The 72,089-nt window shown below is 42.5% G+C and overlaps 1 protein-coding gene across 4 annotated transcripts; it reads left to right on the top strand.

Moving 5' to 3' along the window:
• Positions 1-12,602: 12,602 nt before the first annotated feature.
• Positions 12,603-31,199, top strand: LOC147611184 (polyadenylate-binding protein RBP47B'-like). Of its 4 annotated transcripts, none has more exons than XR_015263975.1 (8): positions 12,603-13,023; positions 19,346-19,820; positions 28,740-28,816; positions 29,046-29,092; positions 29,895-29,991; positions 30,294-30,458; positions 30,581-30,749; positions 30,862-31,199. XR_015263975.1 is itself a non-coding variant. In XM_086785844.1 (8 exons), the coding sequence occupies exons 1-8, from the start codon at positions 12,718-12,720 to the stop codon at positions 30,950-30,952; spliced, it is 1,344 nt and encodes a 447-aa protein (XP_086641970.1). In that variant the 5' UTR covers positions 12,603-12,717; the 3' UTR covers positions 30,953-31,199. The 4 variants fall into 4 exon arrangements, 2 of the variants coding, with proteins under 2 accessions (XP_086641970.1, XP_086641969.1); XR_015263974.1 differs by having other exon boundaries at positions 29,046-29,176; XM_086785844.1 differs by having other exon boundaries at positions 30,581-30,666.
• Positions 31,200-72,089: the final 40,890 nt, after the last annotated feature.

Below are 72,089 nucleotides of genomic sequence, written 5' to 3'. Positions count from 1 at the left end.
ATAGTTATTAAGCGAGAACACCAACTTAGGTGTTTACTATATTATTTTTTCTAGCCGTGTGCATGCGAGCTTCATTTTTTGTTTTCCATGTCTAGGCCCATTTGTACATATGTTTGGGCTAAGCATATATTTACATTTTTTAACATTGGACTGTGGTTAATTTTTGTACAAGCCCAATTTTGGAAGCAAAAAACTATTTATAGCTCTACGGACTAATTTTGTGGAATACAATTTTAAATACCCATGTGAGAAAGCGAAGCCACTCATGTTGGGGGGAAAGATTGAACCCAATGCTTGTGTGCTTTGGTGTCTTCTATTTTATCTATGTTATGTTCATGTCAATGCTTATCTTGAGTAATCTAATTATCTTGTTCATAGTTCATTGATTCGATCCTTATCTTGGAAGAGAGTGTGGCATTTAGAAAATCTCCATATACAAGGATCCTTAACAGTGGTATCAAAGCACAATAAAATTTAAAGAAAGAATTTGAGCATGGAGAACTGTGGAGAAAATTAAAAAATTAGAAGGTGGTTAATGGAGTAAGAAGCATTTCAATGAATTTTGGAGAAAATTGGTTAAAGGCAAAGAAATCTCATGAACTTGAAAAATCCTGCAAAGCCTACAACAAAATGTACTTCATAAAAAACAAGGCAAAGGGCAAAGTCCAAAGACCTTTGGAAAAAAGAAGAAGGTAACTTTATGACCTTTGGTTCACAGGGTTAAGAAGTAGCCTTAAAAGGTTAAAAGGCTCAAACAACACTTATGCATAATGGCCAATGTGAGGAAAAACGATGCCTCCCCTTTAACATAACAGAATTTTATCTACTCTGCCTCTTCAAGATCCACAACTTACAGGTGGGATACCCATGCAACGGAGATCTAAAAATGCAAAAACATGAGGTAGTTATGTGTAAGAGGAAGCCCACCATCCTCTTCATTAAAACGTGTAAGAAGACATGGATATCCTATATCAAGCTTCTTGAATTTTTATGGCTTTAGTTCACTCGGGGTGCATGGCCGATGTGATTCCGTATGAAGATGTCAGGCTTGCCGACGATAGAGTAACTAGGTGATGTTTAGCTAGTGATGACTGCCGTGCAAAAAACATTTGCTACGAGAGGAGGACAGACATGATGGACCACCTTAATGAGGTCCATCACATGGTGCACATCATTCCATTTCGAAAAGTGGGTTGCCCCTCGGGTTTGCTCATGCATAGTGCTTCAAGATCGTTGAGGTATGAGAAGCAAACTCGAGCTCGCTTCACAAATGTGGAGTATAAGTTCGAGAGAAATAAGAAGAAATTTGAAAGAGAGTAACAGAAAGCGAAATGCAAGGAGTGGGATGCTATGACGGATGTCGAAAAGCAAGCAAAGGAGCCTTGTCATGTGTTTCTTGAAAGGGAGCTAATGAGAGCTTTGGATGCATATATGGACACAAAAGAAGAGCGCATGCGAGACATTCAAAGAAGGATTGATGAAGGCTACGATGCACATGTAAGTGAAACTCCACAAACTTCATTTTATCTTATCTCATTCATGTCTGAGATACTTTTTTTCCCCATAATATGCTCTTTGTTTAGAAGCGCCGTACCATAAAAAGGGAGCAATCACAAGAAGTCGAAGTTGAAAAGGTTCAGGGGGAAGAGAGCTTGAGCTCTTGCAAGCACACACACACACTCACAAAACCCTAATAGAGAACACACAAGGTGAGAGGCTGAAATCTTCTTCTTCTTCACTCAACACTCAACACACAATATACAAGATAAGAGTACACACAATATGAAAGGTACTCAACCAATACATACACGGGTTCTCTATAGTGTGAACCCGACTAAATGAGCTGGCGCTATAACTATGCCAGTCTCTAGAATGGCTGTCACACAGCCTGTCATCCCACTGGCCGCATATCACCCAAGATCTCACCAACCATGCCAGTGGTGTAAGTGTGGGGCCTATCCCCCAGGCGGGTCATCAGTGGCCACCGCCTCACTAGACGAGCTCGATATCTCAACACTCCCCCTCGAGCTCAACTCCATCTCATGTACACCAAGCAAAGCCCTGAATCTGCGGAGCTTCTCTGTACCCAATGCTTTGGTGAAGATGTCAGCTACCTGATCCTCTGTGCTGACATAAACAAGGTCAAGATCTCCTGCCAAGACCTTCTCTCTTACGAAGTGGTAGTGGACCTCTATGTGCTTCGTACAAGCATGAAAGACTGGGTTCCTGGCGGCCAACTGTATACTACTAATGTTGTCACAGAAAATGACAACTTGTCTATCCACTGATAGACCCAAATCTGCAAGTAGCTTTCTCAACCAAGCTACCTCACATGCTGCCATAGCAGCTCCTCTGTACTCGGCCTCTGTACTCGATAGAGCAACCGTAGGCTGCTTCTTGCTGCTCCAAGTCACAGCAGCACTCCCCAAAGAAAACATGAATCCACTGGTAGATCTTCTATCTGAGATACTACCAGCCCAACCAGCATCTGTGTACCCATGTACACATATCTCTGTCCCAGTCTCATAGAATAGTCCACAATGCAAAGTAGACTTCACATACCTCAGTATGCATCTTACTGCATCCAAATGCGATTTCCGTGGAACCTGCATAAACTGACTCACCAACCCAACAACATAGCTCAAATCTGGTCTGGTGATCGTCATGTAGATCAAACTTCCTACTATGCTCCTGTACATAGTAGGATCCTCCAAGATCTCTCCTGAGTCTGCACTCAACTTGCCATTCTGATCCAATGGCACAGAAATAGGCTTACAGCCTGCCATACCATACTTGGACAACATGTCCAAGCCATACTGTCTCTGCAGTAATCCAATACCATACTTGGACAACATGTCCAAGCCATACTGTCTCTGCAGTAATCCAATACCATGTGGTGACCTAATCACCTCAATGCCCAAGAAATATCTGAGCTCCCCCAGATCCTTCATCTCAAACTTCTGTCTTAGCAAGATCTTTACATCAAAGATCTCTGCATCATGGTCCCCCGTAATGATCAAGTCATCTACATAGATGACAACAAGCACAACTCCTCTATCACCATGTCTCACATACAATGAGAAATCTGCATTGGCTACATGAAAGCCAATAGTGACAAGATATTCAGAAATCTTGTCAGACCATGCTCTTGGTGCTTGCTTTAAGCCATACAAGGCTTTCTTCAACCTGCAAACATGCTCGAGGTGACCCACATCCTCATAACCAGGTGGCTGCAACATATACACCTCTTCTTGCAAATCCCCATGCAAGAATGCATTCTTTACATCCATCTGATGTAAAGACCATTGCTTTGACGCAGCCACTGCTATCACAACTCTCACCGTTGCCATCTTGGCAACTGGGCTGAAAGTTTCCTCATAATCAATCCCATATATCTGCGCATATCCTTTGGCTACTAATCTAGCCTTGTACCTGTTTATGCTTCCATCACTGTTGTGTTTAACTTTGTACACCCACTTGCATCCAATGGCTCTCTTGCCTTCAGGCAATTGCACTAAATCCCAAGTTTCATTTCCATATAGTGCATCCATCTCCTCATCCATAGCTATCTCCCAACACATATTTCCAACAGCCTCATCAATGCATTTGGGCTCAACAACCTGCACAACCTTTGCCATATATGCATAGTGATGTGCCACATAACCATCATATGTAAATCTCTGCATAGGGTTCTTCACTCTCCCTAATCTTCGCAGCTTTTCATTCATGGCTTCCATAGCCTTCTTTACACCAAGTGTTCTCATAGCTGGGATCCCAAGCTCCTCATCAAGGCTCATCTCTGAGCCACTAGACTCTCCATCAACATGAGAATGCCCTGTAGAAATGTCAAGCATACTAAGGGGCTCAACCACTTTCTCTTTGCCTTTATGTGATATACTAATCACATTTGCAGGATTGGTATTATGACGTAGCCTGCCACTTCATGGTCTATCAACTGAACCACTAGATGAGGACTCTCCTGGTCCACTCATCAAAGGCTGTGATTGCTGACTTGCATTTTGTGCAACCACATTTCCACTCACATCACCAATAGCTTCTTTTTCAGCAGCATACCAGCTGCTCATCTCATCAAAAACATCCCTGCTTACCCTTAACTCACGTGTAGCAGGGTTATAACACCTGTATCCCTTTTGCTCAAGGGAGTATCCAATAAACACACATTTTTCAGCTTTTGGATCCAGCTTAGTTCTCAGCTCATCTGGCACATGCACATATGCAATGCATCCAAAGACTTTTAGATGAGACAAATCTGGTTTTCTGCCAATAAACCTCTCCTCTGGAGTTACATCATGTATGGCTGCAGTTGGAGTCCTGTTCATGATGTATACTGCTGTAGAAACAGCCTCAGCCCAATAGCTATGCGGCATATTTTTCTCTTCCATCAATGCTCGCGTAATCTCAGCAATGTGCCTGTTTTTTCGCTCAGCAACTCCATTTTGCTGCGGAGTGTATCTGCATGTGAACTGTCTCCGAATACCATTCTTCTTCAAAAATTCAGAGAACTCATTGGAGAAGTACTCTCCCCCTCCATCTGACCTTAGGCACTTTACATATTTCCCTGTCTGCTTTTCAACCAAAACTCTGAAATTCTGAAAGTGAGTGAACACCTCACTCTTCTCCTTCATGAAATATACCTACACTTTCCTTGTGTGGTCATCAATGAAAGTCACATAATACCTGCAGCCTCCCATAGATATGGTCTTCGTAGGACCCCATACATCTGAATGCACAACATCTAGTGCATTTCTACTCACATATCTGTTACGTGGAAACACATGCTTTGTTTGCTTCCCAAATTGGCATGCTTCACATATTTTCTGCATACCTTCCACTTTAAATTTTGGCAGCCCTATCACAATTCCTTTTGTCTGCATAGACTTCAATCTCTGCACATTTACATGTCCAATCCTTTTATGCCAAATGTCTGTATCTGCAACAATTCCTGAACCATTTGCAAACATCGCAGCACTCATTTCAGGCATGTCTACATTTAATGTAAACATTCTGCCCACTCTGTTGCCTTTTGCAACCAACCTGCACTTGTCTTTGAAATCTTCAACATAACACCCATCAGGGTTAAACCTAACCTGCAAACCCTGCTCAATCATCTGGCCAACTGAAACCAGATTCTTTGTTATGTTCGGTATATGAAGTACATCTGCAAGGTACTTCACTTTGCCATCCTGCATAGACAATGGCACATCTCCAACGTGGGCAATTGGATGAGCAGTGTCACCCCTTGTTTCCACAAAACCTGGTCTTTCCGGGTTTTTCATCTCCTTGAACCACTCCCCATGACTCGTCATGTGGTTCGAAGCGCCTGAATCCACATACCATACATTATCTTTTTGTGCTGCATCAACATTTTCAGACATGGCATTCACGACATGCTGCATAACAAACAACCTTTCATTATCCTCATTATTTCTGCTTGAGGATGCATAGTTGTTTTGCTGCACTTTCCCATTTTGCATGTCAGCCTGCTTGTTATAACATTCTGCCTGCACATGTCCAAGCTTCCCACAATAATAGCATTCACGTGCATCATTATATTGCCTTTGCCAATTTCCACGGCCTCTTTGACTCCCCCTGCCTCTGAATTTGCCTCTTCCACCTGCGTGTTGTTGTTGTTGTTGTTGATTCTGGGACTGTTGTTGTTGCTGCTGCTGCTGCTGCTGGCCATAATTCTGATTACCTGTTCGGCCACCTCCTTGACCGCATCCACGGCCTCCTCTACCTCGTCCTCTTCCTGAACTCGTGTAGAAGGCCTATTGCTCTGAACTATTTTTGCTTTGTGAAGATTGTTGGTCTTCACCCAAGCTCTTCTCTTCGATAATCAGCATAGACACCAAATCTGTAAAGTTGGGAATGATTTCCCGAGTCTGAATGGACGTCTTGAACGCCTTGTATTGTGGCCCGAGACCACGTAGACAGACTTCCACCTTATCATCATCATCTACTGACACACCAATAGATGCAAGGGATTCCACAATACCCTTTATCTTCAGCGCATAGTCATTCACAGACATGCTCTTTTTCTCCACAGTATGAAGTTCATTCTTAATGTATCTTACGTGCCTTGGTATTTGTTTCATAGAGCTTTACCAAGGTGTCCCACGCCTCCTTGGGGGACTTGGCATCCTGAATGTGCCCAATCATGGTGTCATGTATACTAATGGAAAGCCAATACATAACCTTGGTTCCAGTCTTTAAACTCTTTCACATCTGCAGCAGTCGGATTTATATCCGATATCTCCGGTGCCTCTTCATGCTCACCTTCTATGTAGTCCCAATAGCCTTTTCCCATCAGAAAATTCGTCAACCTGAACCTCCAAGCATGGAAGTTATTCTTATCCAGCTTCTCAGCCACAATCTGTGTTATGCCATCATTAGACATCTTGCCAAACACACAATTTTACCAGAAACTGCACTCTGGTTTTTCCTGCACAAATGCTGTATTTTCTGCAGTGGTACTGTAGTACTCTCAAATGTCACAACCAGAAACTGCACTCTGGTTTTTCCTGCACAAATGCTGTATTTTCTGCAGTGGTACTGTAGTACTCTCAAATGTCACAACCAAATGTCACAACCAGTGACTTCAATGTGCAAACATACACCCAATGGTAACTGTAGACCTCTTTGCAGCACCCACAGTGTCTGCACAGTCAATCTGTCTTCCTGCAGTTCTTAAAACAGAGTTCTGCAGAGAATCGATGACTTACCCGCAGTGCTCGAAATCGCCTGCTTTTTGAAAAACAGAGGTCCAGACGCGCCCGAAATGCGTTTTCGACCCGGAAATTATAGTCTGATAGGATTGTATAGTTGCCCTATAGCTTTACTCTCGCGAAGAAAGCTCCTCAATCAGAGATCGTTATCGGTGCCTCCCGTAGAGCTCCCGACAAGGGTGTAGTCACCAACACAAATAGGGAAGAGTAGTTGCAGCTCTTACCCTCGTACCGCTTCCTGTGGTTCTCTTGCTTGCAGCTCAGTCCTTAGCACGAACCAGGCTCTGATACCATGAAAAGATACAGGGGGGAAGAGAGCTTGAGCTCTTGCAAGCACACACACACACTCACAAAACCCTAATAGAGAACATACTAGGTGAGAGGCTGAAATCTTCTTCTTCTTCACTCAACACTCAACACACAATATACAAGATAAGAGTACACACAATATGAAAGGTACTCAACCAATACATACACGGGTTCTCTATAGTGTGAACCCGACTAAATGAGCTGGCGCTATAACTATGCCAGTCTCTAGAATGGCTGTCACACAGCCTGTCATCCCACTGGCCGCATATCACCCAAGATCTCACCAACCATGCCAGTGGTGTAAGTGTGGGGCCTATCCCCCAGGCGGGTCATCAGTGGCCACCGCCTCACTAGACGAGCTCGATATCTCAACAGAAGTGATGGAAGATGGTAAAGATAATGTAGATAATAAATCCCACACTCCGGTATGTAAATGCTATAGCCTTCTTCTCAAACATAATCTTTCTTGGTCATGAAATTCTTCAAATAGTTGACCTCTCTAATGTTGTATAGGAACCGTTGTATAAGAGATGAACATGGTCCTTTCCTAGCACCCACAAAGAAAGAAAAACGAAGAAGGTATGCTGAGGAAGCTACCATCAAAACTGCTCTAGAATTGAGAAAGGAAGAGGCAACTCTCTCAACTCAAATGTGCAAAAAATAACTAAGGTTTGGTGTTATATGATTTGGTGTTCGTTTGTTTTTTAAACCTTTGATGAGACTTATACCTTTTTTTATATTGGGTGTATCTTATTGGCATCTTTGTTCTTTTTATCTTTAGATACGATGGCTATTGGCTCTCAGCCTCATGTGACTATTACTGACTCTCCTTCCTTCAGTGTTACCATACCACTCACATTGATAATCTCTAACGGTGGGATTCACTTTGAATCTTCTGAAAACATTGAAAATGATGTTGGGGTCATACGAGAAAGGTTAGTGTTAGTAACTTAGTTTCTATCTTATCTAATTTTAAGCTATTGCTACTTGTGATTATTGTAATGATGTTTTCAACTTCTCTCTTGTTGTAGATTTGAAAGTGGATTATCTATACACTTTAGATCTCAAAGATCTAATTTGGTTTTCGAGGTTGATGTGACTGTGCTTGATGCAATCATGAATGGAAAGGCCTCGACAAGGACCATGAATTTATTCATGCTGTGAATTTATTTTCACATCCTTCTATGTGCTTAATAGATTAGGGATGTTCTTTAGACTTTATATAACCATTGGTTATTTTGGGTCCTCGTAGGTGGCTTGAAAACACATTACAGAAAGAGGTGCTTGATAGGGTATGGTTCCTTGATAGTTTGTGGTATGATTATTTGATGCTACGTCTCCACGAGGATAACATTAGAGTTAAAAACTTTTTTGGTGGTATAGATATGTCTACAAAATTGTTTATCTTCTTACCAATAGTTGATAGGTATGGTTATATGATTCTTGTTTCTACTATGAGTATTTTATGTTTTGGTTGTTTCTTATGCAAGTTTTGGTTCTCTTTTGAAGGGACCACTGGGTTCTTTTTGTAATGTACAATAACCACATGAAAAAAATTATACGTTTAGCATGGGAAGATCATGGCGTTGTGTACTTCAATTCATTACCTGGATCCAACCCTCAACATCACCTTCCTATTGTTTCCCGGTAAGACAAGTACTTGTGCTTGAGACTTTGTATATGCAAAATACAAAGTACGTTTCTCTAACATTTTACATCGCTTGTACTTTAGGGAACTTCAAATCATATCTCAAAATTGCTCAAAAACCCATCTAAAAAACTTTATGGAGAGGCCAAGAAAGATCCACAGGAGATCCCGAAGGTATATTAAAGGAAGATTCAATATTGCTAGGTGTCTTGCAAGCTTACATTTTCATTTTGAAGATAATGTTGATTCTCTAGGTTCCATGCCAACCGAATGCTGTCGATTGTGGCTACTACGTCATGGCATATATAAAGCGTCTCATTGATGGTGCTTATGGGAAGAGATCTAAGAGTTGGGTGAGTTGAAAGATCTACTTCTTTTATCCCAAAATGAAAGATCTACTCCTTTTATCTCACATTAAGTTCTCCTTTATTGTGTATAGCTAACAAAGACATGGTTCAAGCACTAGGATGTGTTGGGGTTGAAGGAAGGACTTGTTGGTTGGCTACTAGGAGTGCGTTGGAAGTGGAGAACAAGTGAAGCTCACATTTGGGATGTAACTCTATACTTTTCTATGTAGTGAACATTTTGGATGAATGGAGGCAAATCCACCCTCTCTTATGTAGTAGTGAACATTTTGGAGAAATGGATGCAACTCCACCATTTTCTATGTATTCAACATTTTGGATGAATGGAGGCAAATCCATCCTTTCCTATGTATTGAACATTTTGGATGAATGGAGCCAAATCCACTCTTTCCTATGTATTGAACATTCTGGATGAATGGATGCAACATCCACCCTTTCTTATGTAATCTCATATTTTGGATGAATGGATGTATTGAACATTTTGGATGAATGGATGTAAATCCACCATTTTTTATGTATTGAACATTTTGGAACTCTTCCCTTTTCTATGTATTGAACATTTTGGTGGATGAATGGATGCAACTCCACCCTTTTCTATGTATTGAACATTTTGGATGAATGGATGCAACTCCGCCCTTTCCTATGTAGTGAACATTTTGGATGAATGGATGAATGGATGCAACTCCACCCTTTCCTATGTATTGAACATTTTGGATGAATGGATGCAACTTCACCCTTTCTTATGTAGTGAACATTTTAGGATGCAACTCCACCCTTTTCTATGTATTGAACATTTTGGATGAATGGATGCAACTCCACCCTTTTCTAAGTAGTGAACATTCTGGATGAATGGATGCAACTCCACCCTTTCCTATGTAGTGAACATTTTGAATGAATGGATGCAACTCCACCCTTTTCTATGTATTGAACATTTTGGATGTCTTTTGATAAACCCAGAAGTGATCTAAGGGTGAACTAGAAGTGAACTAAAGGTGAACTAGGGTAAGCTTGGTGGGGAGGATGGGATTGAGGGATAGATAAACCCAAAAGTGAACTAAGGGTAAACTAAGAGTAAACTAGATGTGAACTATGGGTGAACTAATATAAGCCTGGGAATATACACTAACCGAAAGGTAGGATTAAAGAGGGGATAGTAGTGGGGTAGATAAACCCAGAAGTGAACTAAGGGTGAACTAAGAGTAAACTAGACGTGAACTTAGGGTGAACCAAGATAAGCTTGGGAATATACATTGACCGAAAGATAGGCTTTAAGGGGGGATAGTGGGGTAGATAAACCCAGAAGTGAACTAAGGGTAAACTAGATATGAACTAAGGGTGAACTAAGATAAGCCTGGGAATATACACTGATTGAAAGGTAGGATTAAAGGGGGGATAATGGTGGGGTGGATAAACCCAGAAGTGAACTAAGAGTGAACTAGACGTGAACTAAGGGTGAACTAAGATAAGTTTGGGAATGTACACTAACCGAGAAGTAGGCTTCACGGGAGGGATAGAGAGTATAAATGACAATCAATACAGCTCTAGGTTTGGAGAGAGAGAGAGAGAGAGAGAGAGAGAGAGAGAGAGAGAGAGAGAGAGAGAGAGAGAATGACAATTAATTCGTACATTAACAGTGGCATTGCAAAAAAAATCATTACAAGAGTACAAGCCTCCATTCAGATGCAAAAACATTACAAAGGACTCCACCATCTTCGTGAACTAGTGTGAAGCACCTCTCATCATTTGGGGATTCCCTATACTTGCATGCTAAAATTTTGCATAATATTTTAGTTGATATCACATATTTTCACATGCTTATTAAGTAGAAATCCCTACACCAATTGGTTTGGTACAACAATATGGACACCAAATCTGTGGTTTCTCTTGAAATCTGACGCGATATCGGCCACGTTGATGCTTCTTTTGTAATACACTAGTTACTTTGTGCTCAATCATAATCTCGATCAAAGCTTGATCTACATGTGATACATTTACACTCCTTTCACGCTTAAGAAGTAGAGTACTATCGTTTTTAGGAAGTGGTTGAGATACTTTGCGACTTTTGGTCCATCTTGCACATTTATAAACATTGAGAAGTTCCTTCACATATGCGATAGGAATTGCCTGCCTTTTAATGTCCACACACCATGTGGACTTAATATTTTGAAGAGTATCATTTATCCCTAGATGACATGTTCCATCTCCCATTGTGTGACATTCTTGCACAATGCTTTCCCACTCCTCTATGTAGGAGATCTTCAATTTTGGCGGTGATCTTAAGCAAAGATAATAAGAACCATCTTCATTTTTCTCTAGGCACAACTTGTCTTTCATTTTCTTCCATCTCTTTAAATTAAGCATTCCTCTAGTGTCACACAACTTCAAAGCCTCCAAGGTTATTGAGTTGCTTGTTTGGATCCACGCCTTCATCAAGTCACAGCTTTGTTAATCGAAAGAATAGAATGTGGGAGAAACATACTGATGTGGATTAAGTGGAGAGAAGATTCTTTGTTTGCTTAGTTGTTCTAAGCTCGTAATGGCGACTTGAGGTTGATCTTCATCTCTTGTAGGGTCACTTGTTTCATAGGAGCTTGAGTCATCACTTTCATGGTCTCTTGTTTTAAAGGTGCTCAAACTATCATCTGAATCTACCTCTGACCACCCAAAGTGACTTATGTAGTCGTCAAGGGACTCTATCCCTTCTATTAAAAAAAACATCAAACAAGATGAACATTACTAGAGGTGTTATGAGAAAGCAAGGCAAGAACATGAATACAAAAGACCTTTCCAAAATGTAGCTAAGAAGAAATCTACCTATATGATAAATAAGGAACCTAATAGGAGTATGGGAATATTGAAGGATCATGGAATCCCAGATTACTAAGTGTTTACCCCTAGTTTACTTGAAAGCCAGGTAACTCCTAGTTTACTTTTAGGTCACCCTTAGTTTACTTAATATGCAACTATTGTCAATCACTTAGTTCACTCTTAGTTTACTTGTAGTTTACCCTAATTTCACTTTATCTCCTAGTTCACTCTTAGTTTACTCGTAGTTTAGTCACGTGGTTTATCCTAACTTTACTATAATACTTATCATGGAACTGAGTGCATAACTTAGTGTCTCTTGATTGTGTAAAACATAGGCATGTCCCAAACCTTTTATAAAGACCCTATGTTAGTTACAAACTTTAAGGCTCCTCTGAAAAATCTCCTCTCAAATTATTCCCTTGTAATCTTCCTAAAAGTTTGTGCAATCCCTAGTTCACTTTTTTGTTGGATAAAGTTCACGTGGTTCACCCTTAGTTCACTGTATCCCTAGTTCACGTGGTTCACCCTTAGTTCACTGTATCCCTAGTTCATCCTGAGTTCACTCCTAGTTTATTTTAAATCTGACGGTGCCGATTCAATGCCGATCGCGATGCATCTTTCTAGCCATAGATCCTTGCTGACACATGGTGTGTCACATAGTCCGGAGGGTATGTTAGGGCAAACGTATAAATACCGTGTGAAACTTTGATCCATTCTCAATTTCATGTATGTTAGGGTAAACGTATAAATACCACCAACGAGCGGGTTTCGTTACTGCCCATCATTCGCGTCCTCTTTTCGTTAATTTCTGGGCGCTGCCCGGGTGGAGCACCACACGATCATGCAGGCGGCGGCCCCTGTCCAGCAGGTGAATGATCAACAACAGTGGATAATGATGCAGCAGCAAGCGGCACCTCAACAAGAGCATTATGCATATGGCGCTCAACAAGACCATTATGCACAGGGCTCCCAACAAGAGCTTTATGCACATGGCGTTCATCAACATCAACAAGAGCATTATGCACATGGCCCGACGCATTATCAACTGCCGCAGACCTTTGAAGAAGTCAGAACTTTGTGGATGGGCGATTTGCAGTATTGGATGGATGAGAACTATCTGTGTAGCTGTTTCTCAGTGACGGGAGAGGTACATACATGCATTTAGTAACCCAATTTGTCGTTTCAATGCGCAATTAACATGGATGGGTCATAGCTATAGTTTAATGCGCTTGGTTAGCTGGTTGTTGGATTTTTTAAAACAGGTGTATCAGCCTCATATGTTGATATTTTCTCCTAAAATCAAAAGGTAAGCTGGTTGTTGGCCTCATGCTCTCCTTACATTGAGGTAGAGACTGGTTGAGAACTGAATGAACCGATGGGGCATTTGAAGGCTGCTCCATTGGTCTTGACTGCAGGAAAGACCTTTGTATTGAAGGGCGCGTTTGTTGGTTGGGAGATTTGTAACGGCTGGGATGTTCAGAATTCTGTTAATTTTGAAAATGAATTCAGTTGTCAATTTAGTAGCACTTTTATCATCAACATGTCCCCAAATCACTAACATCGAGAGAAGAAAAAACACGCAAGTGAGTTGTCTCTCTTGTGAGTTGTATTCTTGAAGGCATGTGTGGGGACTAGTAAGCTTTAGGCCGGATAGGGAGCTATGTAGATTTAGACCGAGACTCAGGAGTCATGCCATCTAGAACCGAGGTGGGTGATATAATCAAGATTTTCAGGAATATTAAACTTCACATTAAAGATATTAAGTACAGATAGATTTACCAATTACAATCACACTCACCCACACTTAATTTAGTGAGTATTGAAGGTTTGAAAAACTTGACAACACAATGGGTCCAGAATGCCTCCCCCCCCCCCCCCCCCATAAAAACTTTATTACAGGGAGTATTTATAGATACATGTAAAGGGTGCTCTTGCACCTGATTTCCAAGTACTAAGAATGGAAACAAGTCCTCCGCCCAAGCCCAAGGAAAGGATGTTTCCAGCTTCACACCGGTCTACTGTGGATCTCACAGGTGGGGCCTAGTCTCACATAGCCGGCTAGCTAGCTTTGTGGATCTCACAAACCCTCCTAGTCTCACACTAGGCAGGATGCACGTAGAGAGCCTTTCTCATCTAGTCTTCAATTCTCAGGCTGAAACCTTTGTAAATGCATACGTGCCATTTGATACTCCTTCAAGGCACCCATAAGTGTTGTATCAAGAAAAGAGTTTGATAAAGAATCTTCAGCAGATGCTGCACTTAAATTTCTGAATGGTTCACGAATCACCACCCACTTGTGTTACGATGCAGCCCTTTGCTGAGAGAAAGAGGAAGACTTTGTATGCAGCCTGTATGCAGCAAACTACCTTTTGGGGAAAAGCAAAGTTTATGACCAACTATCCCCAACCCTCTATGATGCAGTTCTGGAAGGAACAAGAGGGAGCGCTTGCTGGTTCAGTCTGGAGAGAAGAAGAGAAACAATACCTTGGTTTAGTCCGGTGTAAGAGAGAGAGAAACGCTACTCCTCGTTCAGTCCTGTCAGGCAGATAGAGACGAAGCTCTTCGTCAGTCCCGTAAGAGAGAGAGAGAGAGAGAGAGAGAGAGAGAGAGAGAGATTAAGCTCTGCTCCATATGCCGAGAGTCTCACAACCTCTGCATTGACAAATAACAAGGCTTAGAGATAAATCTCTGCACTTGCAAAGCCCAAGAATTTTGAGGATCCCTGCATTTCAATAACGCCCAACCCTTTACTGGAAACACAATAACTAGAGCATGGATCCACATGTGTCTGAGCTATGAGCCTTAATCCTTTCCGAATTCAACAGCACAATCCATAATTCTCATTACTGAAGTTTCCATCAATCTTTAACACTTTCGATTTGTCTTTTGGGTACAACTTCTCTGCACTTGCAAAGCCCAAGAATTTTGAGGATCCCTGCATTGGCTCAATAACTCCCAACCCTTTACCGGAAACACAATAACTAGAGCATGGATCCACATTTGTCTGAGCTATGAGCCTTAATCCCTTCCGAATTCAACAGCACAATCCATAATTCTCATTATTTAAGTTTCCATCAATCTTTAACACTTTCGATTTGTCTTTTGGGTACAACTTCTCGAGTACATTACTCCATAATCTAATTTATGATGTCGTGTCTTAAGGCCACTTTCATTAATGCAACTCTTTTCTCTCTCTAACTTTATGGCATTTTAATTGACAACAGGGATTTCTACAGCCTTAATTTGGTCCTTAGGTCTGAACCCAACTACAATTTAATAATTTATACACTACTTGTGCTAATTACTTCTTTCTCTAAAATTTTCGGCTTAAGACAATATTCTTTCTCTCTACAATTTTATGTGTACTTGGACACATCTCCTTATTGAAAGATGAGTCTCGGTAGACAAAGTCTATTCAAGGCACAATTTAACCAAGATTCTCAGATAATTTCTATACAAACACTATATATCAGTCACAAAATTAATTCTAAGTTCATTGCAGTGTGAGATGTGCACTTAGCACATTAATTCTAGGGGTCAAAATTTCACCCAACCCCGTGAGCAGCACTAGTCTATGTCCTCTGATTTGAGGCGCGAAATTCTTCATCATCCAGGTGTCAAACACCTTGCGCCTCAGCACATCTCCCTTCGTCTCTGGTCGCATTGTTGATGCTACCGTTTCTGGTGATGATGCTATCACTTTTGATGTTGCTGACGCCAATGCCAATGCCAATGCCAATGCCATTTTGATGCTATCACTTTTGATGTTGCTGACGCCAATGCCAATGCCATTTTGCCGACGCCAACTTCATGCTGTTTGCTTTTGAATAATGCTATCATTGCTGATGCCACGTGACGCTGACGTTGCTACCAACTTGCAATCTCCAAAAACACCTCCATGTCGTCATCTGCTGCGACACAGTCTTGCGTTTTTTTTGCGGACCAACTACGACAGCTCCCATGTCTTTTACTACTGCACTTCTCCATAGGAGCTCCACCCTGGCTGCCCTTTGACGCCATCGCCCATGTTACCACCTTTCCATTAAAGTTGAAAACTTTACAAATATGTGGTAATAAACTCTCCCCTCAATATTAGTGTGATAATTTTTTCCTCTTTGTAAAAGTTTGGGTCCTTTTAGTAAAATGGAGAGCCTCAAAGTTCGCTTCAGCATAGAGAGGTTTAGTGGCAACAATTTGTCTACCTGGCAAACAAAGTGTAATTCCACCGATGAGAGTGTGTAATGCGTGGTTGAACATGATGATGCTTATCAATACACTTAAATACATTAAGATTTAATGGACAACAAGATCAATACAAGATGTAATTTGTTGAATTGACAAGAGACGCACAATGAGCCTGAATGGTCGGCCCCTCCCTCAAATAGAGTATATTAATCTTGGGAGAAGTGTCATGGACATTTCTGACCAGATTTCCATACCAATACATATGAATACAGTCTTGCAAACAATATGGTTGTCGGTGAAGATCTGCAACTTACACTACCCTCTCAAGTGTCCATGTTCCCTACCATCTGCTCTCTATTGTTCCACCAACACATGGTAGTAATAGTCTGCAAGAGAGCACATAGGACAAGAGAATACTACACAGGGTATGTGAACATGGAGTCTTACTCCTCCCTATTGCTACTTGCTTTCATAATTAAGCATTAAAGCTTTCCAATTGCAAGTTGTGACGGCAAAAGGACGAAAGGACCAGATGTACGAGAGATCAGAGCAAGACAACACAGCATGAAATAGGTGGGTAAGTATATATATAATGGTGAGTGAACATATGTACAAGCGTCCTCTGATGTGAGATGACTCTGAGTAGAAAGACCAGTGCAGAAGCAGAGATAATGTCAGAGTTGAAGCATGGTCGGCGACGAAGGCTTGTGTCGATGTGAGGCAAAGCACTCTGAGAGGTGGTCGGTGTCCAAGGCTCGCGTCAGTGGATGTAGAGGCACTCTGAGGTGGTAGTGGCAACGGAAGATGAGGTGATGCAGGCTCTAGTGACAAGGGTGCTGCGGTACCTGAGGTGGTAGATGAAGAGCAGAGAAGGCTTCCGTCCCGAGTGGTGTAGTGGTGCAAGCTCTGATGACAAGGGTGTTGCAAGACCTGAAGGGTGCAAGCTCTGGTGACAAGGGTGTTGCGTACCTGAGGGGGGGGTGAGGAGCAGAGAGGGCTGCTGTCCCGAGTGGTGCAAGCTCTGGTGACAAGGGTGCTGCGTACCTGAAGGGTGTCGATGGTGAAGATAAGTAGAGAGTGGGCTGCCGTCCCGATTGTGAGATGTAGCAGAGAGTGGGCTGCTCTCCCAATGGCGAGAGCTGAGGAAAAATGCGGAAGTGCTCTATGTAGCAGAGAGGGCTGCTGTCCCATAAGCTGTGGTAAAACGTTGATGATATGCTGCGAGGTTGGTTGCCAAGGGTCATGCTCAACGCCTTGGAGTCGACTTCGATGAGATCTTCGCTCCGATGGCCTAGATGACTACCATTCGTACCGTTCTTGCTCTTGCAGGACATCATAGATGGCCCGTATTCCAGATGGACGTCAAGTTGGCTTTCCTGAATGGAGAGCTTACACAAGAAGTGTATGTTGATCGGCTGTTGGGATTTGTGGTTCTAGGCAAACAGGATCAGGTGTACCAGCTGAAGAAAGCTTTATATGGTTTGAAGTAGGCTGCGCGGGCTTGGTACCAGCGGATTGATGAATTTTTTTAAAAAGTTGGCCTACGCCATTCTCATGCAGATTCGAACCTTTATATCCTCCTTGAGAAGAGGGCTTGATTGTTATCATTGTGGTCTATGTTGATGACCTCATCTTTACAGGTTCTTATTTTGTGAGGTTCCGTTCAGTCATTTGAGATGACGGATCTCGGCCTTCTGCATTATTTTCTAGGCTTTGAGATTTGGTAGATCCCTAAGGGTATTTTCTTCTCTCAGCAGAAGTACACACGGGAGATACTTGATAGGTTTCAGATGACTGGATGCAGATCAATATCTTCTCCTATGGATACTAATGAGAAGCTTTCTCTTCTTGATGCTTCTCCAGGGATTGATCAAGGACAATATCAGGTTCTCGTCGGTTGTTTGGTTTGGTTGACTTACTCCCGATTGGACGTTTGTTTCGTAGTCAGCTTATTGAGTTCTTTCACATCCAAACCTCGTTAGTGGCATTGGCGGTGTGCTCTCAGAGTTCCATGGTACTCTGGACTTTGGCATCTTCTATGGCCAAGGGTGCACTCTTCATGGATGGTTTGATTCAGATTGGACTGGAGGTCCAGATACTTGGCGTTTGACCACTGGTTGTGTTTTTTCACTTGGGTCTGGACCATGCTGCCAAGGTCTGAAGAAGGCCCGAGCGCCCATGATGTCAAGGGGACTCATGGCTAGGACCTGGGCCACGCTTTGGGTGTCTCAAACTCAATCTGGTAGTGTCCGCGGCCCAGGAACTGAACGTCCAGGATCTTGCCCACATTTGCAAGAAGGCGGGCCTGGAGAAGATCCCGGATCTCCCCTCTGCTGGGGCGAGTGCCAACTATACGGCAGATGGTGGAATGTGCCTGGAGGCGTTCCACCTCTGCGGCGAGGCTCGCTTCCTCTTCTGGTGAAAGAGAAAGCTTGATGGGGGTATCCTCAGGGGCGGGCGAGGGGGCTGTGGAAGAGTCCCTCTGAGGTGGGGCGGGAGGAATCTCCATCAGAGTCTGAAGCTGAGTCGAGGGCGAAGCGAAAAACGGAGGGTCCTGCAAGAACCGAGCTGCACAAAAAAGGCGGAGCGGGGAAGGGAAGAGGGGGAAGGGCAGAAGACAGAGGGGGAGGGGTGGAAGACAGGGGAAGGGGCGGAAGATAGAGGGGGGTGGAAATAACAGAGGGGGAGGGGCGGAAGGCAGAGGCGGAGAAAAAAGGGGGGGCAGCGAGGAACGAAAGGGGGGGGGGCGGGGAAAGCGCGAAAGGGGGGGGGAGGGCGGGGGCAGGCAGGGGGGCGGGACGCGGAGGAAGGGGGGGGAGCGGGGGGCGCGAAGGAGACGGGGCAGGCGGGCAGGGGGCGACGGGCGCGAAAGGGAGGGCAGGGGGCGCGAGAAGCACAGGGGCGCCGGGGGGGGGGTGCGAGCAGGCGGGGAGAGGCAGTCACGAGGGCGGGGAAGGGGGGGTGCGAGCAGGCGGCAGCTCGAGCAGGGGGGGGGGTGCGAAAGCTTCAGCGAGCCCAAGGCAGTTATAACTTATGTATGTACTTAATGTTGTCCTCAAGTTGGTTGACACTTGAGGAATCATCCAGGTTTCCCTGTGTCCTTTGATCCCAAATGTTGTCCTTGTATGTTGAAATGGTATTGCCAACTGCTTGACGTAGTTTACGCTTTACATTTGATTTATAAAATGGTTGTCTAGCTCCAAGCTTGTGACTTGTAGTGTGGTTGATCTCCTTGTTGCTTTACATTCTACTGTGCATCTGAACCATTCTTGTTCTACTTGCAGCAAATCTTATCAGCAAAGGTCATACGAAACAAGCAAACCGTGTGCTCGGAAGGTTATGGATTTGTAGAGTTCAGTTCTCATGCTGCAGCAGAGAGAGTACTACAGACCTACAATGGCACATTGATGCCACAAACAGAGCAAGCCTTCAGGCTGAATTGGGCTTCATTTGGTGTCGGGGAGAAGCGAATAGAGGGAGGGTCAGACCACTCTATATTTGTGGGAGATCTTGCCATTGATGTCACAGATTATGTGCTTCAAGAAACATTCAGGTCTCGTTATCCTTCTGTAAGAGGTGCAAAAGTGATCATAGATCCCATCACGAACCGCTCAAAGGGTTATGGTTTCGTGAGGTTTGGTGATGAAAATGAGAGGACTCGGGCTATGTCAGAGATGAATGGTGTTTATTGCTCAAGCAGGCCCATGCGAATAAGTGCTGCAACAACCAAAAAAGGTCTCCCTCAGCAATACACCAAGTGTAAGTACCTACGCCTTGGAAGCAACTCGTGGTGGTGCCAAAGGGAAAAAAAATTGATTATCTGATCAGTATTATGCTGCTTTTTGGTATGCATTTTTTTGCTTTGTTTGGCAGCCTGAACTTTATTTTTCACTGTTTTTAATGGTGTTTCTGTAAGCTTGAGATGTGTATCATTCTCCATGTTCATAGGAGGGGGTTTGTGATGGGTGTGTGGAGATGCCAGTCACAAAGAAATTCCAACAATATCTGGAATAAATACTGAGAACACTGATCAAGAATTCTATATGCTTCCTCAAGAAAGCCCTCTTCCTTTGACGATGTAGCCTTTGTCATAGTCTTTTGGTAGCCTTGGCTGAGATAATACCCTTTGTGACCTGCTTTAAGTAGTTATGTTTAAGCTTGCAGTCCTTTCCATTCCTTTCCATACCATTTGTTTTGTGGAACATGCCCTGTTGACTTGCTGAATCCAATATATAGGTGATTACAATAAATATGCTTCAAGCTATGGCCAAAGAAAACCTGTGTATGGGTTCCTCCATGTTGGCGATTGGGCTGTTTTGGAGGTGCGAATATGAGGCTGATCTGACCAAACCAGTGGACAGTGGGTTCAGATGATACCCTGGTGAGGAGGATTCTCCTGGATGGCGCTTGTAACATGCATATTTCTACATATAATGCATGTAACTTAAGGTTCTCATCATTGAAATGAGAAGATATATCCACGAGTGGCTTACAAAATATGCCACATGGGGTGTTTCCTTTCACTAGGGACCAAAGCTGGACATGAATCCCTCTCCTCCTCTCTGCCCCCCCCCCCTCCCCCCCTCTTCTATTAGTAATACAAAACAGCCACAAAGGGCTAGGTACAACCTCGCCTCCATGTACGGGGTGGGAAACAAATAATCAAAGGTGGAGAAAGAAGCACTTCTCCTCCAGCTGGCCACTCTATAAGGAGAAGGCTATCTCGTAAAGGGGGGGGGGGGGGGGGGGGGATAACCACATAGGTAGTCTGTAATGCCAAGTGGGATCACCACCTCTATTGGTGGAAAAAGGGCCAGGCCGCTAGAGCCTCAAGAAAGCTTCCTGCTGCTTCTGCATGCGGTTAGAGCCACCCTGCAACTTCCCCCACTGACCGTAGAGGGTATGGATGATGTCGAGCTAAATGCTTCTGATGGACTCCGCAGGTGCGGAGTGTACCCACAATGGCTTCGCTGCATCTAGCTCTCCATGTGCCAGGCTGCAATGCTAATGCAAATCTCCCATCTCTGACCAAGGTGAGAGACCTGAAGGGGTAGGCCCCCACCTTCCTCCTCATAAGCCTTGATAACCTGATCCTCTGTGGCCCAAGTGATAGTGCCCCATGTAATGATACGGGTTGAGGTTCTGTCCATTGTAAAGTTGCGGGGAATTTGTTGCCAAATCTGCTGAGCCTTCGGGCAATCTCTACGATAGTGTTGCTGAGACTCTTGGGGGTGGCTGCACCTCGGACAAGTTGCTGGTCGACCACCAATGGCCAACCACGTGCCAACCACCAAGCTCCTGTGTGCCATCAACCAAAGAAAGAGGGTGATCTTTCGAGGCCGAAAACTGTCCTAAAGCCTCTTCCAAAATCTGAGAGAAACGTTGTGAGAGGCCCAATGTGACTGCCAATGTGCTGCTGCTGGTGTCGGGGTGTCATCAACCTCCGACATTTGGATCCTGCAGCCTAGTCGGCGGGCTGAATCTCCAAGGGACTTGGCGGGTCCTATGCTTAATGCTCCCAATGATACATGAGGTTGGGCCCCCAACATATGGCCACTGGGTAAACGGATCAGGGGGTTCCAAATTAGGGGCTGGCGAAGATGCTCCTTTGAGGCTGCCGGAATTAACTGCCTAAGGGCCGGCTTGAGGTGATCCCAAGCTTGGAGTAGGCTGGCTGCAATTTTGTCCTCAAACGCTGGGCTATATCTGTGGGCCCGATCCATCTAGTGCTTTGCGGCCAGGCTCGGGGTACGAGCTGAAATATGGGCCAAGAGGAAGTCTTTCTGAGACTCACCACCGGGAAGGAGTCCTCTAACAATCAGCTTGCCCACCAGGGTACGGCTCTGAATGGTTGGGTTAATAATGCCTAGGCTGAATGATCACTCTCGAGACCACCTTGGCCCGGGCAGGCTACTGGTCCACAAGAAGGATTAACCGCTGTACGTGACTAATGTATGCTCGGGAGAAGGCCCAACAAGAAGTAATGTACCACATGGTGGCAAGAAGGACTTAGTTCGCCACCACCACTCGACCAGCTAAGGAGAGCCTCGCAGAACTCTAGTACAAAAGCGTCTTTCGAATGCTTAGAAGAAGAGGGGCGAGCTGTTGCTCTGGAGAGATATCGATGCCCACTTGGCATCCCAAATAGCGGACCAGTGTGCCCCTCGGGATCCACTAGAAAGCCTCAATTCGGCGCCAAGTCGGGGAGGGTGCAGAGCCTTCTAGAAACCACATGACTTGTGCTAATTGATTTGAGCTCTTGATGCGCGACAAAGGATTTCAATCGCTGCAGCGAATCTCTGGAGATTCCCCACATCTCCGGATAGGTATGCTGTTGTGTCATTGCAAATTCTGATTCCAACAGGTCCTCCTGAGTACGGAGGGGGAGACACAATCCTTGGAGTCCCATCTCATGGCCTCGGTGACGAATAGGAAAAAGTAAGGTGCCAGTGGACAGCCTTGTGCCGGACTGTGCAAGAAAGGGAGAATCTATGGCCTCGGGCTCCCTGACTGTGAGGAGCTAAGTAAAGTCCGGAAACACCATGGATCCACTCCACTAGGAAGCCCATCTGGTGCATCGTGCCCTCCAGAAAGCTCCAATCAACCCTATCATAAGATTTTTCAAAGTCTGGGAGGAGCGCTATGAGGTCCCGCTGTGGCAACTTGGCCAAAGTTGTCGCCTCCTAGAAAGTGAAGATGTTGTCCAGAATGCTCCGATCCTGAACAAAACTTGTATGAGAGTCATGGATCAAGACGGGGAGGAAAGACTGAAGTCTCCGGCTGATGGCCTTGGCCAAAATCTTGTAGGTGGTCCCAAGGAGGGTGATGGGTCTCCACTACCGGATCTCCAATCTGTCACCACCCTCCTTAGGAATCAAATGAATCAAATCCTCCGAGAGCCTCTCTTGCATGGCGCTTGCAATCATAATCTCATTGAAGGCTACTTGAAGGCTGCCTTCCATGAGATCCTAGTGGCGAAGGAAGAAGGAAACTGGAAGCCCGTTTGTCCTTGGGCATTTGCCCCTAGGGAGAGCCGTTAAGGCCTCTGCCAACTTTTCTGCTGTAAAGGGGGTCAATAAGAAGGACTGGAGAGTGGGAGGAACCACCTCTCTCGTGTGCCGCCAGACTCACTCTCGCATGTCCACCACCCGAGGGGATAATGGGGCACTTGTGAGGAGGGATTTGAAAAAGTCTGTGGCGATGGCTCTCAGATGGGGGGGGTTAGAGATGATAGCTCCATCCTGGCTACGCAATCTGCGAATACCATCTCTCCGCCTGTGATCTCAAAGAAGTCCGGAGTGACTATCTCTCTAGCCTGGGTCCAGAAGGAGGCTCTGGCATGGTATCTATACTCCACCCTCCTCTCCACGATGGATTTGAGCTTTGTACGGGCAGTAGCAAGCTGACCCTCAATCCATGGGCTGTCGGGGGAACTCTCTTGAAGACACTGGAGAGAAGCAAGACCCCTTTGAATGCTCCTCTCCTCCTCACGAAATCCCGCCAATCTGCTCTGTGCTGCCTCTTGCAACAAAAAACCACTAATCTTCCCAAGGCTGGCATCCAAGGTATGCGCAGTAGAGCTTGAGATAAAATCCAGTCCCTCCCATATCTGCTCTATCTTGCCTCCGGAGGTCCTCTAAGGATAGAATAACCGGAGCATGATCAGAGAAGGCGGTGCCCGCCAAGATACCAACCATACCTCTGTGATCACAAGCCTATCAGAACGCGAGAAGCACAGGCTCCCAGGGCTGTGCCCGAACTCTGGCGAGTGCCAAGGGTCCTGTCCCCCGAGTGCCAGGATCAACTTCTCGCAAGAAGAGTACTCTGTGCCTGAGACTGTAGCCTTCGAGTCTGTCCTCTGCTGACTCAATCATGCTGAAGTCTCCACCCATGCACCAAAAGGAAGGGGATGACGGATTGTACTCCAGAAGGTGGCTTTCCCTGCTGTGACAGTTGAGGCATAAACATCGAGGAAGCCCATGCAATCCTTTCCAATCCCAATGGTAACCTACTGTGCTTGCCTAGAGACTATGATACCTGAGCTTGTCAATGCCGGCAAGAGTTGCTCATCAACACAAATGCAAACTCCTCCCTGCGTCCTCAAGGGACCAAAAAAGGGAGACTAGAAAGTGTGGCTCCTGTTTGGTAAAATCTTTCCGCAATCCCGGGTACGCCCCTTAGAAAGATGCTGCTCCTGGAGGAAAAGAATGTTGATGGGTCCCCCAACCGTAGCTCTGTGAAGCTCTTCTTTGAGGACGCCTTGCCTATGAAAGCACCGAGGCTCTCTTAAACCTTGAATGTTCCATGAGACTATTGTCCGAGCGCGAGAGTAGGCATACTCTGAGCTCCATCGATCATAGTGGAGGTATCTGTAAGAGGGGAGGAGGGCTAGTGCAACTGAGATATAGGAATACAAAGAGTAGCACCTCCGGGCTGGAGGACACCACCTCTCTGTCCTGATCTCTATGGCCTGAGCCTCCCAGCTCCATCCTAGCCAGGGGCTAGAGGTGGGTGGCCAGATCATGAAGATGGTGTGAGAGCTGTACTTCCTTCACCTGGATGGCGACAGCCACTGACCTTGAATCCCACTCCGTCCACGGGGATGCACTCAAGGGAAGGGAGAAGATCATTGCGCCACTCTCTGGTGTAGAAGGTCTGGAATGATGAAACATCACACAGATCCGTATGGCTCGAGCCACTGTCTCCTCAAAAATATTAGTTCCTTCCACTGGAAGACATCAGAAGAAACTGAATCCACAAGCGGCCCCAAGATCTTGGGGGGCCCACCTGGGGACCCTGGCGGGAGAGCCCTCACCAGGGAAGCGGCGATGGTCATCTCTATTGGCTCCGAGAATCGATGGATCAAGTGGCGGACGGAGCTCGCTGGCTATCTCCGCCCCGGGTTGGGTGCTGTAGGAGGGCGGTGGGAGTGCTCTGGAGAGGCAAAGGGAGGGGGAGTGCAGGCTCAAAGGAAGAGGACGGGGCTGGGGGGACTGCTGCAGGAAGAGTCGGAGGCGAGGATGGAGGAAGGGGGGGGGGGTGGCAGGAGGCGGGGGAGAGGGAGATGCGAGTGGCTGGGAGTGAACCATTGGAGAGGGAGGGTGCTGGGAGGAGCTCGTTGGGGGTTCAGTGGGGCCAACTGGCCTCACTTGAAACTGAGAACCGGCAGAGGAATCTCAGTGGGGTAACGGCCACCAAACTGAAGGGGCCGGAGGGACCCTCGCAGTGGCTGGAGGGGGCCCATCGCCGACGGGTGGGTGCTGCGATAGATGATCGAAACGGTTCTCTGACAGAACCGAAACCTCCTGTACTCTGCGAGCCTAGCGCGTGTGGCGTCGGCACTCAGCTTTGGTGGTCGGCTGACGGTCTTGGCGTGGGCCAACAGTCTGCCACTCTCCGACAGCAGAGTTGTCCACGGTCAGAGGACCGCTACCTGAGAGCCTGCCTCTCGCTCTACCCTCTGATGAAGATCTGAACGGGGCGCCAGGGGTGGGGCCACCGGAGGCGGTCTCTTGGACTAGCGCCGAGGGCAATCTGTGGCGAGGTGTCCCATCTGCCTGCAAATGAAACACTGGCCGGGAAGGCCCAAGTACTTCACCCACTGAATGATGGGGTCTCCCCGAAGGCAAGGAATGGATATGACATGAGGCATTGTCTCCAGCAAGGCAATATAGATGTGAAGGCAGCCGTCCATGCAAGGAACGAAGCAGCAGGGGGGGGGGGGTTGCGGGGGGGGGGATTCCATCACTCTTCCAATGGCTCCACCAATTGCCAGGAGACGAGGAAGGTATTCCTTCCTGAAGCCTGGGAAGCAGATTGTCATGGGAAAGCCTGAAGCGCCAGCCAGTGGGTCGGATGCGGGGTTGAAGCCATGCTAGGCCTGGGCCGTACGCAATGCAACGGGGCTCAACTGCATGACTCAATCTGACGCCGTTGACGAGTTGAACTCAACTTGGTAGTAGACTGTAGCCATGCCCGAGATGATGAATGTCTGTGATCTTTGCCGTACCAAACACAACCATGCAAACCCACAGACAAATACCTGATCATTGATATCCAAGGTATTAGGGTTTGGATTTCTGACAGCACTATCTTTCTTCAGTCTTTCAGATATTGTCTGAGCAGATAGCTTTTTCTAGCACAACACTTATTCCTGTTCAAGATTGTGAGCATGGCCTATTGTGGGGTGCATATGTAAACACTGAGACTGTGGAGTGCTGTCCAGCAGCTGGTTCTAAAGGAGTTGGTGATCTCAGATGTACAGATGACCATCTTAGGACTATGACGTGTAGAAAGCACAATTTGTCCATGTCTAGTGTGGGGAAATTTTGCTTGGGCAATGGGCAGATACCGGACTTATCCTGTACACTGCTTTTCAAAACTACCCACCCCTGGTTTAGCTTGGATGCACCCGTGTAGGGAAAGGCTATGCTCATAACCTGCATGGCCTGATTACAGTACTTGTGGAATAATGAAATCAATAAAAGCTAGCAATTGAAAGAAACTGCTAGAAAATGAACAGTGCTATGCCCAAATCGTGAGCACCAATTAAACTGGCACCTTGGGGCATCTGAGATATTGCTATTGGATTCTGTCATTGTAGAGCATGCTCCACCAAAGGAAGAAACTACTCCCAGAGAGTCAGTACTAGCATGGAAGAATGGTTGATCGTTGTCTTGTTCATGCATGCTTTGAGATGCATCATCCTAAACAGTTTTTGGGCAAAGGGTGTAGTTTTCCTTATAGTTTAAGGTTAGTTAAGGCTGGCACATCCTTTCATCGTTGTCCATGGAAGGATGGTGTGAAGTTGTGTCTCTGGCAGTGGTGTTGGGTATTTTGGAGGTAGTCTGGAATCTGGTCAAGTGTCCTTAGTGGTGTGAACACACTATGTGTGAACACCCTCTTACTTAGGCCCTAGGGTCTTAAGATAAGGCCTTGGTGCCTATAAAAGCATTGTACATGGTGGAAGTCTCATGCTCATACTTCATTAATCATTGTGTTGTGCAATCTTGCTCTCGTGTGCTGTCCCATCTCTCTCTCTCTCTCTCTCTCTCTCTCTCTCTCTCTTCCATCCATGTCTATGCTCCCACACACCATGGCTTGATCTCTCCATCACTTCCACTCTCACTCCCTCCATACCTGGCACCATGGTTGCTTACATGGTATTAAAGCCTGGCTGATTCCATTGCCATGCTTCCCTCGCTTCATCTTTGCATTTTTTTTTCTACTTAGCGTTTTTGATCTGCTGCCCACCTCATCTGTGCATCTCTTAAATGCGTTTTTGTCGTGCTGCCCAGTCCCCTTGAGCCACTGCCTCTAAGCTGCTTCTATGCACTATAGAAATCTGCGTTTACAACTCTGAAACCCACAACATATGCTGCATTTTTCAGCCCTATAAGCAGCACTTTCAGCTGCCTCTCATGCCGCAGTTTCCTCCCATCTGATCTGTTTAAAAAAAGCCACCATTCAGCTGTGCGTTTTTTTTTATAAACATCACCTACATGATGCCCCATGCATTGCCCTCTCCTATGCTGCATCCTATGCTGCAGTTTCCTCCCATCTGATCTGTTTAAAAATTCCTCCCATCTGATCTGCTTAAAAAAACATCACCTACATGATGCCCCATGCATTGCCCTCTCCTATGCTTGCACAAGATGGTATGGAGGCATCGAGAAGCAATGTGCCGATTGGAGAGGGGAGGGGGGGTGGCGGGGAGTTGCGGGCGGGTTTGTTTTGGTGTGCCGATGTAGGTTGTCTTTGTCCCCCGGGTAGGACTGACCTCTGAGTCCTTTGCACTGCTTTATTAATGTTTGAGCCATGCCTTTAGCCTCTGAGCCATGTTCATGAGCGACTGAGCCAGTTGCGGGGTCCATGTTTGGTCCTTGCTTGTGTTAGAGTACGGGACTATTGAAGGTTATGCATGCAACTCCACCATCACTCCGAAGGGTATTCGGAGTTAGTCTGGAGTCTGGTCAAGTGTCCTTAGTGGTGTGAAGTTGTGAACACCCTCTTATTTAGGGTCAAAAGATAAGGCGTTGGTGCCTATAAAAGCATTGTACATGGTGGAAGTCTCGTGCTCATAATTCATTCATCATTGTGTTGTGTAGTCTTGCTCTCTTTTGTGCTGTCCCATCTCTCTCTCTTTCAGATAGGTTGTATGATGATGGTCCCACTTTGTATCATATGGCTCGGATTTGACATTCTCAGCTCATAGCTCTAGTCTTTGTTTTCTTTTGTACCATGATGAGATTACATGGACACTAATGTATCACTTTTGGTCTCATAGACCGTCTTTTGAAGATGTTTAATATAACTTTCTTTTGTTCTTTCTTCCTCTCTCTCTCTCTCTCTTCCATCCATGTCTATGCTCTCACACACCATGGCTTGATCTCTCCATCTCTTCCTTCCACTCTCACTCCCTCTTGGACTTGACACCATGGTTTCTTACAAGTGGTGGAAATCACTTTTGGTTCCCACAAGCTTTTCCCATGCCATTTTTTGAGTGTTGTTTGCGGACATGTATGAAACCCCCCTGAGCTCGTGGTTTTGACTGCCCAAAATAGTATAGCTATTTGTACTTTTGGTCAACTTAATGCAAAGAAAGAAACATAGTTTTTGTGCAAACATGCAATCATGCATCTATAGAACTTGACACTTGTTTATATGCGAATTTTGCAGCTGCTTCCACTGCTTCTGCTTATCAAGCCACCCCATCACAAAGTTCAACAAATGACAATGATTTAAATAATTCTACTGTAAGCGGCTACTCTTTCTTGGTATCTTGTTCTCCTTTTGAATTGTTTAGAGTCCTACTTTGTTTGGATTTTTCAGAGATGGCGTAGGCATAAGCATCATGTCTTCATTTTGAAGCCTTATGGACAATCTCAGCAGGAAACTAGTGAAGCAGCTCATCACCCACCAGCAAACAGCCAGAGATCATGCTCTTATGGGTTTTTAAACGAAAACTTATTGTTTTATGTACAGATTTTTGTGGGAGGTTTGGATCCGATGGCAACAGAAGCAGATTTGAGGCATGTATTTGGTCAATTTGGTGAATTAGTGTATGTGAAGATCCCTCTTGGAAAGGGTTGCGGTTTTGTTCAATTCATGCATAGGTAAGAGGACCCTTATTCTGCTAAGAGCCATGGATGCTTCAGCTGTTGAAAGGGACATGCAAATATGGTGCAGAGAGTTCTGATTGATTGGTTGAAAGGGCTTTAGAGTTTTAATTGATTGACATTATAATGTTATCATTGGTGTGAGACTGAGTGCAGTCTGTGAGACCAAAAACCTTGTTAAACATGCAGGTCTTTTGTTGTGTGTAGTGTGCCGCAGGCTTTGCAGCCATAACTGTACCACCTTTGGGTGGGAGACCAAGCCACCTTCGGGTACTACAGAAGGATCTACTCAAGAAGGGGGGCAGGGGCGGGGGCTGTGGTTGCAATGTTGGGTTGGATCTAACATACTCTTTTCAGAGCCCAATGTAAATGTTATATCTCCACCATAGTAAAAGGGGACAATCAATGTGACCTTAGTGTTTATGTTGTGGATATGCCTTGCATCATTTGTCGTGTCATTGCTTTGTGCTGAGCATTTAGTTGCTGCTGAGTGATGCCCTTACTTCGTAGTCTTGTTGGGCCTGACGACCTCCTTTTGTGTTATCACCAGTTTCTGCCTTTTGTGTGCGCCGGCTTCGTTCGTTTGGTCGTTTGTAAGCCGGTGTCTTCTTGAGAGAGAGAGAGAGAGAGACAGAGAGAGAGAGAGAGAGGCGTTATCAGAAGTAATGTTTGTTGCCGATATAGGGATATAGGAATTGAAATGGAAGTCTTGCAGGTCTTGTGCAGAGGATGCTCTTCAGAAGATTCATGGTACTGTCATTGGTCAGCAAGCTGTCAGACTTTCGTGGGGCAGGAGCCCTGTGAAAAATCAGGTGAGTTTTGCAGTCTAATAAATTTGCAACTTGAAGCAGTGTTAGAATCAACAGATTTTGAATATCAAGGTTTGTCCAAGCATTTTATTGTGTTTCGTTGCTAACTGTGCGATCTTGAAAGAACCGTACAATGTGGTGACATAACATGCCAAACTGGCCAATAGGTGTGTAGCCTAGTGATGTGGGTTTGTGATGGGGAAGGGGGAGGATAGTGGCCCTCTCATATAATGAACTTTGCAGGCACAACTGCATCCTTGTCCTTCAGTTCACCTTTTTAAAAAAAAATTCTTCATTTATCGCAGACCTCAAACTGGGGGCAGGGTCAGGTGGAGCTGAACAATTGGAATCAAGGTTACTATGGGTATTCGCAAGGTTATGAAGGATATGGTTATGCCTTACAACCGCAAGATGCCTCATCTTATGCCTACAGCAGTTACCCAGTATATGGAACCTACCCTCTACAATTGGTAAGCTAGAAATGAAGTCCAAGGATTGACCCAAGCCCTTAGTTATGATTCTTGAATCTTAAAAGATAAGAGATACCGATCTCCTTTTTTTTTTTTTTTGCATGCTTTACACTGAGGTTCAGGCTGGAGCTGAAAGCGTTGGTGGTCAAGCACCAGATTACAGAGAGGAAGACAAAGTTGATCTTTTGGCAGCACCTGATGTTGATAGGTGAGTGAAAGCATTGGTGGTCAAGCAACAGATTACAGAGAGGAAGACAAAGTTGATCTTTTGGCAGCACCTGATGTTGATAGGTGACAGTGTTAGGCTTCTGCTGGAGCGTGTTTACTATGATGTTTCTTAAACTGTAATTAGCTCAAAGGAAAGCTGATTTGGTGCCTTCCGTCTTTCTACCTGTCGGTGCAGATTGAATGCTGTATACATTGCACTGCATGAACGTCAAGCGGTAGCCCAACATCTCTGGTTAACGACTTCAGAAAATATGCTACCTGCTTAACACCAGTGTATGGTCTGGCAGATTGCATAAGAAAAACGTAGCCATCTTAGGACCCCATTTAAATCCAGGTGTGTTTAGAGCCTGCTATTTTTACAGGACACAGCTCACCCTGTGGGGATGGCCTCATCGTTTGCAAGATGTTTTGTACAGGATGGTGAACCTTACCACATGAGAATGGTTTTTCTGTGTTGGGGCTAGGAACATCAGTGTAATGCCATGAGGATGATATATTTCTAGTTTTGCTTTCCTTGGCATGCGTTTGATCAATTGTTTTGTTGAAATAGTGATCCCATCAGAGATCAGGTAAATAGAGTCTTCAAGTATAGCTGAAGTGGCCAACGTTCATTATTCCTTGCATTACCAAAGGTATAGAAAATAGGCCTGACGTACATGGAAAGTACATCTAGCCTAAGAAAATGAAAGCTTCCTTAAACTGGAAAGGTTTACCACATTATCAATTTTGCTGTGCGCTTTGTTGCCAGGAAGCTTGCCAAGTATATCATTAAATCAGCTTGCGACAAGCTACTGGATTGCCTTTTGGTGTGAAAATAACTAGAATTTAGTGCTGCACACCTCTAATCAAATGTTGTGACCAATGTGACCGACTTTACTTTGCAGCATCTCCTTCTTTTGCTACTCAACGGTTTTTACGACATAGATGGAGCGCGCGCGCTCAACGGTGTTTACAACATACGCTCTCTCTCTCTCTCTCTCTCTCCCCACGTGTAGGGCATCCATGTTGGTAATGGGTTATCTCAATGGCCGGGCCCTTTTGAAAGGGGCTTGCTTGCTTTCCTCACGAGGAAGGTGCTGTTACGTTTGACCATTGACAATGGGTTCTCTCAGTGGCCCAATTGAAAGGGGCTTATTTGCTTTCCTTCCGAGAGGGAGCTGCCATTACGTTTGATTTTGTTATTGGGTCTCCAAGTTTACTCAATGTTCTAGAGGTAGCTGTGTGCTCCTCCATTGGGAGTGTTTCATCCTTGCAATCACATGTGCAGCTCCAAAATAGCCCGTGGTGCTTAGGCCCACCACGTAGACGATATATACCTTCACCACCAATTGGAAGGGGTATACAGTACTTTTCCCTATCATGCTCTTTGTAACATCCACCTTGTATCTACTTAAGGTGAGCCTGTGGCATTTAATTCAATCACCAAAACTAGGCTCACTATCTTTCCTTGCACACCACTCCCCAAAATAAGCAAATTGATGGGGAGCCATGGATAGGACATCACCAAAGCAAGCAGTGGAAGCCCCTCTCAACTCTATGTTGCGCCTTCATAGGCATACCTTCTATATGTATGTGTCTATCTTGAATGCGGAATTAATGGGAGTAGGTGGGAATTTTGTGCTAGAATGACATGGTGCAATGAATGGGCAGTTCTAATGAGTGACAAACCACAAAGCACATTTACATACATGTGTGCATGATCACGCATGGAGAGAGAGAGAGAGAGAGAGAGAGAGAGAGAGAGAGTAATATTAGCACCTTCAAACCATAAGTTATATAATGATACTGTGAATACATTGAGGCATGGAAAAAGTAACTAAGATAAAAGGAAAAGCACGATACATGTGCTAACCACTTTGTATGTTAAACATGGTTTCCTCGCTCCTTGCGAGGACCGCTTTGGTATCTTATCTGCTCGAACAAGCACTTATCCTTTGTAGGACGGTGCTTGAACATATAAAGCGTCTTTGCCTTGTGCTTAATGTCACAAGGACTTCGTGTATATACTTGCTTAAGACTAGTAATAGAGGCCATACCATTTTTAAGTTTGATTAGTGACTAGTGTGAAAACTAGTCACTTGTATATGTGTCATTTTTTACGATAAGCAGTACACAATCATTTCCTTGCAATAGAATGTTTGTGAGCTCTTATCTTCTCTACTTTTGTTTGCTTGTATAATATTGGATTCATGCATGCTAGATGAATGCTTGCTTGAATAGGTTTGCTTGTATGCTTTCCACTTCCATTAGCTTCTTCTTGTGCCATCTTTTGTGAGAGAACCATTGTTGAGATGAATCTCAATTTGGCTCTATTTAGGCAAAGAGAGCTCTTCCTTCACCCCATTGGCAAAAGGAGCATTCTAGTGTGATAAAGGAGTGAGGGCGTGTCGAACGAGCTACTACAGTCGCGTCGAGAAGTTGCATTTGCAGCTTGAAGGTCCTTAACAAATTATTTGGTAAGGCTAAGGTAAAGCTCTTGACTTGAACAACATCCAAGACTCCAAAACTGTATGTTTTTTGGAGTCTGACCTCCTTTAACACCGGTCAATATTGGATGATCCCAATAGCTTGGAATGAACGGATGAACGGAGCTAAGCCCTAGGGTAGTCCCCATTGACAACGCCAATTGTTGAGATGAATCTCAATTTGCCTCCATTTAGGCAAAGAGAGCTCTTCCTTCACCCCATTGGCAAAAGGAGCATTCTAGTGTGATAAAGGAGTGAGGGCGTGTCGAACGAGCTAGTACAGTCGCGTCGAGAAGTTGTATTTACGGCTTGAAGGTCCTTAACACATGATTTGGTAAGGCTAAGGTAAACTCTTGACTTGAACATATTTGGCGTTGTCAGTGGGGACTAGCCTAGGGCTTAGCTCCGTTCATCCGTTCATTCCAAGCTATTGGGATCATCCAATATTGACCAGTGTTAAAGGAGGTCAGACTCCAAAAAACATAGAGTTTTGGAGTCTTGGATGTTGTTCAAGTCAAGAGCTTACCTTAGCCTTACCAAAGCATGTCTTGTTGGGTCTTGCCTTAGAGCTGCAATTGACTACTTTCCTATATGGGTGTGCTAGCTCATCTATCACGTCCTCACTCTGTTGTCACCCCAGAATTCTCCTTTGCCAAAGGGGTGAAGGGAAAGCTTTCTATGCTTATATGGGAGCAATAAGAGATCGTCCTTCACAATGGTTCTCACAAAAGGCAGGGAATGAAGAAGAAGCTAATGCAAGAAGACAACTTAGAATTGAACCTATCTAGCTTGCATCCATCAAGCAAGCAAGATTCAATGGTATACAAGAAAGAAAGAAGAGGGAAGAATAATGCTCACAAGTAAACTAGGGAATGATTATGTACTCTTCAAAAATAGGTGGTTATTAATAGAAGCAGTCCATATTCCATGATTAGTGGAATGAGCATCATGATCACCATGGAATGATTTATATGGGTAAATGTTGTTTCCAATCTTCTTGGCACGACATGATATTTTACCCCAAGCTTATAGCGTGATGCCTAGAGATTGGGCTTCTTCATAGCGAATATGTTGGCTAGAGCGAGGTTTTATTGGTATTGAATTGGAGTCGAAAGTAGAGGTTGCATGCATTGAAGCTTATTGAGGTACCTACAAGGTTGATGGTTTTCCAAGCGACAGGTTGCACCAAAGGCCAGGCTTACTCCTGCCATGGTCTCCCCATCCAGAAATATACGTGGAGGGTCGGTATTGACGAGATTAGTTGTAGGTGCATGTGTGTGTGTCATAAGATGTGAGATACGAAAAAAGTTACCCATAGTGAAATGTGCAGGTGAGGTGTATGGGAAATAAGCGAAAGGTGTCTCTCCATGTGTGTGTAGTCCTTGAACATGAAGATTTCACCAACTAAACTACTTGTTTCTAACTCTCTTTGCTGCTTTCTTCCACATTTTCTCGATATCCCTTTTCATGGGGAATCAAGATTTTTAGATTATTCATGCATGCCAATTGGCTTTGCCCATAGCTACAATGGAGTTGGGTGGCCTCTCTGGCTTGAGGGATTTGGCAGTAGCGAGCATTGGTGATAGAGGCAATGTGAATCAATGGGTAGTGGGGCCAAAGAGGAGGCCAATGAAGATCCAGGTGATGGGTTGCACCATGGGCCAAGCTTGCGGTCCCCCCTATCCAGAAATGTACCTAGGGTGCTATTGACGATGAGGCTTAATGAAGGTGCTTGAGATATCATGGCCTTTTGATGAGGCTTAAGACTGTGTGTATATTACAAGTGTCATGCATGGGCATTGGGCAAAAATAGAGCCTTCAAAGAGTAATATATTGAGGCTGATATCTAAAACTTTATAGAACTAGTCTACAAAGAACTAGAGAAATTGCTTACATTCGGAGGCCAATACTTGGGTGCATGCCTTTTGTTAACTAGAATCATTTATTAACACGGTTGGAAGCACTCCACCAATTGTCTGCACCTATGGAAAGACCCATCAAGGGTAAAGCTCTAGACAGGTCCCACAAGATAACTCCCCTACCTATAAAGAAGCCCAAAGTTAAAGAGGAGGCACAAGCGAATGTTGAGGAGTCAAAGCCAAGGGCCATAAGAAAAATCTAAAAAGCTAAAGCTTAGGGGCACCTCAAAGTCAAATACATATATGAGCCTCTCGCTGAGGCCACAACCACAAGGAAAGGGCAAGGATAAAGAGCTTGAAGGCCCATCTATTAACACAGCCCAAGAAACCACCATAGGATAAGGTCTCTAAGGGAGCACCGTGTAAGAACCAAGTGACTCCAAGAGATTGCATGCAGTGTTGCAACTTATAGGACCACCATCCCCAAATTCTGAGCAAATTTTTGAGTGGATGGTAAAGGATGTAAGTGTTAGTTGGAAGCCAAATCTTAACTGCCATTGGATAACTGGACATCTAAGCTAGATGTATTGAGTTAATCCAACACTTTGCGGCTCAACTTTCCTAGATATACATAGTTCAGGCATAGACAGTAGCTAAAAAACATGCAATAAATCCCTATTTCACAAAAATCATATTAAGGGAGGCCCAAATCCATAGACTTTAATGTCTAAAGAAGCATTATTAGAAACCTTGCATGTAGTAGAAATTAACAAAAAGGATGCTGTTATTAGAAGTTTACAGAGCAGGAGCTAGCCAAGGAAAGTCTAAAGAAGCATTATTAGAAACCCTACATGCAGTAGAAATGAATAAAAGGGATGCTATTATTATAAATCTTCAAGTAGGAGCTGGCCAAGGAAAGTGTCCCAAAGCTTGCAAGCTTGGACTCAACCAAGCGGACCAAGGCCAATGCTAAAAAGGATTAAATGATCTTGAGGTGGTTGTACATCTACTAAATCTAGGGTTGCAACACCATAGCATTGCCCAATACCTCCACCTAGCCCTCCAGGAATGTTGCCATATATATAGGCAGTGATGTGTGTGAACACACTTAGGACTGTCAGGGCACTTTTTCCCTCTTTAGGAGGTTTTTTCCCCCGGCTTGTATATACGCCCATCATTCTAGGGCTAACTTATCTTTTGTACATTGACACAATCTAATACACTTTGTGTTGTGTGCATTCTTGCTTCTTGTTCTCCAAGCTTTGTGTGCTTTCCTGCAACCCTAATTTCAACAATTGGTATCAGAGCAGGCATCAGCTCCTAGGGCTACGCCACCGACACCCTCCGACTCACGTTCTTCGATTGAGGTGAGCTTTCACGAGCGCTTGCAAGTCCCTATACTTTACAAATTAGCCCGTAGGGCACTGCGTTCTCAGAAATCGCATCTGAGGTCATTTCGCGCTCCGTTTTTGCATTTCAAGTTCTGCACGAGTCTTTTCGTCATTTTGTGCAGAAATTTTGACGGTGCAGTTTTCTGCAAAACAGGCATACGTGTTCTACTGTGGACCGTGCTACATAGCACGAGTTGTCTTCTGTTCAGTCTTTGCTTCATTACAGATAGCTTTTGCATCAGTTTTTCAGTCAGTGGCCATGGCTGATAATAGCAATGATGTATTTTGTATATTGTTTGCTGATGACAAATTGGATGGAGACAACAACTACCCACTTTGGGCACACATGATGCAGCATGTTTTGGTTGCAAAAGGAGTGTGGAACATTGTGCAGGGTATGGATGTACGTCCAGGTTCTGTGGATGTAGGATCTGTTGAGGATGTTGCAGGTTCTAGCAGCTCTACGGTTGCTGCTGTTTTACCCACTGCTGAACAAGCTCGTTGGGATGGTAAAGATGCGCAGGCTCATGCCTTGATTGCACTTTCTGTCAAACGTAACATCACCCCACATATTCGTTCAACTAAAACAGCAAAATAGACTTGGGATATTCTAGCTGGTTTGTATGCAGGTCGTAACGAGGCAAAATCTCTTACCTACGTAAAGAGCTAGAATCGAAGATTATGCAGGAAGATGATGACATGAATGTTTTTCTTGATGAGATTAAAGATCTCAAGGAACAATTGATTTCTGCAAGTGAGATTATTCCTGATCATTCTCTTGTGCAGACTGTTCTTGATGCTTTACCTGAGTCATATCATCAGACTTTTGCTTTCACGTGGAGACTTGTTACTGATGACAGACCTGATGTTATCAAGTATGATACTTTAGTCAACAAGCTCTTGCAAGAAGCGCAGTCCAGGCAAAACAGGGCTAGGCAGCGTACAGTTGATCAGGCATTTATTGCTGCCCAGCAGAGAAGAAGTGGTAAGGCAGTCCCTTCCACTGTTTCTTCTCCTATTAATAGGTCTGCAACTTCTTCTCCTTCCACACGTAGCAACAATAAGTCTGAGAAGGCTCTTGATAAAGGCAAGAAAAAGATCAGGTGCAACTATTGTAAGGCAAATGATCATGTCATTAAGAATTGCCCTAAGTTAAAGGCTAAAGAGGCAAAGAAGAAAGACAAATGCAGCCACAATAGCGGATGCTTCTACAAATGTAGATTCTGCAAATGTTGTGCAGGATACAGAATGGGCGTTTAGCATGTATTGCCAGTATGACCCATCTGTACATGATGCATGTTTGGCAGTTTCTGTTGACTCTGATGTATGGTATTTTGACAGTGGTGCTACAAAGCACATTACCTCGCATCGTGATATGTTCACTTGTCTTGAGGCTGTCCCTAATGGGAATACTGTCACATGTGCCAATAATGCATCTTACCCAGTGAAGGGCATTGGTAAAATTATGCTTATTGTTGCAAATGGCAGCGCTTTCACACTTTCAGATGCTTTGTATGTGCCAGGGATAAAGAAGAATCTATTGTCTATCTCTGCACTTGCTAGATTTGGACTTGTAGTCAAATTTGTGGATGACAGATGTACTATTCATGATTTGGGTAATACGATTATTGTATCTGGCACCTTGTTTCGTGGACTGTATAGGCTCAATTCTTATTACAAGTGTGTGGAAGATTCAGCAAATGCAATTTCTGATGAAAAGGCAGTTTTAGATGTAAAACTATGGCATGCTCGTTTTGGTCATCTGAACTTTGCTAGTTTGCTACGTTTGCAGAAATTTGATATGGTTGCTTCATTGCCCCCTCTCGAGGCACCATTGAAACATGTTTGTGAAGGCTGTATTTTGGGCAAAATGCAGTGTTCTGCATTTCCAAAGGATGGTTCTGTGCAGGCCACTCGCAAATTGCAACTTGTACATAGTAATTTATGTGGGCCTATGCAAACTCCGTCATTTGGTAAACACTTGTACTTCGTGACTTTCATTGATGATTACTAAAGGCATGCATGGGTATATCCACTGAAGGCAAAGTCTGAAGTGTTTTTGTGCTTCAAACAGTGTATGCTTATGGTTGAAAAAGTATCCAATTGTACTGTGGGCACCCTCCGTTCTGATCGAGGGGGGGGATAAAACATTTCTGGCTAGTCGTGGGATAAAACACCAATGTACAGTGCCATATATCCCTCAACAAAATGGTGTTGCTGAGAGAAAACACAGGTCACTTATGGAGATGGCACGATGTATGGTCAAGAGCCAAGCTTTGCCGCATGCGTTTTGGCTTGAGGCTGTCATGTGTGCCGCATATGTACTCAACAGGTGTCCCACTAAGGCCTTGCAGTCTATTACTCCATACGAAGCTTGGCATGGCAGGAAGCCTTCTATTGGTCACTTGCATGTCTTTGGTTGCTTGGCCTATGCTTTAGTGCCTGTGCAACAACGCAGAAAATTGGATGATAAGGCTGTCAAATGCATTTTTGTTGGTTACAGTGCTGAGAGCAAGGGTTACAGATTGTATCATCCACAGTCAAAGCGTATCTTGATTAGTCGAGATGTTGTTTTTGTGGAAGATGCTGTGCAGCCTTTGTTATCATGTACCAAAGAGACAGGTGTGAGCTCACGGGATGTATTTGATACGTTGTTGCCTCTATTTACAGGTGGGAATTCAAATGTAAGTCCTAATGAGGCAAATACTCAGCCTATGCAGATTTCAAACATCATAGATCAGCCTATTTCTGATGCAGATTTACAGGATGTAATCTATGAGGATAGGGCTGAAAATGAGCAGGCTAGAGGTATGCCTAAATGGCTGGTGCAGACCTTGCGTGATAGTAAAATTGATGCACCTATGTCTAGTCGTACTCGTTCAGGTTTTCAGCATGCCTCTTATGCATCAGATTGTTATGCTTTGGCTGTGTCTAGTATGTGTGAAGAGGAAGAACCTCTTTCATTTGATGAGGCACAAAAATCAGAAAATTGGTTGGCTGCAATGCAAAGTGAATATGATGCTATAATGAAGAATGGTACATGGTCTTTGTGTGATTTGCCTATTGGTAAAAAGGCCATTGGATGCAAGTGGGTTTTTAAGTTGAAACGAAAGCCGAATGGCAGTGTCGATCGCTATAAGGCTAGACTTGTTGCAAAGGGTTATGCTCAAGAAAAGGACATTGATTTTGATGAGACCTTTGCTCCCACTTGTCGTATGACTACCATTCGTAGCATTTGTGCATTGGCAGCTCATAATGGTTGGAATATACATCAGTTGGACATAAAGACTACGTTCTTGAATGGAGATTTGCATGAGGAGGTGTATGTATCGCAACCTCGTGGTTTTGTTCAAAGAGGGCAAGAAAACAAAGTGTGCAGGTTGAAAAAGGTTTTATATGGTTTAAAGCAAGCTTCACGAGCTTGGTATGAAAAGATACATGCATATTTGACTGCACAAGGTTTTCAGAATAGTCCAACAGAAAGCACTTTGTATGCTAAACGTGTGGATGATGTACATCTAATCATTGCTCTATATGTTGATGACATGCTGCTCACAGGACCAAATGAGAGTCATATTTCTGATTTTAAGGCTGATTTGAATGCCTCTTTTGAGATGTCAAATTTGGGACATTTGCATCATTATTTGGGGATACAGTTTAAGTAGTGTGATGGAGGTATTGCTTTGTGTCAGACAAAGTATATTGAGACATTGTTGCGGAGATTTGGCCTTGAAGACTGCAAGCCTATTGCTACTCCAATGGAGACAGGTTTGAAGTTGAGTCTTCATGATGCTGGAGATCACTTTGATGTCACACTCTATCAGACAGCTGTTGGTTGCCTCATCTATGTATGCATTACGAGGCCGGACATTCAGTTTGCAGTCTCACAGGTGAGCAAGTTTATGCATAGCCCAGGGTCTCAGCATTAGAAGACAGTTAAACGCATCTTTCGCTACTTGAGTGGCACCATACATCTTGGGTTGTTTTATCCCAAGGGGGATCATTGCCGCCAGATTTGCATGCTTTTTCGGACTCAGTTTGGGCTGGTTGCTATGACACAAGAGTGTCCACAAGTGGTTTTTGTTTCTTGCTTCTCCGTAGCTCATGCATATCTTGGTTGAGCAAGAAGCAACCTACTGTGGCCACTTCGAGTTGTGAAGCTGAGTACAGGGCAGCTTTCACATCTACGGTTGAGTGTGTGTGGCTCAGACGGCTTATGGTGGCTGACGTGGGTGTTGGACAGGAGTCTGCCACCTCTATCTTCACTGACAGTCAGAGCGCATTGGCAGTTGCGAGAAACCCAGTTTTTCGTGCTCGCACAAAGCACATTGAGGTGCATTATCACTATGTCAGGGAGAGACTCTCAACAAGAGAGATCAGCTTGGCCTATGTGCCAACACAGGACAACCTCGTCGATCTTTTCACAAAGGCGCTTCCTCGTGAGAAGTTCGAAGCTTTCCGCAAAGCTTTGGGCTTGCTCCCCTTTGTGGATTGATCTACTTCGGGCATGTCACTCCAATATACATGAGTGCCAGCTCTTGCACCATCACTCCCAGGGAGGATTTGTTGCCATATATATAGGCAGTGATGTGTGTGAACACACTTAGTACTCCCGGGATACTTTTTTCCTCTTTAGGAGGTTTTTTCCCCCGGCTTGTATATACGCCCATCATTCTAGGGCTAACTTATCTTTTGTACATTGACACAATTTAATACACTTTGTGTTGTGTGCATTCTTGCTTCTTGTTCTCCAAGCTTTGTGTGCTTTCCTGCAACCCTAATTCCAACAAGGAAGTATCACTAATGTTCATATATCAAGGATATGCCTTGGACCAACCACTCAACCTTCACGTGTCATCATCGAACTATGTGAAAAAAGGTACCAATAGAATATATGCACCTGATAACATGTTGATTTTTAAAGGAGACATCTACCTAGAGCAACCATAAGATATTTATAATTAAAGGGTGCATCCACTTGTCTCAAACTACCACACATGCTATGTAGTGTTGAAGAACCCATGTGCAAAGGATGATGATGTAGAACCCATTATCTTGAATGCAAATTAGTTTACAGAGTTGGTTGCCATGGTAGATGCCATCATGGATCATGTAGAGACATTGATACATGCCTTGCAAATATGCAAGCAAAATACTGAACACTCTAAGCGAGTTCATTAGCGGTAGTTTGTAACCCATTTTGCATGGAAATCCTTTACTACCGTATTGTGGCCTGAATCGAAGAGCAAAAGGGAACCAATGCTCTATTCTATACTACATTCTAAGAAGTGGCCTACCCTACTTTTAAGAGAATGGAGGCAGATGAAGCCTTAGACTTTATTGATGAGTTGGAGAGGTAGGACTATCTACACAAGCACGAAAAATTGGGGGGTCGGCCTTGAAGAATCTAGTAAGGGTGCCAGAAAGGATGCTGAGAATGCCAACAATGTGCAAAAGAAGGGGACAAATAGCTTCCTTGGAGCACTATTACATATGAGCAACCTAAGCCTCCCACCAGAGCGAATTGGCACAGGGGAGGAAGATAAGCCCTAAGGGATGGATTTTCGATATTGAAATGCTAAAGATTTTGAGAAACCACCACACTCTTGAAATTATAGACCAAAATACCTTGTATGTGACCTTGGGAACATTGGGCAATTGGGTTCTAAGGCCTCTAGCCATATAAGCACATAGTTTTGGGAGCCCTATCAGTTGGTCACCCCTCTATCCTAAGTTTATAAGCATAACTAGAGCTTAGCATCTGGCATCATAACTAGGACTATAAACCAACTGGTGTAATGAAGCAACAAATTTAGATTAGGTTTAGGACCTTGGTTATGGGCTCAAGTATAAAAAGGGACTCATGGACTACTATTGTAATTTTTGATATCTTTTGATATTGGTCATCTTGACTCTTGGAGCCTCATGGCTTTCATACCTTGGCTTGTGGAAGGCTATTTCCATCCTCTTGGGTGGGAGGTTAACTCACTTAGGCATCATGGCCATTGTATGAGATTATCTCCTTAATTTTATATTAATCCATGGTGATTGTCTCTAATCTCAACTTTATGATCACTTCATTCCATTTGGTATCAGAGCTCTTGGCTTAGATCTTTGTTTAGGGAGTTGAGTGATTAGATCCTAATTAGATGATTAATTATTTTAGATTATTCTTAATCTAATTTTTAGAATACATTTTCTTGACTAGGATTAATGATAATCATTTTTGAATTACTACTAATCTAATTTTTCAGAATGCATTTTCTTGATCAAGATTAGTGTTAATCATTCTTGGATTAGAAATTTTCACAATTTTTAAAATGCATTTTCTTGCATTTCTTAATGTTCTTAAAAATCTTCTTGCTTTTCTTGAATTTTACATGAATTAGTTTCCTAGTATCATTTGTAAGATCCTTTTTGAGTTCTTTGCATTCTTAGGGAGATTCTTGGTTGCTATGCAGTTTTTGGTAAAAGATTCATCAAGAAAGGTGCTGATTATCAAAGATATTGGAGACAGATTGTAAATATTGTAGATTTTGGTGTAGTTTTCAATAACAGTCAACATATTGAAGATCTATTGCAAAGTTAATGCAGTTTTCTTGCAAAGGTGCTGATTATCAAAGATATTGGAGATAGATTGTAAATATTGTAGATTTTGGTGCAGTTTTCAATAACAATCAACATATTGAAGATCTATTTTGCAGAGTTAATGCAATTTTCTTACAGATTTGAGTACATAATTCAAGATCAATGCAGAGTTATTGTTCAAACTACAATTCTATGCAGATTATACTCATATGCAGAGCCATTGTGCAGGTATATAGTTCTGTTTCATATTTGAATAAGTTTATATTACAAAATTGTAAAGATTTCAAAGCAAAATTCAGATTGGAGCAAATATTATGTACTCTTTGAAGCTTTGAAGAATCTCGGTGCAGATTTGTATAGTTTATAAAGGCTTGATCACATTTCAAGTATTTGCCTAAAAGAGTGGATAACACTATTGTGGTGCAATTCTCATCAAGAAAGTGTACTGCTCTAAAGATCTTGTGCAAATCAAACCTACAGAGCAGAGATTTAGAGTGCAAACATGAAGTAAGTGCCCAATCTTTCAATCTTTTGCTGTTCTTGGTTAATTTTTTGTAAAGAAACAGTGTTGTGCAAAGAAAAGCTATCAAGAAATAGAACAGAGTGAAGATTTCTTATGCAGTTTGGTAAAGAAATGTGCGGAGTTTAAATTTATTGCAGAAGTTCAGTCTTCTGCAATTCTTAGTGCAATTAAAAAAAAAATTTAGCGACTACTAGAGGGAGCAAAGTACTCCGTGAGGACCCCTCCTCTACAAAGCGAGGGCAAGGTAACTATTGGGTGTCCAGCTGGGTATCGAACCTGGTACCTCCAAGTTACAAGCCACCCCCATTAACCACTAGAACAAGCGCCCATGTTAAATCTTGGAACAAATCTTGATGTAAGAGTTTAAAAGAAAGTACAAGAAGGACATCACCGAAAAATATGAGGGCTTTTCAAAGGCTGAGAAATTTTGGAACAAATCTTGGTGTAAGAGTTTAAAAAAAAGTACAAAAAGGACATCACCAAAAAATATTCTTAGTGCAATTTTGGAACAAATCTTGGTCTAAGAGTTTAAAAGAAAGTACAAGAAGGACATCACCGAAAAATATGAGGGCTTTTCAAAGGCTGAGAAAAGCCTACAAGAGAGCTAAGGGGACCCTATCTTCTCCTGTCCAAACAACCATTGAATTGACTTATGAAGGATAGTGGTGTAGGGATCTTTGTGGCTCTCACTTCTTGCGCTTATCTCGGCCGTTAACAGCATTAGCATGGCTGAGTGAATGCTGGTAAGTGCAAGACAGAGGAGGAGCTCTGTCACCGATTTGGTGCTTTTGTGGAAAGCATGGAACTCATTGAGATCACCAACCGCACCCTATCAGCCCTCTTCGTTGTCCCATTAGCTGGAGGCATGGGGCTTAGCAAGAAGAGGAATCACCAAGCCCGCCATTCGCAGACTTGCTCACATAGGGGAGGGGGGGGGGGTGTGAAGCGTGTCAACGTCCGTCAAGCAGCTTCATTACCTCTTTAAGGCTCAGCAGTGGGTACAGCACAGTCAGGCCTCATCGCCTTGTGGCTCAGCACAGATCATTAGTTAGCATTCAACGTCCATAGAAGATGGTGGTCTGATCAAACAACAAAGGATCGCCTGTTCGTTGCTGTGCAACAAGAGCTGTTAGCGTCTCTGTGGGCACATGGTAAAAGAAGCAAAGCTTATCATCGAGCTCTATAGCTTTCAGAGAGAGATCAACGCAGACATCAAGATTAACTTTGCCGTTTACACCTCCGCTCAGCTGAAGCGCATCATCGAGCTTAACACTATCTTGTTGCAGATTACTATTGTAACGCGCCTAGCAGCCGTTTCTACAGCACGCAACAGAGGAGTGAGGGAAGCTACGCGTTCATGGCATTTTTCAAAGCTGCAGGTGTCCCATTGGTAGTTTCCACCGCCCAAGCTGCAGCGTTGATGCATAGCAAACGTTGCACAACAAACGTCCAAGCATAGTTTCAACTCTCTTCACCACAAGCTGCAACGTAAGGTTTTGAGCTCGGTACACTTTCCTATGAGAGACCTCAGCTGGCTGGTTTGCGCAGCTCATACATCCTTAGTCAACCTTACAAGGAGCTTTTCTTTTTCAAACATTAACAGTAGTAGCAACAGTTTTATTTTTATTTTTATTAAAAAAAACTATAATAAAAATTAGCTTCATCGCTAGAGTGTGAAGAAAGGAGGAGGAGGAATGCCTGCCAGCGTGAGGGAAAAAACAAAGAGAGGAGAAGTTTTGCTTTTGAGCTTTAATCTTTAGGGTTACACACTTCCTTCACACTTGGGTCTATTCACATTTTTGACCATTTACCCATTCTCATTGAGGTTCTCACAATTACCTTTTGGCCCTCCATAAAGTGTCCAGCCTTTATCTCTTCACACATATTTGGACTTTGGGATGATTGTGGGGAATTATTCATTTGCTTTTTAAGCATTACTTGAGGTGCGATCACACACGTGTTCACGTGCATTGGCATACCTTGGGGTTTGTTCATATGTGCAAGGTGTGTCACGCATGTTCACATATTATTTGGCCTTGTTCACATGCATAACACATTGTGGGTCCTTTTCACACGATTCATGCTTTAATGAGCATGTTCACGTGCATTAGAGTTTCATGGGTTTTGTTTACACCCCTAGAGTTTTATTTGGGCTTGTTTACACGTGATGTGCGTTTTGTGCATTGTTAGCCTTGATTCATGCACATTTTGGTATTTCTAGTGTTTTCTCACATTATTTGTGCTTTTATAGCCTTGATCGCACGCATTAGCACATTTTGGTTGTGTCACACATTTGGGAGATTCTGTGAGTTCATGTACACACCTTAGGCCTTATTGGTATTTGTTCACACACGCCTCATACTTTGGGCATTTTGGATATTCGTATGGCACCAAGGTGCAACATTGTGTATGTATGCCATGCAGGCAAGCTATATGCATATCACGATTATCAGATATTTAGTTTGGATGAGCAGGAAATAGTATCATGTTATTTTGATGAGCGTACAACTATGTACATGCTTACATCCTTATATCCCTTTGTATGGGATCAGATGAGGAGCTATGATGCTTACTTCGATTTTATTGGTCGTCGATTTGGGACCCTTTGCACATACCAGCACTTCTGGAAGGAGTGGTATGCGTGCAAAGTGTGGGTTTGATCCATATCATTCTGTCGAGGATGATGATGATGTTCATGCTACGATTATAGATGATTATATGGGTGATGATGATCATTCATGGGTTATATTTGGTGAGTTATGGCATGATAGGATTGGATCCTTGGAGGATGCGTATCGAGCATACTTACACTTTGGCCGCTATCATAGTGATGTTCGCATGGGCCTTAATAGCTTCTACGACTCATCCACGACATCGACTAGCCATCATTTCATTGATTCTCATTTACTTAGATCAACTCATTCATTGTATTATGATGGAGATGATGAGGATGATGATATATTGTACACACGCACACATGATGATTTTGATTTACTGCACACACATGCACATAATCATAGTGATATTCATGCACATGATGATGATGATATATGTGATAGTGATGTATGCGAGTTAGATGATCTTGAGGGTAGAGATGGCATCGAGCATATCAAGCATTGAAACTTTTATGCCTATCATCTTTCCTACGGATCATGTGGACACTCTAGTTGATCGTAGGGTGGTGACATTCCAGAGGATACTGTGTATTTGATTAGTGATGTATCCATTAGCACACTTGAGGTTCGATGATACTCCGCATATGGGTCACAGAGATACCTATGAGCATAGACTTGAGTTCTTAGTGTTAGATGCATCAAACTATTCTTCTAGGATTTCTATTTGTGGAGATATCGTTGATACGACCACTCCTCCTAGTATTCATAGCATTCCTGGCAGTGTTTATGTGGATAGAGTTCTTGTATTTGAGCAGTCAGGGATAGTCCATGAGTAGTGATGAGTTTTCTCAAGTTAGAACTAATAGGAGAGGTAGGATTGTGCATATGGATCTAGAGAGATTTATATTTGATTTCGACAATTTTCTTAGATCTAGTGTTGATAGAGATAGACCCTACCCTACCTATGAGGATGACCTTAGTGACATTGGAGATTTTGGGGATAGTGATTTTATGGAGTACCACTTATCTTTCATGTGTAGATACTTTATCAGTATTGAGTACCACTTATCTTTCATGTGTAGATACTTTATCAGTATTGAGTGATGATGATGCTTATGGTAATTCTATTGATCATATCTTTGCTTGGAAGACCACACATATGCACAGAGTTTCACACATGAGAGCATGTTACATATTTTGGATCGTGCGTATACACACGCTGATGTAGTGGATCATGCCCTAGATGATTCAAGCTATGCTATAGTGGATAACGGCATGGATTCACATGAGTTCTTGCACGACGATGATGACTTCGAGATGTGTTTTTTTTATGTCCATGATTATCTATATGACTCTAGTTTCTTTGGAGCCGGGACATTCATCTTCGGGTGCATCATATGCCACTTGGGAGGTATGATAGTTGATTATATGGCATACCATTCTGATGCACTTGTGAAATCTCTTGGTCTTGATCTACATGGGCCATTCTAGTTAGGCGTTTTGCTTCCATTTGGCGGATACCCTGGATGTCAGTTCCATGTTTTAGTTACAAGGATGGGCTTATGAGCTACCCCTTAGACTTGAGATTTCCTTTTGACCCAAGAGCTATTATCACATTGGATTTGTGGGTCCATGATGTGTACTTCATTTATCCATTCAACCCAAAAGGATTCATACCTAGCTTTGTTCTCACCATCGACATTGGCTTCTTGAAATTTACTTTTGATCCTAGCGAATATTCAGTGTTCATCATCGAACAGGAGGCCCTTATCCTTTTCATTTAACCGTGGGGTCATGTTATGGTATTTGGGTCTTCCATGACAGTGCCTTGGTCATGATTTTTGGCTTTCAGAGATAGCCTTTTGTATATATTTAATTTTTCCATGACTGCCCTTTGATTTTGAGGATGAAATAATTATAGGAGGAGATGGTTTATAATGAAGCAACAGCTTTAGATTAGGTTTAGGAGGGGGATATTTTTGGTGAGCTTCCTACAATGAGATTTTTTGCTATTTTGGTGAGCTTTTCTGAAACTGTTTTCTCATCCACATTGTGTGGTGGCTGGGTGATGGCCTCTACTACACCACCTATAGGCACACGAGAAGAGAACACAATAATGGAATCAGAACTGAGGGACACTGAAATCCCAGCTCCAAGGGCACTAATCAGACCTGCACCTGATCTCTTACCTCCAACAGTCTCTCTTGGACACTTCAACACCCTCCCCCAACCTCCTTATCCGTCCAGCTGCCTCCTTCAGCCTCCTTCAGTTGTCCTCCCTAGGTCAGCTCTAACCTCTAGCACCTCTCATCTTCCATTTCAAAGTCTCTTCTGATATCCAGCTGACCAGATACCACTCCAGCTAACACAAAACCCTTCAGATTCTGACTTCGAATGCCTCCACTAGTCCCCAGACAGAAAATTATTCTCTAGGATCTTCTGATATCCTCCAGCATTAGCTGAATTTATATTCTCAACCTTAGGACCTTCCTGGTCCTTCTACTGACCTTCTTCCGAGCCCTGTGTGACCTTCACTGATGATAGCCTCAACAGTCCTGAAGTAGAATTGACTGACTCAAAAGCCCTATTTGACACAGAAAGCTTCTCCAAATGCCCTCAAACTTTCATAGGCCCTACACAAACAACTAAGGACCAGCTGACACTCAATTAACACACACTGGGGTAGTTTTCTTCTAAGTCATAATAATTAGTTGAAGAGGTACAGAACCAGTTCTGTGCGTCAGCTGGGACATCAAGAATGATCAGCCTGCTGATGATTGTGAGATCCCATTCTTTTTCTCTGCTATCACTTCAAACTTTTGTGTAGTCGCATTTTGAATCTTTTGTAAAGCTGCCTATGATATCACATATCCCATGTCTCCACTTTGCTTTTTTCCACTTGTGGTTATGCCTTACTTATCTTTTGCAAGGTTGCACGCTGCTGATGATGTGCGCTGTGGTGGACGAGTGAACTTTTCAAGCTTGAAAGTTATGGATTCTAGTGTTGGAAACTATTCTTTTGAACATGCAATACTATAGTCAAAAAACATTTTATCCATGCAATGAGTCAAAACCATAGGTTAGTAGAATACCTTTGCTCTTGGACAAGTGACACCATTGCATCAAATACACTTGCTACCAACTCCTTATCACCTACCATGTCAAAGTCCTTTACATCCTCGTCTCTAAAGAATACTTGTAGAGTAGATGTCGCTCTTGCAAATGTTTATTTGGATCTTCTTTGGGACTTGCTTGCCTATCCATTCTAACAGTCAAAAAACATTTCATCCATGCAATGAGTCAAAACCATAGGTTAGTAGAATACCTTTGCTCTTGGACAAGTGACACCATTGCATCAAATACACTTGCTACCAACTCCTTATCACCTACCACCATGTCAAATTCCTTTACATCCTCGTCTCTAAAGAATACTTGCAAATGTCGCTCTTTTGCAATTGTCATTTGGATCTTCTTTGGGACCTGCTTGCCTATCCATTCTAACAACATCATATACCAATTTCTCTATGTCATCCAACAAAGATTTAAGAAGACCTGACTGAACATGATGCTTATGCTCTCCAACATGCACCATCAACCTTGTATATGATCGATCATCAGGCATCACATAGTATACAAAGCAATCACAAGTTTCTATACAATAGACTTTTTCTTTGCAATGGGTACATGTAATCTTATTGTTTCCTTCTTCTGCTCTAGTACCTTGATCAACTCTTTTAGTCAAAAATCCTTTAAAGAAAGCATTATTGTATAGTCCATGGTTTAAGTAATAAGAACAAACTACCCTATGACATTCAAGGTGTCCAATGCAATTGCTTATTCTCGCCTTGATGTTTGGTAGAGCCATAATAGTAGTATGTGGCTTTGTCCAAACATGCCATCATACTTGTGTTGCATTGCACTCAAAAACCAAATTTCCATTAAAAAACCTAGGTAACTGCTGAATCCTTTGACTTTAGGAAATGGTGTTATGTACTGCTTAAGTAGGGTAGCTTCCTTTTGCTTTAGCAAAACAAGGATAATGCTTTTCTCATTAGGCCTGTGAATTTGAGCTTGCTTACCTTTATCCTTGAGGATATTTAGAGGACATTGAGGGAAATCCTTACTAACATCATCTCCTATACTATTGTCACTCACTGACATGTACATGGTTGATGAACTTGCCATCTCTGCTTGCAGTTCTTTGTTTTCAAAATTGCTACTATCACTCAACTCTATTGTTGGTATAGATAAACTCTCTGTTTTCAAATCCAAATCAAAAACATACTCTCTAGACAAGGAGCTATCAAGCAAAAAAATATTATATTTTAACACATCTATCTAACCTGTTAATGCCTCTGAAACCCTTTCGATACCACATTGAATTATTGCATTGAAGCTCTTGAAGCAATACACAGATGAAACCTGTTGCTCAAGAAAATCTTGGCTTACCAACATCTTTCCTGAGTCTAGTGGTATTTCCATGTCTTTCAGGACATCTCGACACACCCACTTGACAATAGCTCTAGTTGCCATTTGAATTTATCAAAGTCTCAATGGAGAACACACAAGGATAGAAGAAAACCCATGCAAAAATAAGATTCAAATTGGTGTTTATATCCAAGAATTAGCATTCTCCATTCATGTTGTTTCTTTGTTATATTTTTTAAAATCCACGTAGGAAACTTTGCAGAAGGCATAAAGGTAAAAAAAATTGCATAATCAAGTAATATAATATTCCTATGTATGGCCACCTAATTCATTGTACGAGTTGCATTCTTATTAAATAGTGGAGTAGATAAATCATAAACAAGCATGCTAAACTATTAAAAGCAATTAAAAATCACAACCACCATATATTCTATCATAATTTTCTCGTTCTTCTATAACGTGTACACATGTTGTTCTAACCATGATTGTTATACTAAATGAAAAACTTCAATAGTTTTGACAAGCCTAGATGGGTCTCATTTTTTTAATATTTTCACATATATCTCATCTAGATATTTTTTTCTAATATGTTAACATTTAATATTTAATATTTTATTGCTCATTTTAATGGTCATGAATTAAATCTTCTTTTAACATTTAACATTTAGCTTTTTGTTCCTCGTTAACATTTTAACATTTATTTAACATTTAACATTTTAATATTTTAATTAAGATTTTAATTAACATTTTAATATTTCAACATTTAACATTTTAATATTTTAACATTTAACATCTAACATTTAACACTTTATCTAGTTGAAGCTAGGGTTTGTTGCTCTCTCTCCTGTGCCCTGTGAACTTCTTCTCTTCGAGTTCAGGCTCAAAGTCATTAGCGCGCGTGCCATCCAGCGCAACGGGGAGGTCATCAACACAAAGGGGAGACCGCACTGAGATAAAAATCGATTTTGTAACAGCTTGATTTTGCATCAGTGTGCGCGCTGAGACAAAAACTGGGGAGGGTATGAGTTCGATTGTCGAAATACTTTGAAGAGATGCATTGTTGATGTCATATGAAGGGTAAACTCATTAGGAAAGCTTTTTTCCACAAAGTTCATTTCTTTTATTTTAATTATTGGGATCAATTCAACTACAATTCAAATCTCCTTAAAAGATCCCTACATAGCCACAATAAAATTTCTAACCCACATGCAAGAAATGTTGCCAAAGAGCTAAAAGATGACATCGTGTCACATGCATCATCCCCATCATGGATGCATGTCATACTACTGTGAAACCGTGAGAGGTTAGATGTGTTTGTTATGTGTAAGCCTTGATTGATAAAGGGACAGAGGACTAAGCATCAGCGCGTGCGCTGAGACAAAAACCGGGGACCTTGTCGAATACACGTGCATAATCTTAGCAGTCTTTAGTGTTGCATTTTGCCTCCTTTGATGCTTCCTCCACAAAGGAGAAAAATACCTTGTCAACTTCACGTTTACTTTTTGACGTCGCACAACTCCTCACTACGGTCCTCCTTCACTCACATCATCAGCAAAGTCTCTTGAAGCCTTTTCACAGCTTCCTTTGCCTCCATAGCCTTCTTGCTTCTTAAAGCTTTTGATTTCGCCCTCCCTTTCTTCTAACATCTCCTTTAGCTTCTCCACATCTTTGCAAGAGTCCCAAGGCCTCTCTCTCACTCTCTTGGAGCCTGCTGAGCTTGTGAAGGAAGCCATGAAGCTCTCTCTCTCTCTCTCTCTCTCTCCCCCACACACGCGCGCGCGCGCGCACACACACACAAAAACACAAAATCATGAAATCCTTTAAAATACTGAGTATAGATTGAGCGTGAAAGCTCAAAAAATTTCATTTGAAAATCTCGCAGGTCACAAAAACTAGAATCTTAAAGAGGTATGCTTCAGTAACCTGCAAAGGATCAGCCTAAAATTTTGATCCTTAATGATTCTTGACCCACTTCTAATGTCCTCACATATAAAGCCTCTCGATTCCCAAGGTCCTAGAGGGTGAGGTTGATTCTTACCAGGCACACTGTAAATGATCACTTTGTCTCCTTTTCACATTACTAATGGGGTATGTATCTGCTGTAGCACCTAAGTCCATAGGGTTCATGTGCGGCACATTGTAGATAAAACAAGAATCCGTATGGTAGATAAAACATGTACCTACATTGATAGGGTTCATATGAGGCACATTGTAGATAAAATGGGTACCTACATCCATAGGGCTCACGTAAGTCCATGAAAACATGTACCTACATTGATAGGGTTCATATGAGGCACATTGTAGATAAAATGGGTACCAACATCCATAGGGTTCACGTAAGTCCATGAAAACCCTCAAACATCACAGAACCTATCCAATCATGTTAATTGGAGATAATAAGCGAATATGTTTCCCTCACAGTTTTTTTAGGGGAATTCATCAAGGAGGGTAGGCAACCTTATGGTAGTTATCTTGTTCACCATCTTGCACATAACCTATTCAATCTTGTAAACTGGAGATAAGAAAATAGGTTCCCCTCGTAATTTTTTGAGGGGCATTAATGAAGGAGGGTAGGTAATCTTATGATTATCTTATTTCAGTTTGAAGTCAGTATTAAAAGCGACCACTATTGAAAGCACTTTAAAATAACTTTACAGTGAGCCCAAGAATCATAAAGCTTACCTAACTTAGTTATGTTTATAATAGTAGAATTAGGTCCACACCTTTGAAGGAACTTTGAAGGGGTTCCAAGCCCCTGAGGAAGGCTAAAACCAAGGGAGACAATATACATCAGCAACATTTTAGGCAATGAAAAGTGGTGTTGGAAATGAGTTAGAAAAGTTCCTCCACACGAGTAGATGGTTGGGCCAAGAGATAGGGCATTAAAACAATAAACTCCACATCCAGGTGAAAAACTATTTGTATCAAACAAACAGTATGAAGCTTCCAAATTTTAGTTAGAAGATTGAACAAGAATTGTAAGCATTATCAATGCCATTGCACAAAAAAAAAACCATTTCGACTTCGATTTGGAAAGAGTTGGTGGTATCTACATGCAACGAGACTTGTTATATATGAAGGGTGTTTGCCTTTGCAGGTTTCCTAGAGAGTTGTTTCATTCCACCTTGCAAATCATCCTAGCAAGCATCTAAGAATGGTTTCATCTCCTCATAGCAAGAATCTTCAGAGTAAGGGATGATTTTTATTGTTGTTACATTCATGAGGTTTTACATGCATGAAAGGTTTTCGAATATAATTTGGGTTTTCTTGTACACCATAGAGGCCACTACGAGCTATGCTATCAGATCGAGATGGCATAGGCATCTTGCCCATGAGTGAATGGGCTCATCCACCTCAATGATCAGCTAATGATGTAGGGGGCTTGCCCTAGCTTATTGGTGCAAGAAGTGCTTGTGAGACTTGTCTGACAATTTGGGGGATTTTAGCTATTAGCAGCAGTAAGAAGGATAGAGGTCTGACTGGTTTCTGCGGTAGCTATGAGTCCTCGGCAGTTGTCAATAGGTTGGATCCATGATTGGTTTGAGTGTCCTGAGGGTATAGAAGTGTCGACGGACGTAGAGGAGTGAAAATCTACATCAACTGGGTCAATTCAGTAGGTTTGGTCATGTACAACCAGTTCGGAGGCAGCTATGTGCAGTCAGCAGAGTGTATGTAATATGAGATCCCTTCAAGTTTAGAAGTGCCTAAGGGTCTGTGGGTGTTATAGGACATTTGGAGAGGATTCCTATTTCAGTTAAGGCTTCTGAGTCAGTTGGTTCTATGTCAGACTACTGAGGCAGAATTCAGATAGGTTCAGTTAGAGGGTGGGTCAAAAGAGGGTCGACATAGTGGCTAGGAAGGTCCTGATATTATACCGAGTCATCTGATGATATACAACAACTGAGAATCCTGGAGGATCTGTTTTTGACTAGGGACTAATGGAGACATTTGGAGGCAGAATCTGAGCATTTATGTGTCAGATGGGAGTGAATTTGGTTAACAAGTTGTCAGCTGAGGTCAAGAGAGGCTTTTGGGTATATGGTCAAAGCTTTTGGAGGTTACTGCTAACTTGGGAGAACAATCAGAAGTGGCTAATGAGTTCTTGTGCCATGAAGATTTATTTGTGTTGTTTTGGATGAGATGATGGAGGAGGAAACCCTTGTGAGAGGACAAATCTATTGTTTGTTGTGTTAGAATTTAGTTAGTCATCTTCAAAGGCGAGGATAGAATGAGAACAAATCAGTTAAGCATCAAAAACTGTCAGCTGTGGTGGGTATAGAGGGCTTGCCCCTGATCTGTCTAAGTGGGTGTGAAGTGCTTGTGAGCTTGGTACAGTCTGGGGGCTGTCAGCAGCAACAGTCAGGAGTCAGAAGGGTTGTTCTGATGGTGTTTTTGTGGGTAGCCATGAGTCAGTTGTTGTTAGCTGAGTGCTTATAAGGTTGGATCCTTGTGTGGTGAGAGTGGTTTGAGTATCTAGAGGTGTCAGCTAACATAGAGGGAAGGAAGTCTGCTTCACATTACCATGCCCCAGCGTCTATGTACATTGTCCCAGCTAGTTTGGAAGGTAATCTTCATGTTCTTAAACTTTGAAAAGTTTCTTTGTGATTAAGTAAAGAACTTCTTGTGTATTTGAATTGGTAGAGTGAGTTTGATGCTTCTGTGGAGAAAGAGCTTGAGGAGATTGCTAGAGACACAACCATTGATGCCTCTATCCACTGATAGGAAGAGTGCGACAATAGCCAAGGTGGAAAGGACATTTAAAGAACGTGCATATAAGGTGATAATTACCTCCTTCAATTGTCTTTGTGCGATCATGTAGACACAAATTGATGTTTTATTTCTATGTAAGATGCTTGCAATTTCAAATCCAAGCAATGGGGTAGGCTCTTTCTTCTCAATCTTGTTTAACTACAATTGGAAACAAGAGAAGGAGTTGGTTGGATTAACAAAGGATAAGCTGCACTCCTTAGTCAGCACAAGAATCCCTCTTGAGAGGTATCTTTCAAAAAATGCATGTGCAAATGGTTATTGTGTTCTATTTACCACATCGAATGATGTTTGTGTTTGAGAATAGAAAAAAGAAAATATTACACTCTGTGGTGGCTACAAAGTAGAAAGACAATATTGCTTTTCGGTATAGTAGTGCAAAGAAATTTCGGATCCATATGCGCAAGGAGGTCTATTGGCGCTTTGTGTATGACCATTGTAAGAAACTAAAATCAAACATTGAAAATGGATTGCCAGAAGGCTTTGACCTTTGGTTTGGTAGACAGACAAAGGAGCACATAGACAAGGCCTTTGTAGAGCTATGGGGGAAATTCAAGAACAAAGAAGGTGAAAAGAATCAAACAAAGCTTGAGGAGTCATCCAAGCGTGTCCTATATAGGTGAAATATCACATACTCTTAGAAATACCATGATGTCTTTTTTTTTCTTTTTTCTTTTTTTGCTTTCGATTCTAACAAATTCTAAGTTTTTATGTATAAGGTGGTTGGTTAAGGTCCATGACGAGACCACTCTTGAAAGTCTTCCCTAAGTGATAGAGGAATGGTTCAATATAGATGGGGAGACAAGCATGTATCCGAAATGGATGCAGGACCATGGCATGAATGAATGGCAGATGTAGTATTGCCCTTGGTGGTTGGAATACCCAGTAGGAGAGTATCCAAGGGATGAAGCAATATTCTATAAAGGTACTTTGAATTATATTAGTAAAATGGCATGTATCTAGAAGTTTTTTAAGTTTTTGAAGTTTTTTTAAATGTTAAGAGCATTCTCATATAAATCAATTGGAGAATGTTGGCGAGATGGGGTCGGCATCTAAGAGAAGCTCAAGGGAAAATATGACAAGTAGAGTGGTGGAATCTTCTATCAAGAAGAGGCTTGATTATTTGAGCTCAAAATCCTCATCCTCAAATATTCAAGCCTTAGCTCGGCAATAATTAGTACTATTTAATATGGATATTTATAGCTATATTAATACTATTGTTAAATAATTGATAATCTAGGATATGTAAAGATACAAATATATGGCAAAAAAACTCACTATAATTCAAAAGCTCACAATACTAGAAAATATTGTAAGTGTGGTTTGTGATGACAAATAAGCTCACCAAAATAGCAAAAAAGCTCACATAGGAACCTCACCAAAAATATGCACATGGTGTAGGACCTTAGTGATGGGCTCAAGTATAAAAGGGGGCTCATGGACTACTATTATACATTTTGATATCTTTTGATATCAGTCATCTTGACTCTTGGAGCCTTATCGCTTTCATACCTTGGCTTGTGGGATGGAAGGCTATTTCCATCCTCTTGGTGGGAGGTTAACTCACTTAGGCATCATGGCCATTGTATGAGATCATCTCCTTAATCTTGTATTAATCCATGGTAATTTTTCCTAATCTTGACTTTATGATCTTTCCATTCCAAGTGGAATTAGACTTATAGGCACTAGTTTGGTCATCATAAACAACATTGTAACCAGTAAACTAGGACTCGCATTTCCCTCTTCTAAGCCGCCATGGATATTTTATTGAGGGAGGGTGCTAAAATTATACATCAAAATACCTTGTATGTGACCTTGGGTATGTTAAAGAATCCATGTGTAGAGGTGATAATGTTGAACCCATTATTATGAATTTACAGAGTTGGCTGCCATAGTAGATGCTATCATGGATCATGCAAAGGCATGGATACACAAGGAAGGCCTTGTAGATATGTGAGAAACATAATATAGAACACTTCAAGCAAGTCCATTAGCTATAGTTTATAACCCATTTGGCACGATAATCCTTTATTATTGTATTGTGGCCTAAACCAAAGAGCAAAAGGCAATCAATGCTCCATTCTTTACTACATCCTAAGAAGTGGCCTACCTACTTTTGATAGAATGGAGTAAAATGGGACCGTAGAATTTATTGATGAGCTGGAGAGGCAGGACTACCTAGACAAGCACAACAAGTTGGGAGGGTTAGTGTTAACTATATATGGTTAACCATATATGGTTCACACATTTCTGCACGACAACTATGTCCACACACTTATGGAATGGGCACCCATACTATATTGTAAATCTGGTCATTTGATGAGGGAAATGTCCTAAAGACGATCCCAAGTCTTGAGCTTCACAGGAGAGGAAAGAGGATCTCAGTTATTTGGCCAAACCATAAAGAAAAGCCTTGTAACTATGTTTTGGGCACCTCGGGTCACTTACCCGGGCGGCCTAGTGGGAAAAGGCTTGAAACTATAAAGCCAATTTCTCTCGTTTATAACTCATTCTCCTATTTATCCAATAGAAGTGGAGTGTTATCTCTCCCTCTCTCTTGCAACTCTAATCTAGCATGTGTGGTATGCTAAGATTAGCGTTTGGGTATGATTAGTGCTAATCACTCGTTCTCTCTTGCTTCTCATCTCCCTCTTTCTTGAGTGATTAAGGTCATCATTGCGATCATCTTCGCAGAGATCCCACATGATTTTCGCAAGAGAGGTTGCACCACCCACTATAGGATCGCAACAAGCGGAAACGGTTGAGCTCTTGAGCATAGATCAAGCTCAGCACATCGGCAACTTCTCACACATTAGGGTGAGCTTAACACCTTTGGTACCATTATCGGGGAGTGCCAATCCGCTTCTTGTCGAAGCCTTCCCTCTTCAAATCCCATTGCTCGATGCCAAGTAAGTAACAATGGTATTTGGTTTTGGGTTGTTTGATTTGTTTTGTTGATTATTTTAGTTTTTTTAATTTTTTTGTTTTGATTTTTTGCATAGCTTATGGTTGGGAGTAGGATTAGCAAGTGTTTAAGCAAAACAACTAGAGATTTGAGTAATTAGAGAGTTCAAAAGAGAGGGTTTTTGCTTAAACCTAGAGAAGTTTTTTTGCTATTTTTTAGCCTTCAATCATGTTTTTTGCTAGATTTGTGTACATAGGTAGCTTAGGAATGTAAGATAAAATCCTAATTAACCAAAAACACACAAAAAATCACAAATTTTAGAGACTTACTATGCAAACCAGGCCACAGGTCAAGTGCTGGACAATGAAGGATAGGTACAGACAATCCATCTCACCATCGACCTAATCCGAGAAGCCCTCCACCTCCCCAAACTGGACCAACCGTACATGCGGCTCACAAATGCCCCATGGTTGACTAAGGGTACCTTCAGGAGCAACACCACCAAAGATAGAGTGGAGTGGAGAAATATCACTTAGGAGGAGCCTTTGATGCTAGCAAGGGCACTATCTTTTTTATTGACCACATGGTGGATAGACCGCTTTAGCAAATGGAGTCTATCGACATTGGCCAGAGTCCACCAGGGAATGCCCATAAACTGGGTGGAATATTTGCATAAGGAGCTACATGACGTTTGTTCTGACCCTCAGGGCAAGCTCACGGCCACCACCCTCCTCACAAAAGACATCTACCACACCACTGGTGGATGGGAGAAGCTTCCTAGGGCAGTGCAGCTCAGTGGACCAAATGCAGTCCCCATCTCTCTGCCTCCCCCCCAATCCTCTCCCAATTCCCCACCACCAAAGCGCCATCACCCACCCCAAAGGCAAAGAGCCCATTCCCCCCCAATCCAACCAAGGCCCCACCCCCGAAGAGCAGGAAGCTGAAGAAGCTAAACTCAAGGCCGCTGAGGAAGGGGCACAAAGATAGGCCTTTTTGAAACAGAACCTTTTTGAAACCCCACCCCTTGCAGGATCTTCTCCTTACCCCCCTCATCACTCAGAAGTGGTCCCCTCCTCTCCTCAATCATCCCACTTAAATACCGTGGAAACCCTCCGCTAGGCACACACTAGCAGCTTCAAATCCAACAAAGCTTATACAGAGAGTGTTCGTGCATCACATGGAGAAGTACCAAACTTCACCCAGGGCTTCTCACACATGGCCCGCAAGCTCATCACGCCGTAGATGACAAAAAGGTTTAACTGCTCGCACTCCTCTCTCTCTCACTCACCTTCCTGTTTACCCTCTCGTAACAGTGGTGCCTCACTCTCTCTCTCTCTCTCAGATCTAGCAAGCCACCCCCTTAATACCCTTTCTCTAATCGCCTTGTTGCCAGCCAATCCCCTTGCCACCTTTGGCTAAGTGAACCCCTCACTCCTTCTACTCGCCACTCTCACCTTTTCTCCCTCGTAGCCCTCCCCCACTCACTCGTCAACCGGCCCCCTCACTCTCCTTGCTTCACTCATACGTAGCCTCTCACCACCCTCGCCAGGTACACTCACCCCCTCTCTCTCTCTCTCTCTTGGCCCTTGCTACCACTCTTATACTCTCTTGCTCTAGCGAACCCCCTCACCAACCAACCTCCCTCACCACTCACATACTTCCTTCTCCCCCCGAACTCTTGGTCTTACTCTCTTTCTCCCTCCCTCTCAATCTCTAGGCCCAATCTCCCTCTCTCGGTCTTTTCTCCAACTACCTCCAACTCTCTTGTTTGCTTGCTACCATATCTCTCCCTCTCGGTCATTTAGATCTTTCTCCATTTCTTCATTTTTCACTAGTATGATAAAGAAAATAACTACAACTTAATATTAGGCCTAAAAGCCTAGTGGTTAAACTGAGAGATTGGAAGTGTTACCTCCAAGGAGTTCTCAATATATTATAAATTAAGAGAGGATTTCCACTCGACTCCCAAGCCGTGTGAATTACTTCCCGACAACAAGCAAAGGCTCAACCACGACAAAGAATAATGGCTCGTGGAGGACGTGCAATACATGGAAGACGTGGGCATTGTGAACGAGGATATCACTGAACCTCAAATAGCGGTAGCTGCAAATGTTTCCCAAGGAAGTGGAGGACCAGCCCACCTTCCCATAATCATAAATATGGTACCTCCACCTCTCACCGTGTAAGTGGGACCAACCCTAGAGGTTTTGATTAAGAAAAGAGAATTGTCTCATGCATTTAACTAGGAAAATTTTTCTGTAAGAAAATAGAGAAAGGATATCTCTCTCATGTGAGTATGTTTGTTGCATGATTGCTACGTGAAATGTGGATGCAAGATTTCGAAAGATTGGTAACATATTTTAAAGTTATTGTAAGATTAAATCAAGGGACATGTTTACTTGTGAATAACCATTCCGAAGTGATCAGTTTGGGGCAACTGGGTATTCCCCCACCCAGGGCAACCAACTCTATGGAGTTGGGGGAAACTCTTTATGATGGTTAACCCACCACAAAGCAAGGTGTGGGTTCCTTCCATGGTTGTAGACCTGAGCTTGATAGGTTTCATGTTTAGTGTAGGTGAGTGAGGGGACATTTTACTTTACTAGTATGCAATAACTTATCGCCATCCCCATGACGGTTGCAATGCCTAGATTGTATGTAACTCGGTGAGAAGAGAGTAGGATAATCAAGGATTACACTCTTAGTGATGGATGCTTATTCAACTAAAGGATGTGTATACCAAACAATAGAGAGTTAAAAGATCGAATCCTACATGAAGCTCATGATGTACCATCTGCCAGACATCCAGGATATGTAAAGATGCTGAATGTTCTACAAAGGAATTTTTTCTAGCCAGGATTAAAGAAGGATGTACTCAGGTATGTCACGCAATGCTTAGCTTGTCAGAGAAACAAGGCTAAAAGGGTAAAAATACCAGGCACATTATACTCGCTAGGTAGATATTCCTCAAATGAAGTGGGAATGTATTAGTATAGATTTCGTCTCACAAGTCTTCTTTATGTTCAAGGGGGTTATGATTCTATCATGGTAGTGGTGGACAGATTGACAAAAGTAGCCCATTTAATTCCTGTCAAAAAGACCTTTAAGGCAATCGACACTGCAAGAATATTCATCATGGAGATATTTAAGCTGCATGGGTTGCCAAAAAGGATTGTCAGTGATAGGGATACAAAGTTTACTTCTCGGTTTTGGACCGCTCTTTTTGAGAGGATTGGAACTCAGCTAAACTTCAGCATAGCCTATCACCCCGAATCAGATGGTCAGACTGAAAGTGTAAATCAAGTCATTGAAGACATACTCAGGGCTTATTGTAATTGTGAGCCAAAGCTATGGTTACGTTACCTACCATTGGTAGAATTTGCCTATAACTAGAGTCATCATAGGAGTATAGGTATGTCCCCTTTCAAGGCTTTATATGGCCAAGATTGTATAACACCATTAAATTGGTATGATCTAATGAATAGAGTAGAGGCCTCTAAACAAATGCTGAATGACATGGATCAACAAATGAAAGTTGTCCAGAAGGAGATCAAGGCTACCCAGGATAAACAAAAGCATTATGTTGATGCCAGACGAACTCAACGATTATTCAAAGAAGGAGATATGGTCTTCTTAAGGGTACATCCAAAAAGAAGCTCTATACTCTAGGAAAGTACAAAAAGTTGAGCCCTCGCTATTGTGGACCTTATGTCATCACAAAAAAATCAATGACCAAGCCTATGAACTATTGCTACCGTGTCATCTAAAAGTCCATAATGTATTCCATGTAAGCCTTTTGAAAGCCTATGTATCTAGTCCTGACCATATCCTACATGATGAGCAAATCATTATGCCATCCCAAAGCATCTTGGAAATTCAACCCGATAGAATCCTTAGTTCTAGAGAAAGGACCCTGAGAAATAGAGTCATACGGGAACATCTAGTTCGGGAACATCTAGTTTAGTGGAAAGACTTCCCAGCAGAAGATGCTACATGGGAAGATGAGTCTAAGTTATATCAAGATTTTTCCTACCTACTTTTGAGATGAGGACATCTCGATTTCTTTAAGGAGAGAAGGAAATTTCTTTAAGGAGAGAAGGATGTAAAATTCTACTCAAGGATTTTTTTTTTAAAAAAGGAGGTGGTGGCCAGCGCCGCGACCACCCCACCTCCATTTTTTTCTCTCGTCGACGCTTATGCAGGCCCCCCGCCTCGTCTGGTTGCATCGAGTTCTCTCTCTCAGGCCTTCAATATAATTTATTTATTTTTCTCTTCGTTGACCTCTACTCGCGCTGGCGGATGATATGATACGCAGGCCCAGTTGCCATCTTCTTCCACTCGCTTCTCCCCACCGGCCGGCTTCGTTGGCACTCTCATCTTCTTGTTGCGCTAGCTAGTGGATTTTTCTCCCATGCTCTCAACCCTTGCGCTCCTATAAAGCCCCCCCTCTCCCTCCATTCGAGGCCGGCATTGGTCATTGTGGTGTTCAACAATCAACCCCCTCTACCACTACTCTTTTGCCCAACCATACCTCACCACTCTTTCGTCCAATCACCCCTTCGTCTCGCTCATTCACCATGCACCCCCTCTCCTCTCATCTCAGTGATAGAACCCCTCTCCTTGTAGGTAGCCACTCACTCCTCCCCCTTCCCTACGATGCGCCCACTCCTCTCAGTTCACCCACCACCCCCACGTAACCTCCCTCTCTAACTCACGTGAGTAAGGAGTCCACACCCCTTGCCCTTCTCTACGATGCACCCCCTCTCCCCTCCCTGCTGGTGACCCCCTCTCCAGGTTTAACCGCTCGCACTCCTCTCCCTCACTCACCTTCCTATTTACCCTCTCGTAACAGCGACGCCTCACACTCTCTCTCTCTCTCTCTCTCTCACTCAGATCTAGCTAGCCACCCCCTTAATACCCTTTCTCTCATCTCTTTGCCAGCCAATCCCCTTTCCACCTTTGGCTAAGTGAACCCCTCACTCCTTCTACTCACACTCCTCGCTACTCACCACCCTCACCTTTTCTCCCTCGTAGCCCTCCCCCACTCACTCATCAACCAGCCCCCTCACTCCCCTTGCTTCTCTCATACGTGGCCCTTCACCACGCTCGCCAGGTACACTCACCCCCTCTCTCTCTCGGCCATCGTCACCGCTCTTATACTCTCGTGCTAGCAAACCCCCTCACCAACCAGCCTCCCTCACCAACCACATACTTCCTTCTCCCCCCGGAACTCTTGGTCTTAGTCTCTTTCTTTCTCTCTCTCAATCTCTAGTTCCAATCTCCCTCTCTTGGTCTTTTCTCCAACTACCTCCACCTCCCTTGTTTTCCTACTACCATATCTTTCCCTCTCGGTCATTCGAGATCTTTCTCCATTTCTTCATTTTTCACTAGTATGATAAAGAAATAACTACAACTTGATACTATGCCTAAAGCCTAGGTGTTAAAATGAGGGGTTGGAAGTGTTACCTCCAAGGGGTTCTCAATATATTCTAAATTAAGAGAGGATTTCCACTCGACTCCCAAGCCGTGTGAATTACTTCTCGACAACAAGCAAAGGCTCGACCACGACAAAGAACAATGGCTCGTGGAGGACGTGCAGAATGCAAAAGATGTGGGCATCCAAGGCTAGTTGACCGTGACAAGGATACCATTGAACCTCAACTAGCGGTAGCTGCAAATATTTCCCAATGGTTCCTTCTAGGATTGTGGACCTAAGCTTGATAGGTTTCATATTTAGTGTAGGTGAGTGAGGGGACATTTGACCTTAATAATATGTGATAACTTATCACACCATGACGGTTGCAATGCCTAGATTGTATGTAACTCGGTGCATCGAGGGATGCTTTTTTTATTGTGTTGTAATCTAATTTTATGATTATATATGTATTCATTTTAAAATGATTTGTTGGAATTAACGGATAAAGGAACCCATGAAAGAAATTAAATGAAAGAATTCTATTATGTGATGCATATGTACCAACAAATGTGTTTAGTAATTAAAAACCTCATAGTTGACCATATCCTAAATCTAGAAAGTGGGCGGTAAGGTGGACCCAATTAGTTGGGTACTTTCCAAAGAAGAAAAATATAGGTGTCCTTAAAAATGCACACGATTTGCATTTCAAACAATTTGTCTCTTTGATTCTACATATATATACATGTCTTAAGAGGGTTCCTAGGTGCACTAGCATACATTATGGAGTCCCTACATTAGTAGGCCTAAGCATGGCCCAACTCCAAGTTCGATGTATATAGCCAAAATGTTCAAAACTATGTTGAGAGAAAAGCTCCCAAGAGGAGAGGTCACCCATCCCAATTGTGTTCTTAAATATACACACTTAACCTTAGAGTTTCAAAAAATGGTGTAACCCTAAATGTGGAGGTTTCCTTGTAAATACATGTGTAAGATAGAAGGTTAGCCTCTCTAGTACTATGAAAAACTCACACCGTGAAATGGCCATACTAAAGTTTTGCACGACATGAAAAAATCTCTACCATGGGAAACTCGTGCATACCATGAATTGCTTGTACTGTAAAAAAACTATATTTCATTGCGTAAAAATCTCTAATTTTTCATGCTGTGAAAATATTTTACTTTTAGAAAAGCTTACCTATTCAACACCTTATTTTTACCATGTAATCCCTACGATCATGGTGGGAATCTGGGAATCTTGGGAGAATTTTCATGACCTAAAGAACATTTTTCACGACCATAAAAACTAGTTAGCGTGAAAACCCAAAACCCATGCGGATTTTATCTTTGTTGATATTTTTTATATTTTTTCATGTCCTAACTATCCAATATGGTTCTCCTAAGCATGGAGATTATGAGTTTAAATTGCATGAGACCCAATTAACACCTTATGCATTGATTTCCATCTCTCAACTCTACTAAGCAATGGATTAATAAAAATTAGCAAAAACAAGAGTTTCTTATGATTTTTTGGTGATTTTTTACTTGATTAATCTTTTCTAATGCCTCGCTAAAATACCTATCTACTTTATTGCAAAAGAAAGTTAATACAAATCAAATGAAAAAGTCGATCTAAACTCGGCTTATCCAAAGCTTTTTTTTAATAAAAAGTTCTTAGATTAGCAACTATTGTATGCAACTATTCATTCTAAATGTATCTAACTAGTTCCTAGCATGCTCCAAGAACAAAAAACAACTAAATAAATAGATTCATAGAGTAATTCTATGAATAATAATTAAAAAACATAAATTTTTTATTTTCTCATCTTCTTCTTCACACACCTTGCCATATATGGGAAGTGAACACATCACTCACCACATCAGGCTGCTATGGGATACTCCAGAAAACAAAACAAGAAGCAAAACTATATAAGCACATTGGTGCTCTCCACATACAATAGCACCAAAAATGTTATGGCCCATTTTGGTCTCTCCTAGAAACCTCACATGAGAAATACCTGAATAACCAACGACCATGGGAGCTTACTAATATGTCACAATGGATGCAACCCTATCTTCTTTCAAAGATCTCAACATCGTCTATGACTTTTAGGTGTCTTCTTCTTCCCTATTTGAGGCCATGAGGGTTTTGGTGTTGGCAATGAGGTGATGACAAGGGCATCGCCTTCTACTTGAGCTCTTTGTATCTCTTCGTTTTCTAGGCAATGTGAGGATTCTTGCTACTCTTTTGTAACTAGTTCCTTGGCAACAAAATTCCACTTGCATCATGACAAAACGTTTATCAAGAGGTAGGGTTTTGCAACTTTACATGAATCATAGTTTACCTTTTTCTTGTGAATGTTGTGTATGCACAATCATCAGACTACCCGTTATGTAATTTGTGTAACCCTATTATACTTGGCAATGGACTTAACCTACATGCTCATGTATGACCAAGATCAAGGATTTGAAAATGAGATGATAACATACTCAAGAAATTTGGGAAATACCAACTCTCAAGAGATGGTTTCTAGGTCTTTCTCTATTGTGGTTTCCGAGTTCAAAAGACAACCATTAGAAGATCAAGAACACATCCACATAACATAGTGAGTGATGAAGAACACACCACACAACTTAGTGAGACTAATGAAGAATTTTAACATTTAAGGATATATACCTATGAAATATCAAGAAGAGAAATTTAAAGAGACCAATCAAGGCTCAATCGACCTTACAAAGGAGAGTGATTGCCTTTTTAATGAAGAAGAGCAAGTAATTTTTTTAAAACATAAATTTAGATTGAAATCAGATAATCTAATATAATGTTTTTTTTTTCAAGTTTCAAGTATATGTGGTGACTTCATTGTACAAAGAGGTGGAACACAAAAAGGTGAAGGAAGCATGGGGCATTATGCTTTAAAGCAATATATATTGAGTAATCAAGTCATTACCTTCCATCATAAGTATAGCCCACATGGTGAAACTACAATAACATCCTTAATAGCAATGCTAAGAATTAATAGCATCCCAAATAGCAATGCCAAATTTTAGGAGGTTTTGAAATCATCAAATGTTGAAAATGTTATCTTGGAGGAAAAAAGGTGTCTTTGATGTTGGAGAGGAGATCAAAGTAATAACACACACATAGATGCAGTAAGGAGGTAGAGATAAATGGAAGCACAACGCTTAAAGTAGATTGATGAGAATGAATGAAGTACAAGTGAGTGACATGATAAGATCACTTACACTCACTCATAAGAGTGCGTACATATGATCGAGCAAAAAAAAACCTCCTAACAAGGGAAAAAGTGTCCCGACCCATTATTAACCTATGCATAGTCATTCACAGACATACTCTTTTTCTCCATAGTATGAAGTTCATTCTTCAACTGTATCTTTCGTGCCTTGGTATTTGTTTCATAGAGTTTTACCAAGGTGTCCCATGCCTCCTTGAGGGACTTGACATCCTGTATATGCCCAATCATGGTGTCCTATATACTGATAGAGAGCCAATACATAACTTTTCTGGCTCCTTGGTTCCAATCCTTGAACTCTTTCACATCTGCAGCAGTCGGATTGATCTCCGATATCTCCGGTGCCTCTTCATGCTCACCTTCTATATAGTCCCAGTAGCCCTTTCCCATCAGGAAATTTGTCAGCCTGAACCTCCAAGCATGGAAGTTGTTCTTATCAAGCTTCTCAGCAACAATCTGGTTTATGCCATCATTTGACATCTTGCCAGACACACAAATTTACTAGAAACAGCACTCTGGTTTGTCATGCACAAACTTCTATATTTTCTGCAGTTGCAGTATTGTAGTACACTCAAATATCACAACCAGTGACCTCAATGTGCATACATACACCCAATGGCAACTATTGACCTCCTTGCAGCACACACAATGTTTGCACAACCGATCTGTCTTCCTGCAGTTCTTAAAACAGAGTTTTGCAGAGAATCGATGACTTACCCGCAGTGCTAGAAATCACCTGCTTTCTGAAAAACGGAGGTCGTAACGCACCCAAAACGCATTTTCGGTCCGAAAAATATTGTCCGATAAATAGGACAGTAAAGTTGCCCTATAGCTTTACTCCCGCGAAGAAATCTCCTCAATCAGAGATCATTTGCTGGTGCCTCCCATAGAGCTCCCGACAAGGGTGTAGTCGCCAACACAAATAGGGAAGAGTAGTTGAAGCTCTTACCCTCGTACCACTTCCTGTGCTTCTCTTGCTTATAGCTCAGCCCTTTAGCATGAACCACGCTTTGATACCATGAAGAGTTGCAGGGGAGAAGAGAGCTTGAGCTCTTTCAAGCACACACACACTCACAAAACCCTAAATGAGAACACACAAGGTGAGAGGCTGAAAATCTTCTTCTTCGCTCAACACTCAACACACCATATACAAAGATAAGAGTACACACCTATGAAAAGGTACTCAACCAAATACATGCTAGGGTTCTCTATAGTGTGAACCCAACTAAATGAGCTGGCGCTATAACTATGCCAGTCTCTAGAATGGCTGTCACATAGCCTGTCATCCCACTGGCCACATATCACCCATGATCTCACCAACCATGCCAATGGTGTAAGTGTGGGGCCTATCCCCCAGGCGGGTCATCACTGTCCACCGCCTCACTAGATGAGTTCGATATCTCAACATGCCAGATATTGGGTTGAGAGATATTCCATAATGTATTTATTGTATGTAGGAGTTAGCAGAGCTACATATTAGATTGGCGATACATTCTTCACTAGTAGGCATTCTGTTCTTTATGGGGTCCTTGACAATGATACCACTATAGAGGAATTTTGTGTACTATAGAATTGATGTTTGGCCCTTAGTATTGTAACTTTGCTTGGAAAATCCAAATTGATATTCCCTTGTGATCCCAATTGTAGTTGGGCAATGATTTGGGGGGTTCCTGCATTCCCCATGTTATCATCACTTGATTGATCTAAGTGGCTCTTGGTTCTAGAGGTTGAACTAGTAAGACTTGTGGATGTGACGGTTCCTAAGATGTTTTATATGCTCTCCTTTGGGTGTTGTGGCACCATGTGGGATTTATAACTAATAGTTTTAGAGGAGATGGTAAGGCAAGTGGGAGCCTTTTTTTATAAGATGAAACATGAAGATAAAGACATTGTTGTGTAAAGTAAAGTGCTTGCCTTTGCCTTGACTGAGGAGATTCAAGACTCATGTGGTTTTGGTGGCATATAGCAACACCACATTAGATCCCTTCGAAAATGTAAATGTGCACACCCCATGATATCTTGAGCTTCATCTTGGGTCCTAGTCATTCCAAATAGTGCTTCACTTCACTAAACTCATCAATAGACATCTAAGCAATTGGTGGTTCTTTAGGAGTTGGATTAGCGGCTTGGATTTCTTGATAGACACACAACTTATGGTATATTTATTGTAGGAGTTGGATTAGCGGCTTGGGTTTCTTGATAGACACACACCTCATGGCATATTTGTTGCACCAAATCCTTCTCACTTTTATCTCTCATGTTATCATCATGTAACATAATGGCTAGTGTATATAAGAAGCATCCCAAGATTTCACTAGTAGCATCACATGATCATGAAGACTGGGATTATGTAATTCAATAAGAAATCATGATAACAATTGGTTATCATACATTCTTTTGCCTTCTTCACATCTCTAATTCAAATGTTTTATGTGAGCAACAAATTCATACACCTTTTCTCCTTCATTTTGGATAATGCTACTTAGTTGTGGAGTTGCACTCCATTTTGATCCACTTCAATCTACTATCTTGAAAGGTCTTTGTTAAAATGCCACATAAAATTTTGCTCATGATTTTTACTTGGCCATTAGCTTGTGGGGGTAGTACGACAAAGAGTTAGAGAGAGAGAGAGAGAGAGAGAGAGAGAGAGAGAGAGAGAGAGAGAGAGAGAGAGAGAGTTAAAGAGAAAGTTCGTGTGTGAGAGAAACTTTTATTAGAGAGTTAGAGAGAATGAAAGTTATAGAGTAAGAGAGCTAGAGTGTTAGAGAATTAGAGAGAATAAGAGATAGAATAAGAGAGTTAGAGAGATAGAGAGAATAAGAGTTATAGAGTAAGAGAGTTAGTGAGAATGAGAGTTACTACAGAGTAAGAGAGCTAGAGTGTTAGAGAGTTAGAGAGTCAAAGAATTAGAGAGAGAGAGTTAGTTAGAGGTTGGGAGTTACCAGTGGCATCTCCCCCTTTCTTTTCTTCTCTTATATATATATATATTAACCCATTCCTAGGGTTAACAAGAGCTACTACCATTATCTTATATCAAAGAGTCAAAGTAGATACACCAAAAGGTTATACATTCAAGATATGAAGCAATGGTATCCAAATTTACAACTTAGATGGGTGCCCGTAATGGTTTGATGGAATGTTTATGGCAATTCCCGCTTCAAGAGCGTGTGGTAGCAAGTTAGGATGAAGTCCCAAGTGATATACTTCATGGATATATTATGAGAGTAGTCATTATAATAGCATTAGGCCTCTTATGAGATTAAAGTGCTTGGCCGGCCACCCACAGATTAAGTGAGTGTGAACACTTATAGCCATGTGTATAAGTGAATTTATCTCACAATACAATAGACTCTCCCATTGTGCAATAGATTCTTGCTCTTGCTAATCTCTCTCTCTAATGCATGCTAGTGAGTGTGTGTGAGTGAAGTAAGGTGAGAGGAGGGATGAGTACCCATAGTGCAACGCGACGATGTGACAATGCTCACGGGAGGCGTGGTGGAATTACTTCTCAAGGAGTTGTAGAGCTTAAGGTCTCAAGGGTTACTCGGCCATTGAAAAGATCCTTCACGACAGTTGCGGTTCACTAGGTAATCTCTTGTTGGATGTGTTTCAAGGGGGCTAGGGTGAGCTATAACATTTTTGGCACCGCTGCCGGGGAGCCATCCCTTGGCTTTTTCCATTGTTTTTCTCTAATTTGCAAATTACCCATTGCCCACTGTCTTGATTAATGGTTTCCCATGAAAAAGATGTGGATCTGATGGAGATTTGTGTGTGATTTTGTGAGAAATAGCTTTCTTTTTTGTTTTGTAAAGAATGTTTTTTACATCATTTGTTGTTTTTGTTGTTGTTAATATGGTTTTTAATGTTCTAAGGGATGGCACAGAGAGTGTATTAGGCTTACTTTGCATCCATTGCATCAAACAATGCAATAGAATGTAATTTTTAGTGAATGTTAGCTCTCTTTAGGGTTAAACATAGAACTAGAATTATTAATTTTAGCTTAAATTGTGTGTTTTTCGTTAGAATTGTATGCATTAGAGTGTTAGCAAGCATTAGGAGTAGCTTAATCATTGATTTTTAAAAAAAACTCTTGAAAATGATTAATCTTCCTTAATCGACTGGTTTTTTTTCATTAAGGGTGATTAATCCACTTCAAGAGACAAAAAATTTAGAAAATGTGTTATTTGGGGTCCAAATTGATCGTGTAAGTAGTCGAAATTAGTGTTTTTGAGTGTTTTGAGAGCATCTAGATGCATCAAAACACCTAATTACATCAATTTCTTAATCAATTAGAGAAATTTGACTCTTTTTGCTAAATTTTACCTTAAAAGAAGAGATCAAAATTAAGAGTCTGGTTAATCTCTAATTATACATTAATTTAAACATTAGTTGATGCACATTGCTTAGCAATTCTTTGCTCTATCCAATGATGTGCTCAATTGTGTGAATGAATTAGTGATTAGGGCTTAATAAGAGCCCTTAATTTGTTTAAAAGAGGAAAAATTAGTGAAAAGACTAATCCTTAATTCATTTTTAATCACCTTTTTTTACATAACTCATTAAGGCTAATGAGCATTGAATGAGTAGATACCCATGAGTTGTCAAATTATCTATTTTGGGGATCATTTATGAAGGGTGTAATAAAAAGGTTGTCTTTTTTTATTCCCACTTGCCTGTTTGGGAAGATGCTAATATCCCCTAATTTAAAATTCAAAAAATATCTTCCCCAAACAAGGAAATTCAAATTTCCCTCTAGACTTTAAAAAAAACGGCTCACACCTTAAGGGTCTCATGCCTTAAGGCCTCACACACACAAAAAATAAAAATAAAAAAATCGGCTCACGTCCTAAGGCCTTATGCAAAAAATAAAAAATAAAAAATAAAAATCAGCTCACGCCTTAAGAGTCCCAACACCTTAAGGCCTCATGCGCGAAAAAAAAATCGGTCACGTCCAAAGCATTTCACGCCGTGAACCCCTACTGTTTCACATCTTCAAATAGTCCTCGTGTGAAAAAAAACTAAAAATTGGTTCACGTCCTAAGCGTTTCACACTGTAAACCCCTACATCGTGAAACAGTCCCATGCGAAAAAAAAAATTACATTTGATAAAATCCGTGAAGTCCATTTCACGCCGTGAACTGCACCCTACTAGTTCATGTTGTGAAATGGGGTCCGTGCTAGTTCACTTTGGAAAA

This window comes from Cibotium barometz, chromosome 48 (genome assembly GCF_041138505.1).
Source record: "Cibotium barometz isolate CiBa-2024 chromosome 48, ASM4113850v1, whole genome shotgun sequence".
Taxonomy (NCBI): domain Eukaryota; kingdom Viridiplantae; phylum Streptophyta; class Polypodiopsida; order Cyatheales; family Cibotiaceae; genus Cibotium; species Cibotium barometz.
The sequence above is the reverse complement of the archived record's forward strand: the minus strand, read 5'-3'. Positions and strand labels throughout refer to the sequence as shown.

Excerpts from the sequence above, each read along its gene's own strand:
- LOC147611184 (XM_086785843.1), top strand. The coding sequence starts at position 12,718 with ATGCAGGCGGCGGCCCCTGTCCAGCAGGTGAATGATCAACAACAGTGG. Across the intron at positions 19,821-28,739 it reads CCCTCAGCAATACACCAAGT|CTGCTTCCACTGCTTCTGCT; the intron begins GTAAGTACCTAC and ends CGAATTTTGCAG. Across the intron at positions 29,992-30,293 it reads GGAGCCCTGTGAAAAATCAG|ACCTCAAACTGGGGGCAGGG; the intron begins GTGAGTTTTGCA and ends CATTTATCGCAG.